Source organism: Plecotus auritus, assembly GCF_963455305.1.
Source record: "Plecotus auritus genome assembly, chromosome: 8".
Classification (NCBI taxonomy): domain Eukaryota; kingdom Metazoa; phylum Chordata; class Mammalia; order Chiroptera; family Vespertilionidae; genus Plecotus; species Plecotus auritus.
The window spans coordinates 64,522,090-64,583,037 of NC_137782.1; the positions used below are offsets into that span (position 1 = coordinate 64,522,090).

At 51.9% G+C, this 60,948-nt stretch overlaps 1 protein-coding gene and 1 pseudogene across 4 annotated transcripts; one reads left to right on the plus strand and one right to left on the minus strand.

Annotated features, from left to right (window-relative positions):
* Positions 1-17,894: 17,894 nt before the first annotated feature.
* Positions 17,895-59,887, minus strand: HM13 (histocompatibility minor 13). 3 transcript variants are annotated; one of them, XR_013961369.1, is made up of 13 exons: positions 59,597-59,875; positions 47,717-47,815; positions 42,140-42,222; positions 36,366-36,454; positions 34,013-34,098; positions 33,783-33,908; positions 33,014-33,071; positions 30,016-30,099; positions 27,790-27,826; positions 25,787-25,889; positions 21,038-21,123; positions 19,148-19,350; positions 17,895-18,314 (listed from the first exon to the last, which is right to left on the minus strand). XR_013961369.1 is itself a non-coding variant. In XM_080683182.1 (13 exons), exons 1-13 carry the CDS (start codon positions 59,822-59,824, stop codon positions 18,215-18,217), a joined length of 1,326 nt encoding a protein of 441 aa, XP_080539308.1. In that variant the 5' UTR covers positions 59,825-59,875; the 3' UTR covers positions 17,895-18,214. The 3 variants fall into 3 exon arrangements, 2 of the variants coding, with proteins under 2 accessions (XP_080539308.1, XP_080539309.1); XM_080683182.1 differs by having other exon boundaries at positions 19,204-19,350; XM_080683183.1 differs by lacking the exon at positions 19,148-19,350 and having other exon boundaries at positions 59,597-59,887.
* Positions 53,662-55,952, plus strand: LOC308255825 (small ribosomal subunit protein uS15m-like; annotated as a pseudogene). The gene is made up of 2 exons: positions 53,662-53,695; positions 55,353-55,952. The product of its transcript is annotated as a small ribosomal subunit protein uS15m-like (transcript).
* Positions 59,888-60,948: the final 1,061 nt, after the last annotated feature.

Below are 60,948 nucleotides of genomic sequence, written 5' to 3' on the forward strand. Positions count from 1 at the left end.
CACCCCTGCCTCCTCCTACCCCTGTGAGCACCCCTGCCTCCTCCTACCCCCTGTGAGCACCCCTGCCTCCTCCTACCCCCTGTGAGCACCCCTGCCTCCTCCTACCCCCCTGTGAGCACCCCTGCCTCCTCCTACCCCCTGTGAGCACCCCCTGCCTCCTCCTACCCCCTGTGAGCACCCCCTGCCTCCTCCTACCCCCCTGTGAGCACCCCTGCCTCCTCCTACCCCCCTGTGAGCACCCCTGCCTCCTCCTACCCCCCTGTGAGCACCCCCTGCCTCCTCCTACCCCCTGTGAGCACCCCTGCCTCCTCCTACCCCTGTGAGCACCCCTGCCTCCTCCTACCCCCCTGTGAGCACCCCCTGCCTCCTCCTACCCCCTGTGAGCACCCCCTGCCTCCTCCTACCCCCTGTGAGCACCCCTGCCTCCTCCTACCTCCTGTGAGCACCCCTGCCTCCTCCTACCCCCCTGTGAGCACCCCTGCCTCCTCCTACCCCCCTGTGAGCACCCCTGCCTCCTCCTACCCCCTGTGAGCACCCCCTGCCTCCTCCTACCCCCTGTGAGCACCCCTGCCTCCTCCTACCCCCCTGTGAGCACCCCTGCCTCCTCCTACCCCTGTGAGCACCCCCTGCCTCCTCCTACCCCCTGTGAGCACCCCTGCCTCCTCCTACCCCCCTGTGAGCACCCCTGCCTCCTCCTACCCCCCTGTGAGCACCCCCTGCCTCCTCCTACCCCCTGTGAGCACCCCTGCCTCCTCCTACCCCCCTGTGAGCACCCCTGCCTCCTCCTACCCCCCTGTGAGCACCCCCTGCCTCCTCCTACCCCCTGTGAGCACCCCCTGCCTCCTCCTACCCCCTGTGAGCACCCCTGCCTCCTCCTACCTCCTGTGAGCACCCCTGCCTCCTCCTACCTCCTGTGAGCACCCCTGCCTCCTCCTACCCCCTGTGAGCACCCCCTGCCTCCTCCTACCCCCTGTGAGCACCCCTGCCTCCTCCTACCCCCCTGTGAGCACCCCCTGCCTCCTCCTACCCCCTGTGAGCACCCCCTGCCTCCTCCTACCCCCTGTGAGCACCCCTGCCTCCTCCTACCCCCCTGTGAGCACCCCTGCCTCCTCCTACCCCTGTGAGCACCCCTGCCTCCTCCTACCCCCTGTGAGCACCCCTGCCTCCTCCTACCCCTGTGAGCACCCCTGCCTCCTCCTACCCCCCTGTGAGCACCCCCTGCCTCCTCCTACCCCCTGTGAGCACCCCCTGCCTCCTCCTACCCCCTGTGAGCACCCCTGCCTCCTCCTACCCCCCTGTGAGCACCCCTGCCTCCTCCTACCCCCTGTGAGCACCCCCTGCCTCCTCCTACCCCCTGTGAGCACCCCCTGCCTCCTCCTACCCCCCTGTGAGCACCCCTGCCTCCTCCTACCCCCCTGTGAGCACCCCTGCCTCCTCCTACCCCCCTGTGAGCACCCCCTGCCTCCTCCTACCCCCTGTGAGCACCCCTGCCTCCTCCTACCCCTGTGAGCACCCCTGCCTCCTCCTACCCCCCTGTGAGCACCCCCTGCCTCCTCCTACCCCCTGTGAGCACCCCCTGCCTCCTCCTACCCCCTGTGAGCACCCCTGCCTCCTCCTACCTCCTGTGAGCACCCCTGCCTCCTCCTACCCCCCTGTGAGCACCCCTGCCTCCTCCTACCCCCCTGTGAGCACCCCTGCCTCCTCCTACCCCCTGTGAGCACCCCCTGCCTCCTCCTACCCCCTGTGAGCACCCCTGCCTCCTCCTACCCCCCTGTGAGCACCCCTGCCTCCTCCTACCCCTGTGAGCACCCCCTGCCTCCTCCTACCCCCTGTGAGCACCCCTGCCTCCTCCTACCCCCCTGTGAGCACCCCTGCCTCCTCCTACCCCCCTGTGAGCACCCCCTGCCTCCTCCTACCCCCTGTGAGCACCCCTGCCTCCTCCTACCCCCCTGTGAGCACCCCTGCCTCCTCCTACCCCCCTGTGAGCACCCCCTGCCTCCTCCTACCCCCTGTGAGCACCCCCTGCCTCCTCCTACCCCCTGTGAGCACCCCTGCCTCCTCCTACCTCCTGTGAGCACCCCTGCCTCCTCCTACCTCCTGTGAGCACCCCTGCCTCCTCCTACCCCCTGTGAGCACCCCCTGCCTCCTCCTACCCCCTGTGAGCACCCCTGCCTCCTCCTACCCCCCTGTGAGCACCCCCTGCCTCCTCCTACCCCCTGTGAGCACCCCCTGCCTCCTCCTACCCCCTGTGAGCACCCCTGCCTCCTCCTACCCCCCTGTGAGCACCCCTGCCTCCTCCTACCCCTGTGAGCACCCCTGCCTCCTCCTACCCCCTGTGAGCACCCCTGCCTCCTCCTACCCCTGTGAGCACCCCTGCCTCCTCCTACCCCCCTGTGAGCACCCCCTGCCTCCTCCTACCCCCTGTGAGCACCCCCTGCCTCCTCCTACCCCCTGTGAGCACCCCTGCCTCCTCCTACCCCCCTGTGAGCACCCCTGCCTCCTCCTACCCCCTGTGAGCACCCCCTGCCTCCTCCTACCCCCTGTGAGCACCCCCTGCCTCCTCCTACCCCCCTGTGAGCACCCCTGCCTCCTCCTACCCCCCTGTGAGCACCCCTGCCTCCTCCTACCCCCCTGTGAGCACCCCCTGCCTCCTCCTACCCCCTGTGAGCACCCCTGCCTCCTCCTACCCCTGTGAGCACCCCTGCCTCCTCCTACCCCCCTGTGAGCACCCCCTGCCTCCTCCTACCCCCTGTGAGCACCCCCTGCCTCCTCCTACCCCCTGTGAGCACCCCTGCCTCCTCCTACCTCCTGTGAGCACCCCTGCCTCCTCCTACCCCCCTGTGAGCACCCCTGCCTCCTCCTACCCCCCTGTGAGCACCCCTGCCTCCTCCTACCCCCTGTGAGCACCCCCTGCCTCCTCCTACCCCCTGTGAGCACCCCTGCCTCCTCCTACCCCCCTGTGAGCACCCCTGCCTCCTCCTACCCCTGTGAGCACCCCCTGCCTCCTCCTACCCCCTGTGAGCACCCCTGCCTCCTCCTACCCCCCTGTGAGCACCCCTGCCTCCTCCTACCCCCCTGTGAGCACCCCCTGCCTCCTCCTACCCCCTGTGAGCACCCCTGCCTCCTCCTACCCCCCTGTGAGCACCCCTGCCTCCTCCTACCCCCCTGTGAGCACCCCCTGCCTCCTCCTACCCCCTGTGAGCACCCCCTGCCTCCTCCTACCCCCTGTGAGCACCCCTGCCTCCTCCTACCTCCTGTGAGCACCCCTGCCTCCTCCTACCTCCTGTGAGCACCCCTGCCTCCTCCTACCCCCTGTGAGCACCCCCTGCCTCCTCCTACCCCCTGTGAGCACCCCTGCCTCCTCCTACCCCCCTGTGAGCACCCCCTGCCTCCTCCTACCCCCTGTGAGCACCCCCTGCCTCCTCCTACCCCCTGTGAGCACCCCTGCCTCCTCCTACCCCCCTGTGAGCACCCCTGCCTCCTCCTACCCCTGTGAGCACCCCTGCCTCCTCCTACCCCCTGTGAGCACCCCTGCCTCCTCCTACCCCTGTGAGCACCCCTGCCTCCTCCTACCCCCCTGTGAGCACCCCCTGCCTCCTCCTACCCCCTGTGAGCACCCCCTGCCTCCTCCTACCCCCTGTGAGCACCCCTGCCTCCTCCTACCTCCTGTGAGCACCCCTGCCTCCTCCTACCTCCTGTGAGCACCCCCTGCCTCTTCCTACCCCCCTGTGAGCACCCCCTGCCTCCTCCTACCCCCTGTGAGCACCCCCTGCCTCCTCCTACCCCCTGTGAGCACCCCTGCCTCCTCCTACCCCCTGTGAGCACCCCTGCCTCCTCCTACCCCCTGTGAGCACCCCTGCCTCCTCCTACCCCTGTGAGCACCCCTGCCTCCTCCTACCCCCCTGTGAGCACCCCCTGCCTCCTCCTACCCCCTGTGAGCACCCCCTGCCTCCTCCTACCCCCTGTGAGCACCCCTGCCTCCTCCTACCTCCTGTGAGCACCCCTGCCTCCTCCTACCTCCTGTGAGCACCCCCTGCCTCTTCCTACCCCTGTGAGCACCCCCTGCCTCCTCCTACCCCCTGTGAGCACCCCTGCCTCCTCCTACCCCCTGTGAGCACCCCCTGCCTCCTCCTACCTCCTGTGAGCACCCCTGCCTCCTCCTACCTCCTGTGAGCACCCCTGCCTCCTCCTACCTCCTGTGAGCACCCCTGCCTCCTCCTACCTCCTGTGAGCACCCCCTGCCTCCTCCTACCCCCTGTGAGCACCCCCTGCCTCCTCCTACCTCCTGTGAGCACCCCCTGCCTCCTCCTACCCCCTGTGAGCACCCCCTGCCTCCTCCTACCCCCTGTGAGCACCCCTGCCTCCTCCTACCCCCTGTGAGCACCCCCTGCCTCCTCCTACCCCCTGTGAGCACCCCTGCCTCCTCCTACCTCCTGTGAGCACCCCTGCCTCCTCCTACCTCCTGTGAGCACCCCTGCCTCCTCCTACCCCCTGTGAGCACCCCTGCCTCCTCCTACCCCCTGTGAGCACCCCTGCCTCCTCCTACCTCCTGTGAGCACCCCCTGCCTCCTCCTACCCCCTGTGAGCACCCCTGCCTCCTCCTACCCCCTGTGAGCACCCTCCTGCCTCCTCCTACCCCCCTGTGAGCACCCCTGCCTCCTCCTACCCCCCTGTGAGCACCCCTGCCTCCTCCTACCCCCTGTGAGCACCCCCTGCCTCCTCCTACCCCCTGTGAGCACCCCCTGCCTCCTCCTACCCCCCTGTGAGCACCCCTGCCTCCTCCTACCCCCTGTGAGCACCCCTGCCTCCTCCTACCCCCTGTGAGCACCCCTGCCTCCTCCTACCTCCTGTGAGCACCCCTGCCTCCTCCTACCTCCTGTGAGCACCCCTGCCTCCTCCTACCCCCTGTGAGCACCCCTGCCTCCTCCTACCCCCTGTGAGCACCCCTGCCTCCTCCTACCCCCTGTGAGCACCCCTGCCTCCTCCTACCCCCTGTGAGCACCCCTGCCTCCTCCTACCCCCTGTGAGCACCCTCCTGCCTCCTCCTCTCCCCCGTGAGCACCCCCTGCCTCCTCCGATATCAGTGCAGAGTCCTGCGTGTGCGGGTGTCAGCACACCCCCGCGTCTGCATCCCCACCGCCAGCACCTGCAGCATCACCGCAGCGATGATGATGCTGGCTGACACTGGTTAGGCACTTGGCGGGTCTTTAAGTCCTCATTTCACGCTCATGGCCGCCCTGTGCGGAGGTAGAAGGTGCTCTCCCTGTCACTTCTGACTGAGGAACACGGAGCATGGGGGGCCCAATGACACGGGACTCCTCCATGGTCACAGCAGAGCTGCGGCAGAGCTAGGTGTGGAGGCCAGGACGCTCAAAGCCGTGGTTTCCGCGTACCCTTCCTGCAGCTGCCTGTGTACGGAGGGCTTTACACACCGTCCTCCTTCAGGCAATCACCAGTACTCTCTCAGTGGGTGGTAGACACTACTGACAAAAAGTAGTCAGGAAAGGAGAGGATAGGGAAGGTTAGCGTGGGGGTGGATTGTAATCTTTTTACTTTTTAAAATGCATTTGTATTGATTTCAGAGAGGAAGGGAGAGGGAGAGAGAAACATCGATGATGAGAGAGAATCATTGATGGACTGGCTCCTTGCATGCCCCACACTGGGGATTCAACCCGAAACCCAGGCATGTGCCCTGACTGGGAATCAAACCTGACCTCCTGCTTCAGAGGGTCCAGGCTCAACCACTGACCGGGCGGCCTGGGTTTAATCTTAAATGGGTTTGAGGGCAGGTCAGCAAAGGCCTCTCTGAGAAGGTGATGTTTCAGTAAAGAACTTGCGCTCTCACTTCCTTCAGCTACTGGGGGAAGGGGAAGAGGTCTTAAGGCAGAAGTATGTCTGATGTTAAAAAAAATAAAATAAAGAAGTGTGCCTGGTGTGTTCAAGAGGCCAGCGTGACTTCAGTGGGGTGAACAAGGAGTAGGGTGCTAGGAAGTGAGGTCAGGGTGATGTGGGTGGGGGAAGGGCGTCACCAGGCCACAGAGGCCTTTGGCTCTTACTCTGGATGAGGCAGGAGCCCCGGGAGGGTTCTGACAGCGGAGACTCAGTGCCTGACTCTCAAGGTCATTCTCCCCACTGTGTGTGAGACATGGCCCTGCCAGCTTGGGCCTCGTGTTTCTCCCTTTGTAGAATGACAGCAGTTCACTTAGATCAGAGTTTCTTAACTTGGAGGCTCCTGGGCGGGTCTCAGATTTGGGTGATTTGATGCGTTTTTGGAGAGGGGAGTGGGAGAGGACCAACAGCGTCTAACACATTGCCAGAGGGGCCTGGGAGGGGCACAGACTGTGTTCACAGCAGCCTTCTCCCTCCCCCTCACTACAGTCACCAGTCAGAAACAACCTAAATGTTCATCAGAAGCAGAATGGCTAAATAAACCAAATAAACCACATGGCCCTGGGAAATCATGAGATGGCACTTCCACTTTCAGAAATTTATACTAAAGATACACTCAAATGTATGAAATGATGCCAGCTGGGAAAAGCCTGTGTGTCCATCACGTGGGGACTGGTTGAATGGAGGCTGTTTTCTCCATATAACAGAATACACGCAGCCATAAAAGAGAACAAGGACGCTCCCTGTTACCCTGATCTGCTAAGGTCTCCACCGTACATTGTTAAGCGGGGAAAAAAACAAAACAAAGCAAGTGGTATACATAGATGGCCATCACTTGTGTTTAAAACAGAAGAAACAGAAAAGGAAAAAGATCAAATACACAATTGCTTGTATGTAAACAGAACACTGACCACCGGATGCTTCTGAGGGGGACAAGCGAAATGTCTGTGCATTTTAAGTTTTGTTCCAGGAGCATGTTTCACCTGTTCAAAAGTGAAATTGAATTGAAGTGAAAAGGAGAGAGGTCTGGACCCATAAAAGTTTAAGGGAGAGTGCGATGCCCCTGGGGCTTCCCCCAGCCCTGAGACCACGTGATTTCAGGAGTGGGAGAAACTTGCCTGGGTGCATGATGGGTCCTGAGAACTGCTCACCCTCATTGCCCCCTGGAAGGGGGATCAGGCTTGGAGGTGTGAGCACCCTGTCCCTGGGCGGGGAGCTCAGAGACAAGAGCATTTCTAGAATTTTCTTTTTTTCTTTTTAACAGCTTTGAGATTCTTATTATATTGAGATATAATTCATATATCATACAATCCACCCATTTAAGTATACCATTCACCCAAACAATGAGTTGTGCAATCATTACTACAATTATTTTTTGAACATTTTCATTATCTCCCCCCTCCCCCCCCCAAAAAAGCCCACGCCTATTAGTAGTCTCTATAGACTTCCCTATTCTGGACATTTCATATAAGTGGAATCATATAAAATATAGTTTTCTGTGACTGGCTTCTTTCAGGTAACCTAATGTGTTCAAGGTGTCTCTAAAACATACTTGTGAAATGTCCAGGACCCCAGCAAGCTGGAGTAGGGGTTACCTCAGGGTGGGGGTGTGGGATCAGGTAGAGGATTCAGATGGATGTTGTATGTAGGATTTGCTTTTTTGTAAAAATATATTCCTTGTATTAAAGCTGTGTAAAGTGACAACACATATTCATCACAGAGCATTTGGAAATATAGAAGGGCTCTAAATAAAATTTAAATACTCCTTAATTTTATCCCTGCACCCATAAATGCATAGAGAAAGCCTCCTTTTAAATATTTAAGGTGGGGGCTGGATTTGAACAGGGTGCAGGAGAGGAAACTTATACACTGGGGAGCAGCAGTGGGGGGGGGGAGCCTGTGATTTCCATGATTCCATTTAAAGAAGCAATGATCCGCCCAGCCTGTGTTGCTCAGTGGTTGAGCGTCGAACCTTGCACCTAGAGACAGCCAGTTCGATTTCCGCTCAGGGAACATGCCCCGGATTCAGGCTCGATCCCCAGTAGGGGGCAGTGCAGGAGGCAGCGATTGATGTTTCTATTTCTCCCTCTCCCTTCCTCTCTCTGAAATCAGTAAAAATATATTTTAAAAAAAAATAAAGACGTAATGACCCGTTTTCTGTTACTTGCTGTAATTGGTAAATATCCCTCTTCCCAGACACCTGTGGTGAATGCCTCCCTCTGCCTCTTTCCCAGCCTCTGTGACTTATCACGGGTGGAACTATGTCTTATTAGGGGAGCATTTTGGTTCCTGGAGGGTATAAACCAATAGGATAACAATTCCAGCGTCACTCAGTGAAAGAGTCAGCATGTGGTCAAAGTTTGAAGTCAGCCAGGCACAAGTCCTGGCAAACAGTAGGTGCCTTGGGCCGCAGTGTCTCCTTCTGCAAATGGGGTCCTAGCAGTGCCACCCTCAGGGTGTGGTGGGGACACACTGTGACGATGATGCAACGTGCTGCACCCTGTCTGGTCCAGCATAAAACTGTGGTGATGACTGACAGCTTATCATTGATCTCACTCTCCAGGTGTCTGCCGAGTGAGAGCCTGTCACCACCATGCCCTGTGGCATTCTCCCAGCCACGCTGTGACTCAGGGACCATCACCTCCATCTCGCAGATGAGGAAACGGAGGGTGCAGACTGCTGAGGATGGTTGGGGCGTCCAGGACAAGGGCGCTCTAACTGTCTGACTCCCAGGATCAGGGTGCAAGTGGGGCTGGGGGCTGGGCGGAAGGAGCTCTTCTCCACCCTCCCTCCCTTCCCTGGGAAAATCCAACAGGTGGTGGGGCCAAGGCTCTGGGGGCCATTGTGCACGGGCCTGGGAGGGTCGGAGGGCTCAGTGTGTGTCTGGGAGAAGATGGATGCCTTCATTACCATGTGAATCCTGGGAAACTGCCGCTGGGGCTGGGTGGTGGGTGGGCGTGGGCTGCAGGGGCGGGGGGCTCCGTGTTCTCAGGCCTGGACCACACAGCGGCTGGGATGGGGGTCCCGTGGAATCCTGAGGGACCCATTAAAAAAACCCAAATAATGGGATTTCCCCTCTTGTTTAATTTCTTATTTTAGTTCATCTCCATCCTTTGGGGCTCAAAAGAGACACAGATTGAAAACAAAAAGATTTTTTTAAAGGAAGAAAAACCCTTCCCCCCCACCCCCTCAGTTGCAACTTTCCCACCGATTGCTCTGAACATTTGGGCCTGAACAGTTAAAGTCCCAGCTTTTCCCAGCCTGCACACTAACCAGCATCTCCGTGGGGCATTTCCCAGCGCTGTTTACTGAATGGCTTTTTCATTCATGTAAAATATGTCCCAGATAAATCCAGGGTGATTAGCAAATAGTTGCTGAAGTTGCTGAGCAAGTTGGGGGAAAACAGGTTTTAGACTTAAAACACAAAGGTGTTATCAATCTAGTGGAGGAGAAAGGGCTGGCCAGTGTTTACAAAGGAGGCTGGCGGCAGAGAGAGAATAAGAGTAATCTGAGTAACAGCAATAACCAGTCACTAGGTACCCCCATTTTACAGATGAGAAACGGAGGCTTCGAGTTAGTTGGCTAAGGCCACACAGAGAGAATGGCTGAGTTATAACTTCAAACCCTGTTTCTCTGGCTCTGCCTGGAGTTTCTCCATGAAGCCAGAGAGCAGAGACACAGGGAGGCCCAAGGAGACACCGAGACTGGGGAGTGACCCAGGCAGAGGGGAGTATGGACCACAGAACGAGACCTGGGACACAGCCTCACACACACATACACGTGGGCAGAAAGTCGAACAGCACACATTCACCAGCTCATATAAGGAAAGCCTTTCCAAACTCAAACACTACCACACCAGATCTCCCTCTCACACACACACCAGTGCAGGCACTCACTCACAAATGTTCTCACAAACACACACCCTTAACGTATCAAGATAGATCCAGACACGTGAGCACACGTTCACAAACACAGCCGGGGAGAAACGCATTGACAACGCTCTCCCACATAAGATTTCAAGACTCTCACACTTACCCATACACTTGCACTTACACATTCTCACACAAACACTCATAACTGCACAGAGAGCCTCTCATGCAGAAAGGACCCAGGTCAAGCAGAAAGAGGCTCGGCCCCTCCCAGCAGCTCCACACCTTGGCAGCTGGCTTCCCAACCTAGGCCCTGGGTCTTCTCTACCATCTGTGACACGTGTGTCCAAGTGCTTTCAGCTCCCCTCCCCCACTTCAGGGCCCCAGCTGGACCCCCAAGTGGCCTGAGAGCAGGTGGGCAGCCAGCTCTTAGCATCCAAGTGGGGCAGGGGTGGGGGTGAGCCTGCCGGGGACAGGCATGTGGAGGCCTGGAATGCAGCGCCAATGGCCTCGGTCTTATCTGGGTCTCCTTCCCCATCCCCTCAGGGCTGGCACCAGGCAGGCACAGTGTCCAGCCATTCACAGCTTTGAGGAGGGCAGGGCAAAGAGGGGAGGAAGGAAAGGCCCTTGGTAGACCCTGGCGGGCCTCATCCGCCGCGCGGAGGTCTGCCTTCTCATGCAGATTGGCTCTTTGGTGTACTTTAAAATGACAAAGAGGTTGGCTGCTTTCTGGGTATTACAGGAGATGAGAACTGACCAAAATGGGAAGCGGAAGGTTGTTGACTGTGAAAGCAAAATCGATATAAAATAATATGCACCATAGATGTGATTTGCATTAAAAAAAATGCATGGTTGGTGTAAAAGAAAATCTGAAATCTATGTAAAATGGTTAATAGCAGTAATCTCTGGGTGGCAGGAATTTGCTGTTTTAGTTCCCTCCCCTCTTTTAAACACATATTCTAATTTTCTACAAGGTACAGATGTAGTTCCTGGATGATAAAAAGTTTTTATAGCCCTGGCAAGGTGGCGCATTGGTTGGAACATTGTCCTGTGCACCAAAAGTTGCGGGGTCCATTCCCATCAGGGCACATATCTAGGATCCTTTGGGAGGCAACAGATGTTACTCTCTCTCTCTCTCTCTCTCTCTGCCCACCCTCTGCCCTTCCTCTCTCTCTAAAACCAATAAAAACGCATCCTCAGGCCAGGATTTAAAAAATTAAAGTTTTTATAAATGAATATTTAATGACATGAAAAATGACAAAGGGGGTGGTGGCCTCATGCGAGCCCAGCGCTTGGGAAGGCTCTTGCTTGCTGTGTGGACAGTTCCCTTCCCTGTGTCGTTATTCCTTCATCTGGATAATGGAGACTCATGGGGAGCGATGTGAGTATGAAGGATGCAACGCATGCAAACACTTGAACTAGTGCTTGGCACATAGTAAGTGCTCAGTAATGGTGGCTACTGTTCCTGGTTGTACACATTGGACACCTCCTGAGTCCCTGCAGGGAGGGGTCTGCACGTGTGCAGCTCACATTCCTGGAGGTCTGCGTTTGCGCACGGGTGCCTCATGCACACTGCAGCCTGTGTGCTGCATGAGGCAGACTGCATTTGCGTGGGGCATCAGGCACAAATGTGTACAAACAGGATCGGGCACTTGGCTCTGAGAACAACACTCTGGGGGGGGGGCAATCTAGTTCTGTGTCTACCCAGCACTCTCATCTCCCTGGTCCCCTTCGGCTCAAAGCTGCTGGGAATTTAGGCTTCTTCCTGGCACTTGACCAGACCCAGGGACCTGGAGGGATCATAGGACATTTTAAAGGTTGTCCGTGGTATGAGTTAAACAACCTCCGAAGAAGAGGAAATCAGTAAGTAGGATTGGGGCACCCGGGTTTGTGGCCCTGTCATGCTGCTGAGGGGTGTCTGGGACGATGCTCTGGCCAGCTCGAGTCCTCAGTCTCTCTTGTCCATCCACCCCCATGGCCCTTGCCCTTTTATCACTCAGAGCATCACCATCAGTGGCCTGGAGCCCCATCCCTGGCTTCCTGGTCTTCTCCATTTCTTTCTTTCCTTTTTAAAAAACAGTTTTTACTGATTTTAGAGAGAGAGAAAGGGAGAGGGAGAGAGAGAGAAACATTTATCAGTTGCTTCCCACATGCACCCTGACAAAGACCAAACTTGCAACCGGGGCATTTGACCAGGAATCAAACCAATGACCTTTTGGTGCACGGAATGACACTCAACCAGCTGAGCCACACTGGCCAAGGCTGGTCTTTTCCATTTCTGATGATTAGAAAGGACTGGGCAGAATCCTTCCTTGGCTCCCCACTGCCTCCAGGATCAAACCTAAGTTCCTTGCTTTGCCTTGTGGGGTCTGCTCACCTTTCCTCATCTCTTACTTTTCTTCACTCTGCTGGTCTTTTCCTTCTACTCAGACTGGGATCCCCTCCTGGCAGCAATGATGAAGAGTAAATGATGAACCCTAGCTGATTTGTCTCGGTGGATAGAACATCGGCCTGCGGACTGAAGGGTCCTGGGTTCGATTCTGATCAGGGGCACATGCCCGGGTTGCAGGCTCGATCCTCAGTAGGGGGCATGCAGGAGGCAGCAAATCAATGACTCTTTCTCATCATTGATGTTTCTATCTCTCTCCCTCTCCCTTCTTCTCTAAAATCAATAAAAATATATTTAAAAAAAGAGTAAATGAGAGAGGTGAACTTCTTCTCCTCACTCCTCTATATTTGATTTGGAGTCCAGCAAATTTGCATTCAGATCTCATCTTTGCCATTTCCAAGCTCTTTGTGACACTGGGCAGGTTTCAGCCCCTCTGAGTTTTACTAGGTGTACCGGTTAATAATGTGGATTTAAAAAACAGATGGAGTTACATATATGTTGATATATATGCGATTTGATATGTATGCTATTTTGTTGTATTGCTCCTTCAGATTACCACTTGTTCCCATCGATGGCACATACACTTTCTGAGCAGCACTTCAAAACGTACAAAGAAGGGAAAAATTGGGTCTTTGAATGGTCTGCCTTAAAACAAGAAAAGTTCTATTGGGACGGTATCCACAAATTACCTGAAAGATGGGGGAAATGTGTAGCTAGCGAGGGACATTACTTTGAATAAAGCACTTTGATGTTTCTCTTGAAATTATCGTGTTTTCTTTGATTACAAAATCCACATTATTACTGTTAATAATGTGGATTAATTATTAACCGGTTAATAGTGCAGATTAACTATTAACCAGTTAGTAATACGGATTTTGTAATCCAAAGAAAACATGATAATTTCAAGAGAAACATCATCACCAGTCACAATTCGATGCAAAAAAGACTTTCTTTCATGCAGTTGAAGCAACATTTTACTGATGACTTTCCCGTTTTCCATTTGTCTTTCGTTCAGTTGATGTGGCACCCATTTTCCTTCCTTTAAAGTCTTTCCCATTGCTTGTAAACGATGGGAAATTGTTTGCTGAGCAATGTTTAATCTTTCTGCAAGTTGTTTTTCAGTTTGACACGCTTCTTCATCCAATGCCTGTAATTGTCTTCAAACTTTTTCGGTTGACCTAGATGTTCTTTGTCTTTCACATCGAAATCATCACTTTTAGTGTTTAAACCAGCGTTCACAAGTATCTTGAGATGGAGCATGTTCACCATAAGCTTTCCGAAGTATACGACAATTTTCAGCAGCACTTTTCTTCAAAATAAAGCAATGAATTAAAACTTCCCACAAATGGTCTTTTTTTTGGCACAAAATTCGACATTTTTAAGCATAAAAATATCTAGGACAGTGGTTCTCAACCTTTCTAGTGCCACGACCCTTTAATACAGTTCCTCATGTTGTGGTGACCCCCAACCATAAAATTATTTTCATTGCTACTTCATAACTGTAATTTTGCTACTGTTATGAATTGTAATGTAAATATCTGTGTTTTCCGATGGTTTTAGGCAACCCTGCTAGCGGTTCTGACCTGTGGATTCTAAGATATTAACACCTTCAGAAAATTTGACATATGAAGTTTTTTTTTTTTTTGTTTTTTTTTTACAGAGAGGAAGGAAGAGAGATAGAGAGTTAGAAACATCGATGAGAGAGAAACATCAATCAGCTGCCTCCTGCACACCCCCCACTGGGGATGTGCCCGCAACCAAGGTACATGCCCTTGACTGGAATCAAACCCAGGACCCTTGAGTCCGCAGGCCGACACTCTATCCATTGAGCCAAACTGGTTAGGGCGACATATGAAGTTTTGAAGCTTGTTGTCAATACAACAAAATAGCATACATATCAAATCGCATACATATCATATATACAACATATGTGTAACTTCATCTATTGAAAAAATCCTCATTATTAACCGGTACACCTAGTAGATGCCTCCTTTGCTAGATGGAGATAAGTTAATATTTCTTTTTGCTAGAGGTGGATTCATTTTTATTTTCAATTGTATTTGTTTTTAAAAAATATGTTCACTTGGCTCAGAACTTTAGTGATATAAAATATACAAAAGGTTACACATACAGCAAAAATTTCTTCCCAAGACACCCAGTTCCTTTGAGTCTTTCTTAGCCTCACATCTTTTACACATTTTGTACACTCTTCCATAAATGTCATCTATCGAGGGCCTATATTATATGTGCTCTCCATGGATATGTCACTCAGTGCTCACAGCCACCCATCAGGTAGATGAGGAAATTGAGGCTCAGAGACGGGAAGCCACTTGCCCGAAGTCACACACTGGTAAGCAGTAGACCCAAGACAACGTGAGCGTGTCCATTTATGAAGCGCCTACTATGTGCCAGGTCTCCAGGACTGTCCCACACTTGGGACATTCAACAAATCATTCAGCTGATGAGTGCCCTCCCTCATGTTTTGGGCACTCGGCTGGGTGCTGGAGACAGCTCATCGCGGGAGCCATTTTCCGGGTAAGAAAACCAAGAAACAGAAGGAGAAAAACCGCTCTGAAGTCACAGAATGATAATCAGCCCCGTTTTACCGGTGGGAAACTGGGGCACAGAGAGGGAAGAGCCAGGCCCAAGGAAACCCAGCTGGTAGCGGCAGAGCCAGATTGAAAAGTTCAGACGGCTACCCGGTCGGTTTCTGCGAGTAGCCGTGGCCCCTCCCCTTTAAGGGGCGTAACCAAACATGGCCCCGCCCCCACCCGCCCCTCCGGCCGCGTTCCAGGCAGCCCGGGCCTCGTTTCCTGCCTGCACCGCTGGGCGGGCGGCCGGCCCATCTGGCGGCCCCACGGGGCGGCGCGGGGAGGAGGCCCAGACTCGCTGGAGCCAGGCGCGGGCCGGCCCCCCTGCCCGCCTGCGGAGCCCAGGTGTGGCCGCGGCGGGGGAGGGGGTGTGCCTTCCTTCCCGGTCGGCCCTTCCTGACGCACCCGGGCAGGATGCAGCCGCTCCCGCCTCTCCTCGGCCTCCGCCTCCCACAGCCCAGCCTGGAATCGTGGAGGGAATCCGAGCTCCGGGAGAGCGGGTGTCCACTCCGTGTGAGACCCCGGTCAAGTCTGGCCCCTTTTGCGGGGAACTCAGTTTTCTCATTTGTGCCAGGATAGTTGGACTCTGACCTCCTGGACTCTGGCCTTGCCGCTAAGGAACCCCAAACAGGATTGTGGGAGCTGGGGGCAGTTCTTCTGTCTTAGGGGTTGACATTATCCATTTATTCACCCATTTCAAGTCTGTCTCCCCATCACAACTCCGCCCCGGCGGCACTGGCGCTTGGCCCGGGTTCCCTGCTGTGCCCAGTCACACCTGGTGCTAAGGCTGGAAGGACAGCTCAAGGCTTGACCTCCCTAAGGTGGAGCCTGCCTGGAAGGGAGGTTCTCCTCCATTTCACGGCTGAGGAAACAGGACCGAGTGGGCAGGCCCCTTCCGGTCCCATCGTGGCAGCCAGCCCTTCTGTCAGACTCGGACTTCCTTCTCCGATATGCTCCCAAGACTGGAACCCAGAACCCAGTATCTGTCAAACAGCACCTCTGGTGGACATCAATCGTGGTGTTGGAAGCCAGACACCCTGGGTTCAAATCCCCCCTGGGAACTCCACGTCTCGGCTTCAGCTCCTGTATCTGTGAAAATGATGGCGCCTGCCTCACAGGGTTGTTGTAACAACATATTTCTGAAATACACAGCATGATGCTACGCAGGGCAAATACAACGAGAAGCGGGTGCACTGGGGCTCTCAGCAGGGCTGGTCTTCCCCTTGCAGACTCCTCCTATCTCCTGCAGTTAAAGGAGACTGAGGCCACAGAGAGGGAGACCTAGCAAACCAGGGCAGAACGTGGGGGTTTCCGAGCAATTTCCCAAGAATCCACCCCCATCCTGGGGTGAGGCTGGAGCCAGGCCTATCCAGGGCCCCGCCCAGACACCCACCCCTGCTTCTCCGGCAAGCAGGCCCAATCTGTGCCCAGCCTGGTGCCATTTTTCCACGGGACTCTGGCGGTGGCAGTTCACATCTGGAGTCTAGACTCAGAGGCTCTGCGGGCCGGGCCTACCGCCCAGGCTGGGCCACCGCTGCCCGCTGTTTGCTCAGCTGAAGCTGGTTAATTGGAATTAGAGTGGCCTCTGCGGTGCCGGCTGGCCGGGCGGGCCCTGGATGGCCGCTGCCGAGGTCTGTGGAACATCTGGCCCGGCCAGGATGGTCATTAGGTGGCGGGCGCCCGGCGCCACTGCCACCTCAGCCTCCGCCGGGGGCCGGTGGTGACTCAATGAGGCCTTTGTGGGCCCTGGGCCGCAGAGCCAACCGCACTGTGTGCCTGGGCTGCCTGCCCCATATGCCGCCCTCAGAGGGGCCTTGTTCCAGGACCACACGGCCTTCCCTCCGGAGGCGGCTGGAGTCGGAAGAGACCCGAGAAGCCCCTGAAAGGGACCCCCTGGCCAGGAGAAGCCTTTGAGATTTCCTACCCTGGCTTCTCTTTCCATAGAATCCTAAGCCCCCGAGAAGCTGGATAGATGGCTCAGAGGTGCCCAGCAGACCAGCCAGTGACTCAGGCCCAGGAGGAGCGGAGTTGCACCGTCCTTAGGAATTTGGGAGGACTGTCTCAATCCATTGGGCACCCCCTCATCTCAGGTTCTCTGTGACCCCACTCCAGGCAGGTGGATGAGGCTGTGCCCACTCCTCACCTGGTCCACTGGGGGTTTTCCTGCAGGCTATGGAAAAACCCTGTTCCCGGGAGCTGCAGCTCTTGGGCCTAGATGCCCTCTTAGGCACTGGGCCCAGTCCCTCCCCATGTTTCTCTAATGGCTCTGGCCCTTGTGTTGTGACCAGCATTGCTGTGGGGAAGAGGGTTGCTCCTAGATTCAGGATCCTTCTGGCCTTGCAGGAGTAATTTTGGGAAGAACCCCAGGAACGACAGCGCTGGGGACTTGATCCCCAGGACGTAAGAATCCAGGTGCTCTCCAGATGAAGCCAGGGATGTTGGTTCTTGCCTGGCCGGCATGGCTCAGTGGTTGAGCGTCAACCTATGAACCAGGAGGTCATGGTTCGATTCCTGGTCAGGGCATATGCCTGGGTTGTGGGCTCGACTTCCAGTGTGGGGCGTGCAGAAGGCAGCCAATCAATGATTCTCATCTCTGATGTTTCTCTCTCCCTCTTCCTCCCTCTCTGAAATGAATAAAAATATATTTAAAAAGAATTAAAAAAACAACTCTTCCCTGGGGACCAGGAGCCCCTGCCCATTTCTCTGCTTTAGAGATACTGGTCCCTTTGCTGAGGGAGGTCAGCCTTTTGGTACCAACTCCTCCACTTCCCTTGATGGGGTGAGTGGTAGGTGCAACATCCAGCACCTGTCTATCTTGCTTGCTGCCCCCTAGTGTTGTGAGGACAGTGGTGAGGGGAACTGGATGGCTAGTGCAGTTGTAGGCAAATGGCGCCTCGCCGCTCTGTTGACTGAGTTTGCCGACCACTGGGTTAGTGGGAAGGAGGGCTCGTGGGCACCCTCTGCTGGCCACATGGCATCCTTGGGGTTCGGAGCCAGGCACTGGGTAGGCATCCGGGATGGGACAGAGGGGCTCAGAGGTCAAGGCACACCCCAGGTTGCGACAGTCCAATCCCCAAGAAGGGGCTTCCAGGTCAGTTTCTGGGTGGAGAGTGAGAACCAGCAGACCCATTGTAAGATGCTAGGAGCGCAGCGGGATGCCTGGGCAGCGGGATGAGTTTTTAATGTGAGGCAAAGTCAGTTCATAATACAAAAATCTAAAAACCAGACCCATTTTCCCACCTGGCACCTGGGGCAGAGGGGACGCTGGGGCTTCCTTTGCCTGTAGGTGATAGGGAGGGGCAGAGAAAGGCCAGAGGAGGGAAGAGGGAACCAGGGCACCGAGGCGTCACTGCAGGATCCTGCTGCCCCGGCCTCCGTGGGGCTGCCAGGCCTGCGGCACCCTCTGGCTGTGCGCGCGTGCGCTGGTCCATCCCCGCCTGCCTGATCCAGCCCTCAGAGGGTCAGGCACCAGCACATCATTTCTCCTTCTTCTCCAGCCCCTCTGATGCTGAGGCCTCTGTTCCCTCTTTGGATTCTGTCACAGCTGCTGGATCCTTAGGATTTGACTCTTCATAACTGACAAAAAGCAAAACAATAAAAAGAACACATTTAGAGGCGAGGGAAAGAACCTGTGCCCCGCCATCCCACCATCCCAGGAAAACCCGGGGCTCACGAGCAATGCCAGCCCTCTACCCACTGCCCAGCCTCCTCCAGTGCGTGGCCCGCCCGCTCTGTGCCCTTCCCAGACAGGCGGCTCTGCTTCCCAGTGCCTGGTGGTGCCAAGAGGTGGCAAGGGCAGTGGTAAATGGAGGAGTGCTTGGACTTGTGTGAACCAACTTTAAGCTTCTTGAACCTTCCACTGGAGACAGTGGGGGAACAAAGGGGCAGCCAGGATGCGGCTCTGGGAGATGGCTGACTCCCAGGCCACATGGCAGAAGTCAAAGAACTCAGCCCCAGGGGTGCGAGTGGGCAGAGGGCTGCTCTACTGGCAAGTGGCAAGGCACCACTCTTGAAGGCGGACACCCTGGCTTAACTCTTACTATGGGCTCCACTTATTGAGCAACTGAGTTCAAACCAAGGACAATGCCCACATTTCCTCACTAGATCACCCCGAGGCAGGAATATGCCCACTTACAGATGAAGAAAGAGGCTTTGAAAGGAGAAAGTGACTTGCCCAAGATTATATAAGTACAGCGAGTAGTAACAGTATCTACTACTGTATGACAGAGGTGTTGACACCCACTCTCTCAAGAGCCCCGCATTCTTGGTGAGGACACCAAGGTTCGGGTTGCCCGGTTCCCTGGCCCCATAGCTGGGTGCAGGGACTGCCTGATGGTTGTGGAGGAGCAACCTTTTGCCCCTGGCAATGCTCCCTACCCCACTCACTGGGGCCGGGGTATGTGCCCTACCTTGGGCCCTGGGGCAGTGGGGGGAAGCGGGCAGGTGGGCACCCGCTGGGCATTACATGGCGCTGGGATTCTGCGGGCGCCGGCGGTGAGGGCCAGCCAGCTTCTGCTGCATGGAGTCGGCCAGACTGGCTGGGGAGCCCGAGATCGTGGGGAAGTGGGTGAGCCTCGGGGTATGAGGCAGGATTTCCGCTGAGGACTCGTAGCTGTGTGAGAGACAGACAGAGACAGAAAGGAGAGATGGCGAGGAAAAGACTAAAGGAGGACAGAGCCTTCTCTTCCCAGGAGCAGCGAGCAGAACTGTGTCTTTTACCTCTCTCTGCACGTTCAGCTTCTCTGGACAGAAGCCGGTATTACTTGGAGAATAAAAAAGAAAAGAGGTACTGATACAAGGGGATACTAGACATCTATGGGCTGTTGGAAACATTTCTCATATATGCTGCCGGGTGAAAAATCAAGATGCAGATGCTCCGAGAATGCCACCATCTGTGCAGGAACATGCACCCGTACTTGCTCTTAGGTGCAAGGGTGTCTCTGAGTGTACACACTGTGACAGAGCTGGCCTGTGGGTGTCTGGGGCATTGAGGGTGTTGTCCCTCTCAGTTATGGAATTTTGTTACCTATTTGAAAGTATATAAATTAATGAAAAAAAGGGGGGCATAACGATAAAGGGAAAAGTAAAACAAAGGATAAGGTGGAGAATTAGGGAGAGAGTCGGACAGAAAGAGAGACCACTTACTTTTTCACCTCAACCTAAGAACCTCCTGAGGGTGGAGGTGGAAAGGGAGGGCTGAATGCCTCTGTGGCGGAACATTTAGGGAAACCAAGTACCAATGAGTGAAGGGGCCCCCTTTGTTCTAGCTGGGGGTGTTCAGAGCTTGACTCCATGAGGATACAATAGGACTGGGACCGGAGAGGTTACCCCAAGGGGTTGGTGGGGGCTGAGATTGGACAAGAGCCAGAGGATGAGGGCAGGTGTTCAGCTCAGAGATCAGGTCCCACCTCTGCCCCCAAAGCGCCCCTAGATCTGTTCCCAAGTTCACCTGCAGTCTTGTCTCACGAGTCCATAGATTTTATCAGGCCAAGAGATAAGGGCAGGCAGCCTGGAGCCTAGGGCTTCTAGGCAGGGCAGGCACGGGGGAGGGTGAGTCACAGGCTCCCTTGGAGGCAGCCAGGTGCCCAGAAGGCCCTGGCGGGTGCTCGAGGGACAACTTAGAGGCCAGGCAGGTGGAGCTGGGTGGAAGGCCCGAGTGGGCAGCTGGCAGCTATTTCTGGGTCCCTGGCAGGCGGGGTCAGTGGTGCTGAGGAGCAGACACCTGTGGGAGTCACGCAGGCCTTGGGGTGTGGGTGGGGCTGTGCATGGGCGTGGCTGGTGTACAGATGTGACTGAGACAGAGAACCCAGCTAGCTGTGTGTTACAGCTATAGGGGCGGCTGAACGAGGACTGACACTTGACTTCTAATCTGGGGCCCTTGCCACCACACTGGAGCCTCCCTAATACTCTCTGTGGAGACTGAGGCCAGGGGAGGGGAAGGACATGCCTAGAGTCACACGGTGGCACAGCACAGGTGGCACGGCACCGTCCGTGGGAACTCAGGACTCCTGACAGTGAGGCAGCCTGGGGGAGGAATTCTACACCAGCAAGTCCCTTCTCAAGAGCAGCTGGCCTTTGGCTGTGGGAGCTGTCTGGAGAGGCCCAAGGCCTTGCCTTCTCCTGGCTCCGGCCCACAGAAAGGCTCTTGCGGTGCCCACAGGCCAGGCACCCACCTGCTGGTGGAAAGGGCGAGGGGTGGGGCTGGTGGTGGGAACAATGTTCCCCTGGCGACATGTACAAACAGCTCCACTGGCTGCCTGCAGGTGCACCTGTGCAAACGTCTGCTCCCTGCCCCTTACCTGAACATCTCTGTCACTTCTCCCTTAGCCAGTGCCACCAGGACGGGAAAGCCGATGCAGGCGGGGACCAAGTACAGGAGGGCAGGCTGCAAGAGGATACAGGCTGTGAGGCAATGCTGGGCAGGATACCTTCTCAGGGCCACGCATCCTTTCCTGGGCATGACAGGGACAGCTACTACCCAGGTTCAGAGCCAGTCAGTGTCTGGGCCTGAATCTGGGCTCCTGACTCCTGGACCAGGGCTGCTCCTCCCTAGGAGGGAAGGCAAGAAACCCAAAGAAACTCAAGTTTGCAGGGCTTTAAGGGTGCCCAGGAGTCTGGCTGGCAGCATTCCAATCACCTAGGACTTTAGGTCAAACATGTAACCTCTTGGTTGGTCCTATTTTCAGAGACCCTCCTTCCCTAGGATTAATTAAATATTTAATAAAATTAAACAACCAAATAGTATATTGAATTAATATGCATAATTAAATCCTCACTTGAGGATATGTTTTTATTGATTTTAGAGAGAGAGGAAAGGAGGAGAGAGAAATAAACATCGATGTGAGAGAGAAACATTGTTTAGTTGCCTCCTGTATGCACCCTGACTGGGAATCGAAACCGCAATCCTTCTGTGCAGGGACAATGTCCCAACCACCTGAGCCACTGGCCAGGGCCTGGGAGTTTGCATTTTGGGCACATGCTCCAGGAGATGCTGCTTCAGTAACAAGATGATGATGATGACACAGCTGTTACGGGTGAGCCCTTGCTGTGGCCTGTACTGAGGTCACCCAGATGGTCGCTGGCTCTCCAGGATTCACACCCTGGTGGTCTGGGCCCGAAGCCTGTGCTGAGACTCCAGGTGAACCTGGGTTTAGAGGACGGCAATTATTCTAAGAGCCCTTGTTCATGGAACACCTTCTGTGCACACTGAGCTCAGGCCTCCGAGTCCATCTCCTCCTTCCCTATGAGTGTCCTCCTGGGCATAGAAGGCTGATGCTTTGGGAGGAGAGGGGGGACAGTCTAGGCCTCAGAGGTCTAAATAGTAAACGGGGATTAAGTATCGGGCATACTAGACTCTAAAGCCATTCTTTTCCCTGCAGCATCTGAAAGTTGGATGTCACTCTACTGTTCAGCCCCCACAGCCCCCTGTGCTCCCTTCTTCCTTCTCTACCTTCGCCTGCCCTGTCCTACTCTGGCCACACTGGCCTCACCATCACCTTCAGCCTCAGGACCTCTGTGTGTATAGTTGCTGCTCTTCCCCCTTTGCCTAGATCTCTCCTTCTCCTTCAGCGCTCAGCTCAGCTGTTACCTCCATGGGGAAGCCTTTACTCGCATGGTCAGGTCCTCTTGTTGGACACTCTCAGGGACCCCTGGAATTCTCCACAGTTTCCTGCTCATGGCTGGATCCCTGGTACCCAGAAGAGGGCCTGGCAAATACTAAGCAAATAGTGTCTTCCTGGATGCTCACAGAGTCAGGAGGGTGCTTGGAGATGACTGGGTAAGGGGACATCCTTCCTAAAGCCAAGCCAGGCCCTAACCAGAGAACAGGGCTTCACAGCCTTGTGAGCCTGACCTTTAGATCATTTTTTGACAACCTTCATGGGTGGGCTGTGAACCACACACACTTCACAATTATATTATCCTTGAATCTAATAACACCATAAATATTAGGATCTGAGTTTTATAGATGATGCTACTGAGGTTCAGACGGAGGTAATGACTTGCCCAAGTTAACACGGGGTGTCTGTAAGTGGTTGAGCTTGGATTTGAACCTGGGAAGCTGAGCTTCTCCCACTGCATCAGGTCTCTGCTATGAGCGAGGCTTTGGGCCAAGGGCAATAGAAATCACAAAGACAAAGGTCTACACCAGAACTTGTGAGGCAGCTAAAGCAGTACTCAGAGCCGATGGGAGTGGCTCCTTTGGAGGAAGGGAGTTCGAGATTATCAGGAGGACACAAGCGTACTGTTTTCTTTCCTCTCAAGGCACCAGGGAACCTCTCCAGAGAAAGTCAGTGCTAAAGAGGCTAGGATGTACAAGCAGTTCAGGGTGGTGTACAGGGATTAGGACTCCTGGCTTTTCATCCATCTTGGCCAGGGGTCCTCAAACTTTTTAAACAGGGGGCCAGTTCACTGTCCCTCAGACCGTTGGAGGGCCGGACTACAGTTAAAAAAAAAATTATGAACAAATTCCTATGCGCACTGCGGGCCCGGGATGAGTCGGCTGCTAAGCAGGACAGGCAGCGGCACCCAGCGGGCCGGATAAATGTCCTCAGCGGGCCGCATGCAGGCGGGGACCAAGTACAGGTCCCCGCAGGCCGTAGTTTGAGGACCGCAGATCTTGGCTTTGGATTCTAAACCATGCCCCTCTCTCCCTGTACAATGAGGTCACTGATCATTTTCAAGGGCCTTTCTAGAAGGCATCTAGACCCCTGGCTTAGTGTGGCTTTTTGGTAAAGGTTCAGTGGGTTGAAGACTGCATAGGCAGAGGACACCCCTACCTAGGGAACCGCTGGTACTTGGCACTGGGACTGCCTGTGTCTGGGAGAGAGAGAGAGAGAGAGACCTCACAGAACAGGCCCCTTATGTCCTGGATCCCTTTCTCAAGATTTTTAGGGAGATACCCACATGGATGACTGGGGAGAATGGCTGGGCTGCTGCTGGGGAGTAATACAGGCCTGGGCCTAGGGGACAAAAGTCCAGGGTTCCAACTGGGGCCCAGCTTGACTTGCTGTGTGACTCAGGAAAGGTTCCTTTTCTGTCTGGGCTACAGTGTCCCCCACAAAGAGATGACCATTCTCCTGCCTCTGCTCAGCTGTGAGAGCTCCCAATGGAATCCTCTAGCCAAGGAAGAAGGCAAGCCTGCCACCTGGTGGCCGCCGGCGGAATAGCTCTGGGTTTGGAATCTAAGGTCCGAGAGTGGGAGAAGAGACATCCAAGCTCCTTCCCCAAACCAGGTTCAATCACTCTCTGCGACCTCCTTGCCAAGTGCAGGTCACTCTCAGCTTGCACAGACCCAAGGCTGTTTAGAGCAGAAGAGAATGAGAGATGGCTCCACATTGGTTCTTGGTTTCTTCACCTATGGGGTAGAGGAACTTGACCCTTGTGTAAAATAATACTAGTATCTACTTCATGCACACTGTAGATACGAAAATATTGTAACAACTAAACAAGTGAATGAGCTAAAGGGTTTAGGAGTGCCTGGGACAGAGTAACTGCTCAACGAACAGTTCTTGGCTGGTGCCCAGGAGGGTCAGGGAGGTGGGGACCAGCAACAATGACAGCTAATACTACGTGGGCCAGGCATGATTCTGAGCACGTTACTTGTGTTAACTCATTTAACTTCAAGCAACTCCAAGGCGGCTACTACTATTTACCCTCATTTTCTGTTTTTATCCATCTACTAGTGGTCCGGTGCATGAAGTTCGTACACATTAAAAGGGAATTAATTAGAGGAAATATTTTAATATTGCTATTTGCCCTTTCTCTATAATAGAAGTGTCAGAGAGGAAAGGAAATTAGTAAAATGTATATGAAAATCTTCCTCCTGTCAGAGTCTGGGGCGCACCGTGGGACCCAGAGTCAAGTCCCCGCCCATGCGCATGCACGCGTTGAAATCGCGCGAGATCCAGACCCAGCTGGGCCCACCCGTCAAGCCCCACTGGGCAGGGGGCGCGGCCTGAGGTCCCCCCGGCCCAGGGCGAAGGGCGTGGCCTGAGGTCCCTTGGCCTGGTACCAGGGCGGGGGGCCCGTCTTGAGGTCCCCCATCAAGCCCCGCCGGGCAGGGGGTGCGGCCTGAGGTCCCCTGTCAAGCCCCACTGGGCTGGGGGGCATAGCCTCAGGTCCCCCGGCCCGGCGCCACACAACCTCAGGTCCCTGCTGATCGCTCGTTACAGGAACCTCACCTCCGCTGTGGGTGCAGCCATCCTGTGATGGTGTGAGGGTTAATTAGCATATCACCTCTTTATTATATAGGAGGATGAGGAAAATCAAGAACAAGTTCAGCAACCTGCCGGAGTCCCACAACCGCAGACAGTAGGGTCTAGATCCCCATCAGGGCTCCCTTAGCTCCTTTCCACACTGCCCTTCCCAGAGCTGGGGGCTCAGAGCCTGGGCTTGGTTTCCCCGTGACACAGGTTTGAATCTCATTTCCATTAAAGAGCACTGTCTGCTTCCTTTGCCTTTCCAGTCTCCCCCTCTTTAGGTCACATTGACAATGGCTCCAGCCCCTACCCCCCACCTTGGTTCACTCTGTGGCAACTCAGTACCCATTTTGGTGGGACAAGGAGGCAGAGCCTGGCCAGGCTTGGGGAGTGAGGGAGGGGACCCCCAATACCTTATCACTCATCTGGCAGGGCGGGCACTGGGCTGACACACCCAACACACACCCCAACCCCATTCTCTGTCTCCTGTCTATTGAGGTTGAGGAGTCACACCCACTCTCAGACTCCCTGCAGCTGGGGCCATGGCATGGATCTGGCCCATGAGGTGTGGGCAAGTCTGCTGGGAAGGTTCTGGGGAAGGTGTCGCCCTTCTGATGAAGGCAAACAGGCATGGCTGGTACTGTGTTTCCTCCTCCTCGCCACTAACGTGTGTGCTGCCTGAAGCAGAGGCATCATCTTGCAAGAACCACAAGTGAAAGGCGGAGAATCAGACATGCTTGCTCTGACAGCAACGGGTAACGCTCACCTCTAGATACGACAAATACCCGCTATGACGGTCCCGTTACCTGCGTGAAGCATTCCCGATACACTGAGGATGGCCCTGCTCACCTGGGCGTGCTTAAAGATGTGCATGATGAAGATGGTAAGGCCCAGGCCGAAGATATAGGCCGCAAAGCTGGTGTAGAAGTAGGTGTGGGTGTTCTTCTTCAAGCTTTGGGAAAGGATGGGAGGAAGAGTGTTAGATGCAGCATCCCTTTAAAACAGGAGCTGGGAAGACCCTGGAGGCGTTGGGGTGGCTGAGAGCTCTGGGATGGGATTGTCCAGAAGTGGGTGCACACTCTGGAACTGCTTCAGCTGTGTCTTTGGACAAGCCACTTTCCTTCTCTCAACCTCAGTTTACTCATCTGCAAAATGGGGATCTATCTACCACAATCTATCTCCCTGATGGTTGTGAATATCAAATGCTATAATCTAGGGCAGTGGCTTAAGATTCTAGCCAGCACAAAAATCACCTGGAAACCTGTTTAAAAAACAAAAAACAAAAAACACAAGAGTTCTAGGTCAAATTACCAAGGAGTCTGAGCTAATAGGTCTGGGGCAAGGTCCTGGAATCTGCATTATGAAAAACCCAGGGGAATCTGATACAGCTGGACCATGCTTTTAGAGAAACTGTAAAACTATTTTAAGTGCAGTGCCCATAATAATTCAGTTCCCTGTTGTGAATAATAGATGGTGACTGCATAGATAAAATGCCAGTGACTTCCTGGAGGTGATTCATCCAAGATCAGCTTCAGAACAGCTGAATCACAAGCAGCCTGGCATTGCCATGACGTGACTTTCCCTTCCAATGCCAGCTTGTGACCTCTGCGTGTCACCAGCACTTGGGACAATGCCTGGTAACATCTGTGAAACAAACGAGAACTTCTGACCCCCTTCTCTCCTTGACTTGGCTGCTTCTAAGCCTTGAGCTGCAAGTACATTAAGAGCCACTCTGTTTGGAGGCCTGGGGAGCAACTGACTCCCTTTGGGAATGTTGCACAAATTCTGGAACCAGCTCTAAAGGGCTTGCTTATCCTGAAGTCCAGGCGAGGAGATCTGAGGTTACTGGCAGTTGAATGTGTGTCTCTAGCAAACAGTCCAGGGATTTTGTGAGTTTCTCTTTATGTCACCTTTGAACAGCCAAGAGTAGCTGGCTGACACAGACGTGCCTCAACTTACAAACTGGCCAGGTCCTTTCCAAAGGCTGGCTGTAAGTCTGTGCTCATGAGGTCCAGAGTGGCACTACACAAACAGCCCAGATGTATGTGAGTGGGGAAGTAAAGTTTCACATGCAAACTGGATTTCAGTGATGATGGTACTGAGTTTCTCATGACCACTGTTAACACAATTATTGCTTTTGCAATTATTGGGCATGAGGAAATGAAGAAAAGTTCATAAACCACCTCAAAATTAAGGGCACACACTGCAAGCTCCCCACTGGGGTGACTGAATGCCACCTGCTGGTGGCAGGTCCAGCTGGCCAGGTGCATTATTAACTCAAGCACGACCTTCCCTGTGTTTTAACTGGTGACTCAAGCTGGCCCCTTTCTCTCCCCCTTGTGCTCACTTTCTACAACGGACTGAAAAAAGTCTGAGAAGGTGAGGGTGGGGACAGCCGGAGCAGCTGGGCCATGGAGATCTGCCCCAGGCTGATAAGAAACGCGAGGGGTGACTGCAGCTGGATCTTCCTGGGAGCTCCCGAGGTCAGACTGTGCCCAGCGCTCTCTAGATCTGCGATACTGAGGCAGAAACTTGTTTACCACTAAGGATGAAGAACCTTAGCTCAAAAAGGTCAGGCCACTTGCCAAGGTCACAGTGGGAGAAAGCACAATGGATTTAAATCCTCTGGCCTGTGATTCTTAACTTTTTTTTTTTGGTCACAGGCTCTTTGAACACTTAGAACCTCAAAATGCAAAATGCAGATAAAATCAGAATTGCTCTGGCTGCTGGGGGGATGGAGGGTTCCCTGAGGTCCCTTCTCTGGGCTTCTGGAAGGCAATGGAGAACCCCCCGCTAGGGGAAGGCCCCTCACTCATGGAGCCGGATGGTTTTAGGGGTCCTAAGAAGCTTACCTGATGTCAAAACGCAGCAGCAAGGCAATGAAGATTCCTGTCGGGAGAAAGTCAGGGTTAGACAGTGGCAGGGAAGCCAGCACCCCAGAGCTGGAGCCCTTTGTCTTGGCCAGGGAGGAACTAACACACAAAAGGGTCCCCAACCTGGTGTTCCCAGTCACGGAGCGATCACTGGGACCCAGAGAGTGGCCAATACGCCAACTGCCAGCAGAAATCCTGTTTCCCTGCCATCAGGCCACTTAGACCCATGAGAAGGCCCCAGGACTTTGCTTTGGCTGGGACCACATTGATCTGGCACCTCGAGCACCATGCTGGCTCCTCTACCCAATGTTTATCGAGGGCTGCTAGTACCGGGCACCACAGGCAATAGAAGAGTAAGCAAAACCACCGCACCCCGAGTTCAGCCAAGGAGGCATGGGGTACACACTCTGCTCCCACAGAACCAGAGCCGATGTAAGATTACAACAGTGAGAGGGCGCGCTTCCTGCCCCAGGGAAGGTGTATCAAGATGAGACCCAGGCTCGGGTGGGGGAGGGAGAGTTCTTTGAGGAAATGACATTTGCTAGGGAGGGAACAACATGTACAAAGATCCTGAGGAAAGAAGGCTCAGGGATGTGGCAGAGGTCAAGGACAGCCAGTAAGGCTGCAGCCCAGAACAGGAGATGCAGGGGACAGCCCAGCCATGCAGGGCCCACGGGGCATGAGGAGTTGGGTCTCTATCTTGAGTAAGGGAGCACACTGGAAGAGTTCTAAGTGGGAGAACAACTAAGCATATTGAGAAAAAGACAGTGCTCACAGGCTGCAGGGAGAGAGTAGATAAGCAGATCATGAGGAGGCTCTGTGGGAACTCAGCAGAGGATGGTTAACTCTGTCCATCTCCTGAGCTTCTATTTGTACTTTAAAACCCAGCCCAGACACCCTTAAGTCCCAGGACACACGGTCCAGCCTCTGTATGTTGAACACATACCACACCAGTCTGTGTCTGTCTCCCTGACTGGTCTTTGGGCTCATTCAGGGCAAGGGCTGAATCTCATTTAGTTGAGAGCAAACTCTCAGGAACCAAAACATTCTTTGCTGATCACTGATCATAAGCACCGACTGACAACATATATTTCATTTTAAAGAGGGAAATGAGTTAGTCCCCATTGTAGACTGTGAGTAGGGAGTTGGTGGGTAGAGAGCAAACAAATGCTGCCTTTCTGTAAGCAAAGTGGGGAACTCAGTGCCCCCTGGTGGCTGAATTCTGCAACTGTTCCCCAACTGACCCAGGGGTCAGAGCTTTGCCAAGAGCTTTCACTATTCCTAAAGCATCTGGTCCTCAAAACAATCCGGTGACCTGTTCTTCTTTGAAGAATATCACCGGGCTCTGTGAGGGTACAATCAACTTCCATTTACTGTGACTGCTGAAAGACAGGTATCTGTGGGCACACACAGAAATGCAGTGATGTTCCTCCCGTGCAGGCCGCAAGGCCAGATTACAACCAACACGGACACTGGGGAAGTCTGTGTGGGTGCCTGTGACAGGCCATGCTGCAGAGTGACCTGAGTGCTTTATGGACTCAATTCTCTGTCTAAGAAAGCTGCCTCGTCCTGGGGAGGACGCCTCCCTGCCTAACAGCCTGCACATTATGGCAACACTTGGGTTCAAGACCATGATCAGTTGCCTCCAACACATGCCCCGGCCAGGGCTGGGGATCGAACCTGCAACTCAGGTACGTGTCGTTGACCAGGAATCGAACCCTCAACCCTTCAGTGAGTGGGCCGATGCTCTAACCACTTAGAAACACAGGCATGTTCTGCCTGGAGCCCTCCCAGCACTGGGAGCAGGGGACTAAGGGGACTCTGGCAGTCCCAGCACCTCTAACACTTGCAAACACTGGTGAGGGGAGTGCAATGTGTGGGTGTGAGAGGGGTCAGGTTCTTTCACCACTATCATGAAATGTGCCTTTTCGGTGTACTTCAGTCAGTCTGTCATACACGTTTATTTTTGTAGTTCCTGAGTAACATGTTCACCAAGCCAGAAGCTCAGCGAGGACGCTCTTGGCACTGCTGTCCCTCCAGTGCCCAGCCCAGGCCTGGCACCCGACTGGTGTGTTCACCAAGCCCTGGGCTGAGCCAGGGGTGGGGAGGTGAATCACCTTCCTCCTCTTTCCCACTGGGGAAGGCTGTCTGTTTCACAGTATTCCTCCTTGATCCAGGGAACCCTCCCCAACCGCTGCCTGGTACCTGGGATGACAATGTCGCCGAGTCCTAGCATGGCGAAGTTGTCCGCTTCGAGGCCCTTCTCCAACAGATCCTGGGGAAACACCACTGTAGGGGAGGCAGGGAGGCGAGGAGTTGGTGCTGGCCCAGCTCACTGAGTCCTAGCCCTCCTCTGCTGTAGGAAACTCACACACCTGCATTCTGGGTGGGGTGGGGGGTGGGGATGAGAGGATGCTGACAGGCTGATGGGCAATGTCTTCATCTGAGACCACAGCTGGTCAGAGCAGGGAAGACTCCAGGATCATCTGGGTCAAAGGCTTAATGCCCTCATGGAGTTACACAGCAATGGAACCCTTGGTTAAATGGGACTGACCCTCAGCCAAGTGGATAAAAGAGCCCACCCAGAGCTGAGATGTGACAGGCTTTCCGTCTCACTACGACAGGGCTATGGCAGACGGGTTTTTGTTCTAAAGCAGGGAAGCCTGGGCTCTAGGCTCTTACTGTATCTGCTGAGGGAGAAAAGGTCACACACCTACACATTCCTTGCTGAAAGCCTCCCACTCACAAATCCCTCTATGGGCTTTTTTGGATAAATACAGATTGAGAGAAATGCTCCCCTCTCCCCCATTTCCAGTTATGGCTAGAGGCGGCTGTAACTGGATTTTATCCTCAGGGCCTTGAGAGCAGAGCAGTTAGGTGTGAGCTTCGGGGTCAGAATCCTGGCTCTGATGTGTGACTTTGTACAGGTTACCTAACGGCTCTCTGCCTTAGCTTTCTCACCTGTGAAATGGGTGTGACAATAGAACTGAGCCCATAGGGTTGTGGTGAGAATTAGATGATTGGCACATTGTTAACTGCTACCTCATGCCTTCTTTACTAACCCAGTCTGGACTTTGGGTGGGGCAGCCTTTCCAGGAGATGGATCAAGTGTGCTGTGGCTAAGATGATCAGGACAATCCTGGTCCTTGAATTCCCGACTTCCCTTGCTGCTGGGGGTGGTCAAGTGACCCAGCGCTGGGCAATGATCCATAGGCAGAGGCATGCTGGGGGCTGTGGGTAAGCTTGTGCTCCCCTAATAAATGTATAGACGCCCTTCCCTCCCTGCGGACTTCTTCCTGCTTTGAATGCAGTTACGATGATTTACAGATTTCCTCATTCAATCTCTTAGTCCTGGTACCATTCAATTCTGAGTGGCAGATGTGGAAACCTGGGCCCAGAGAGAAGTCTCTTTGCTAAGGTCTCACAGCCAGCAGGTGTCAGATCTGGGATTCAAGTCCAGGCAGCCTGACTTCAGCATAAGTGCAGGCAACCTCTCTGCGATACTGCCTCTGAGTGCCCAGCAGAGGAGGAACCGACCTTCCCCCAGCTAGAAAACCAGACTCTAAGCACCAGAGACCAAATAGGACAGTCGTAACCCTGTTCGACTGTCATATTTCCCCTACTGAGCAGTGTCCAAGTCCCTGGCATGATATCCTTGCCTTCCCCAAATCTGGCCTCTTTCCTGCTGCTCCCCTAACTCATCCCTCTCCCTCCCAGGCCCTCCATGCAGTTTCTGTCCCCAGCCCTTTGCTGAAGCTGTGCTCATCTACCTTTGGAATGCCCACTCTGCCCCTGCATGCTTGGTAAAGGCACATTCCTCCTTCATGATGCAGGCAATCTTTTCCTGACACTTTGGCTGGTTCATCCATCAAAGCACGTGGGGAACTTCTCTGGGGAACTGTCCTCACCTGACACCCTTGGTCTGGGAGGCTGCTAACTAAAATACCTCCAGGAGAGCAGTGGCCCAGGCCTGTCCACCTGACCCTCCATCTTCCCAGCAGGAATGCCTGGCTCAGGGGCCAGGGTAGGCTCCATACATTTACTCAAGCTAAAGCTGGGAGAAACGGGTTTTCCTCGGGTCCCTGAGCTGGGACCAGGGCATTTAGGAGCAGCGTGTGGCCATGATTCCTTCTGTGGCTCACGGAGAGGTCCTGTCTGCAGTAGTGGAGAATGAGACTGTGGGAAAGACAGTTCTTAATTGACGCTCTAAGGCCGACTTCACTCTGACTGCAGAGCCAATGCTTCCCATGGAGCCCACTCCGTGCCTTCCCAACAGGACCCAACCCTTCACCCTGCTGTCATGCCTGGTGCAGCAGCTTCCAGTGTGGGTCTCCTGATCCCCGGAGGTGACTCTTGAGTAGTCTAAGGCTTAAACTCTAAGCTAATCATGCTTTCTCTTATCCCCCTTGCTGATGATTGATTTGGATTTGGGCCTGTGACCCAATTCTGGCCAGTGAAATATAAGGGAAGCTGCAGGAAAGATATGGGGAAAACATTCCTTTGATGAAAGAGAGACAAAACTCCCCCTTTCTGCCTCTGCACATGGCTGTGTGAGGAATCCACACTGGAAACTGTGGCAGCCCCTTGGGACCATGAAGGGATGAGCGTAAGGGACAGGCGGGCATGCTGAGAATGGTGGGTGGGAGGAATGAAGTCACCTTGGCTCCTGGCGACTCCACCGGGGTCATTAACCCAACCCCGAGACGCTCTACCACTGGGCTTGCTATAGTGTGCATTAACAAATTTCCACATTGCTTAAAGATGCTTGTAGCTGGATTTTCTAATATTTATAAATGATGGATGCATGAAGAACACGACCAGGCAGTGTGAGACACATGGGAGATGGTGCCCAATTGCTGGCACTAAAGAGATCAGTGAGGAGCTGCAGGTATCTGGAATGCCCCTGCGTGCCCGCCACAGGTGTGTGAGACCCCCCTCTATGCTTGCTTCCATTCCAGCCCACCCACAGCACACTGCACTGTGACCAAGTGGCTAGAGGCCGGGCCTTGGGCAGAGGTGGCTGGGTGTGAACATGGCCAGATGAACCATGGAGACAAGGAAAGGAGGCTGGAGATGCAGGAGAGCTTGGAGGAAGACCAGGTGTGTGGGGAAAGCTAATGGACAGGAATGACCAAAACAGGGACCACAGGGGGAAGGGCCACTAGGGTGGGGGCAAAGGGACTCCCCATGTGGGGTCACTTACATTTTATTGGTGCTTCAAAGGACCTGGCCACTGTCACCATTACATTGGTGCCAAATACCTAGAAGGACAAGAAAGGAGTCTAGAAAGGCATGAGGGCCGCGAGGGACGGAATGGCTGACCTCAGGCGCCTCAATGTCCTGCTGAGATTTGCAGGAAGAGGGCAGGGAGCTGGGAGGGGCTCCAGAGCAGATGTGAAGTTGAGTAGGTGGCCCCCGAAACTAGTCCTGGGGACACTTCATGGGGCTCCTGGTTCTGGGCAATTCAAAGGTGTTGGAAAAGAGCCTCTGACGTCCCTGACCAGGCACCCTGTTTGTCCCGGGCTCTGTCCTTCCAAGAGATGCCCCCGCAGTATCACCCACTTAAGAGAAGAGGCTGCCTGAGGCTGGAGAGAGGGCACCTGCATCAGGCTGCCCATGACCCCATAGCAATGCCTCTCGGTGTGAGTGTGGCAGGTCTCCGCCCAGGGCTGTGTGCAGCCAAAGCCTTCAGTCAACAGCAGCCTCTGCTTCACAGATCAGTGCCCGTGCCAGGCCCGTTAATCAGCACTAACTACCCCTGCCAGGGCCACCATGAGAAAGAGATGAGGAGGGCTGCAGGCACCGGGCACAGGGTGGGCTCTCAGCCAGGGGGGACCTGCTTTCTCCTCTGTCATGAAGGTAACTGAGCCCAGAGGGACCTTCTCTGAGGCCTTGACTTCCAGGCCACGGCTGCTGCCCTCCATCAGATGACCGCTGCCCAGGCAGAGAAAGGGGAGCAGGGAGAGCCTTACCCAGAAGATGTCGTAGATGAAGAGGCCGCCCAGCAGAATGCAGCCAGTGCTGACGTTGTTTAGGTGCAGGAGCTCCACCCCGTTGAGGGAGAAGGCCAAGCCAAAGAGGTTGTTGGCAATCCAGTGCTGGGGGAAGGTGGGAGTGAGACCAGTTCGTGTGCCCCTTGCCCTGTCCCATCCAGTGCTGCCTCTGTCCCCCACGGACCTCATTTCAGGCCCTGGCTACTTACTTTCCTCAGCAGGTACCAGACGCCAACGATGCTGCTCAGGCCCAGGCACACCAGGTCCTTGGTGTCAAACTCATAATTGATGATCTCTGGGCAGAGAGGCCGGGTAAGTCCACTCCCCGGGGGCGGGGCTGCCCCTCCCACCTGTCAGCCCCTGAACGGAGGAGGGCATGGCTGTGGGCACTGTCAGAGGCTCAAGGGAGCCACCCCCAGTCTCTCCATTTTCCTAGAGGAGGGAATGGAGGCTCAGAGAGAACACAGGCCAGGCCTGGTGCGGGGTCAATGGGAGGTGGCTGGAAGCACAGGTTCTACATTGTAGGTGGGTGACCCTGGGGGAGGCCGTTCCCTTTCTGAGCTTCAGTTTTCTTATCTGTAAAATGAGGATCACATCACCTCCCTGATAGGCTGCTGTGGGGAGCAAGTGAGATGGCCCTTAAGAAGCTCCCAGCATGGTGCCTGGCACACAGTGGGAGGTCAATCAATGCCAGCTGCCAGCAAGCCCAGGTCTTTAGCAAGGTCCCAGTTCTTTCAGGAACCTTTCTATCTTGCCGCCAAAGGAATCAGGAAGGTTGCTGGCAGCCCTACGTCACTAGGAGAGGAGGAAGAAAGTAAGAGATGGCGCCTGGAGAAAAAGCAAGGGAGAGTCCCTGAGTCAGCTCCCGTGGGGAACCCTGTGGCAGAGACATTCTCCATCACTTCCAAGTTTCCTAACAAGGAAGCCCAGGGCCACAGAGCACAGCCATTGTTCCAGATTTCAGAGGGTAGGAGGCTGCTGCTGGGCCCCAATTTCCGCTTTCCTCTGTGGTGACAGCACCCTGATGATTTTTATCTGGACAGGAGGCCAACCAGCTCCTGGCCACAGTTTCCAGCTTCCCCTGCTGCTAAATGGGACTTTGATACAGCTGCCTCTCCTTCTGTCTGGTGGGAATGGGGAGTGATGGTGCACCATCGGAGACCCAAGGGTCATGGCATGAGGCAGAGCAAGAGACAGATAGCACCTGGGACCCTGAAGATTTTGTGTGCAAGCTTAGCCTTTCTTTCTTTTAAATATTTTTTATTGATTTTTTACAGAGAGGAAGGGAGAGGGATAGAGAGTTAGGAACATTGATGAGAGAGAAACATTGATCAGCTGCCTCCTGCACACCCCCCACTGGGGAGGTGCCCACAACCAAGGTACATGGCCTTGACCAGAATCGAACCCGGGACCCTTCAGTCCGCAGGCCGATGCTCCATCCATCATCCACTGAGCCAAACTGGTTAGGGCTCTTTTTTTTTTTTTTAGTCAACAGATGCACTAGGGATGCAAAAAAGTCACATGAAATTGCTGTTCTTTAGAAACAAGATAGAATGTGCTAGGCTCCAGTAGGAGAGTGCGACATTCACAAACTCAGACTTTTACATGTGAGACACCTTCCATTTGGTGAAGCCATTGTAATCCTGTTACAACATTCGAATCCACAACCTAACGAATCCCCAAAACCCAGGCTTTCCCCAATTTCCTGTAGTTTTCACTTTCTTTTTAAAAAATTTATTTATTTATTTATTTATTTTTAATAGAGAGAGGAAAGGGGAGGGAGAGAAAGACAGAAACATCAATTCATAGGCTCTGGTTGCCTCCCACATGTTCCCTGACAGGAGATCAAACCCGCAACCTGGGTGTGTGCCCTGACCAGGAATCCAACGGGTGGCCCTGTGGTGCATGGTATGATAATCAGTCAACCAGCCACTCTGGCCAGGGCATAGTTTTCACTTTTTAAAAAGCCATGGAGCCCGGGACAACAGTGTGGATCGGTTGGCTGAGCATCATCCCACGCACCAAAAGGTGATGGGCTCAATTCCGGGTCAGGGCACATGCTCAGGATTTGGGTTTGACTCTGGCCGGGGCATGTGGGAGGCAACCAATTGATGTTTCTCTCTGTCTCCTTTCCTTTCTCTCTTAAAAAAAAAAAAAAAAAAAAAGTCATGGAACCTCCCTTTCAAATCTTAGGTAGGAAAGTAATCATACTAAAAACAGCTACAACAGACAACTTTTACTGAGTGCTTACTGCAGCCAGGCAGTGTGCTGAATGCTTCCCACTCATCACCTACTTGCATCCTAACAACATACCTAAGTGGGAGGTAATAGATCATCACTTTTATTTTACAGATAAAAAAACAAACAATCCCCAACAAAAACACCCAAGGCTCAGAGAGGTAAAGGCGCTCACCCAGAGTCCCCCAAGCAGGCAGTGGCAGAGCTGGGCTGTGAACCAGGCAGTGTGACCCAGAGCCCACCTTCTCCATCACTCGCTCTATCGAAGAACCCCAATATCGGAGAGACAAAGGGGAGTGGAGGAGGAAAGCGGGCAACACTGACCTTCCTTGTTCTCCCCAGAGCCCTGCGTGAAGAGTAGCTGGTACTGTCGATTTGGGAAGTTGGCTGGAAAAAACTTACTCATGAAGGGGCTGGAAGAAAAGACAAAGCAGATTAGCAAACAGATCCCCCGTGGGCAACCACAGACCCAACCACCCCAATAAAGCCCCCATTCACAGCTGTGATCTCCAGCAGCCTCACAGCTGTCCTGACAGGCAGGTGTTATTGTGCTCATTTTGCACATTTGGAAACAGAGGCTCTCAGAGGGTAAGTGACTGCCCAGGGTCACACAGGGAGTCAGTCTCTGAGCTGACATGTGAACCTTGGGCTCTGGTGCTTCCAGACTGCCTCTAGGTTATCACCCAAGAAACACAAAGGAGCAGACTTGCATGTAAAACAAAGTTTTAAGGAGAGCAATGGATCCCAAAGTCTGGTCCACGCACTGTCTGTACAAGAGTCCCTCGTCAAGAATGCATATTCCTGGACTCCTTTTCTGACCTACTAAGTTAGATGCCCTGATGGTCATCCCACTCCCTTGACTTGTGAGGCCTGAGACTTTTATGAATTCGTTGGACTTGATCAGCCGGACAAATGACAGCCCCATGGGTGGCAATTCCCTCACGTTAACCCAGCATGGGCTTGGCCTCTTCTCTTGCAATCCAGAATACTCTGCTTCCTGGCCAGGCAGGGAACAGACATTCTTTTCTGGATCACCCACAGAGCAAGATTGGCTAGCATATTAGGCCTCTTGGTGCAGCCTGGGGTGGCTACAAGCTTGGGTGGCCCAGCCGTGAAGCCTAATCTGCCACACACCAGCTGTGTGGCCCTGGGCGAGCCACTTTAGCGGCTCATCTCCTCAGCTGTGTGTGGGGATACTACCATCGGTCTCAGGTGTTGCTGTGAAGATAGGAGAGAGGGCAGGGAGAAGCTAGGCCAGCAGTGCATCCACAGCCGGAATGTAAGAACTGTGAGTTTCCCTCATCATTGGAGCTTGTCTAGACCCCGAGTTCGAAAGCATTTGGCAATGCCAGATAGACTGACATGACTAACGAGGTGGGCAAATCCAGAACGGTGTTCCCAATGGCAGGTAAATGGAGGCAGGCCAAGAGGCAACTAGGGCAGTGGTAAAGGCAGGGGAAAGGGAGCCCTCTTTCTAAGACCCTGGGGCTTGGAGAAAGATGTGGCATTAAGAAGGATCTCTGGGCTCAGTTTCCACACTTGTCAAACAGCCAATCCCTCCCAGTCTGCAAGGCTGTGGCATGATGAGATGTGGCAGGCCCCAGGATGGAATCGGGAGTGGGCTTCCACAGCAGGCTCTGAGGAGGTGGAGTCGGAAGCTGGGATGAGTGAAGATGATTCAGCTCAGTTTGCTGAATCACTTTTGGGAAAGTCTAAAGCCAGAGTGTATGTGTGGAGGCAGAGAGAAGGCCCAAGGAACTAAGCCCTTCACTCCAGTCTGGCCTCTTCCTTAGAAGCTTGATGCTTGCCTTCTCAACCAGCAGAGAGCAGCAATTAAGAACATGGACTCTGGAGGCAGACTTCCTGGGTTCAAATCCCAGCTCTGCCACTTATTAGCTGTGTGACCTTGGGCAAGTTACTTAATTGCTCTGTGCAACAGTTTCCTCACTTGGAACACTACAATATCTTCCTGATAGTCGCCTGGTACCAGGAGGCTGCTGGCCAATGCTTGCTTAAAGGCCTCCAAATGTAGACTATTGTTCGAGGCTGATTTTTTTCTGGTCCTCGATGGCTCATGTCAAAGCTAAAGGTCACCGCTTCCTGCTGGGAAACCACATCCTGCTGCCCTCTCCCCTGGGGGTGGAAAGCACAGGACAGAGAAACTGGTGACATGGCCTCCTGTTCCTCGAGTGGCAAAGTTTGGCTTTCTGACTCCTTTTTTCCTCTAAAGGTGAGCTGGGTGGGGAATGAACTCACAGGTGATACAAATAAGTCGAGGTTCCTTGGCAGAGAGGATTTTGGCATGGGCTTGAGTCTCAGTGATTGTGCAAGGTAAAGGCAGGCTGCAGGCCCTGCCTTCCCCAAAACCCTAACCTGAGGTTTCTTCCCACAGAGGATTGAGGTGGGCCAGGAAACGGTGGTGGAGATGGAAGGAATCTCACAAGCCTGGGCTGACAAGGCTCAGGCTCAGGTCTTATAGCCTTTCAGCAGGTCTCTTCTGCCAATCCTCAGGAGACCACAGGCCCACTGGGAGAGGTGGCTGGCCGACCCTCTCTTTAAGCTCTCTCTTCACCCTTTCACTCATCCCAGTTTCTGATCCATATCACATTTTTCAGAGAACAGCTTTGGCCCTGTATGGTGAGAACACCTCTTCTGCCCATGGCTATCCATTGTTATTTTATTATTAAAAAAATTTTTTTTTTGCCTGGTCGGTGTTGCTCTGTGGTTGAGTGTCGACCCACAAACCAGGAGGTCATGGTTCAATTATTGGTCAATGCACATGTCCAGGTTTCAGATTCGACTCCCAGTAGGGGGTGTGCAGAAGGCAGCTGATCAATGATTCTCTCTAATCACTGATGTTTCCATCTCTCTCCCTCTCTCTGAAATAAAAAACCACGCGTCTTTAAAAAAAAAATTGATTTTAGAGAGAGAGGAAAGGAGAGAGAAAAATATCGAGTTGTTGTTCCACCCATCCTTGCGTTCACTGGCCGACTCCTGCACGCACCCCAATCGGGGATCAAACCCGCAACCCTGGCACATCAGGATGATGCTTCAACCAACTGAGCCACCTGGCCAGGGCTTCATTGTTTTTATAAATTCTAATCTTCCCAGGTCATACTTTGTGCTCTAAATTTTATCAAGAAAATGATTCTTTATATATTGATTGATTTTAGAGAGATGAAGGGAGAGGGATATAGAGATAGAAACACTGATGAGAGAGAAACATCGATAGGCTGCCTTCTGCAAACCTCCCACTGAGGATCGAGCCCGCAACCCGGGCATGTGCCCTGACCAGGAATCCAACCATGACCTCCTGGTTAATGGGCCAACGCTCAACCACTGGACCATACTGGCCGGGCAAGAAAATGGTTCTTCTGATAATTTTTAGTCACTCACAAATTTTACCATGTGCAGTTTTAGCTGCTGTTGGTTCTATTTTCTGTTGATAATTTTTTATCAGTAAAAATTATGAATTCATTAAAAGGCAGATGGATAACTGTTTCTTAAGATAATTCAGGACAAATTTGGGACCATGTTCCTTAGTTATTGTTCCAAAGGGAAAAAATGTCATTGTAAAAATGATACAGGTTCAAAATATTCTGTTTGGGCAGTTGGATGGAGCTCTCTTGCAGGGTTATTGAAATAAAAGTGAAATAATCAATGCCTCAGCACATGGCCTACCAGTGGCTTTCAAAATATATTGTGTTCTCTCATTCTGTGATGGTGGTTGGGCTGTGGGTTTCAAGCTATTCAAAAATGCAGGGATGGGATGGGTGAGAACTGGAACTGGAATGGGGTTTGGAGTGGGGTAAGATGCTAATCAGGATGGGCCCCAGTGTCTGGAAGTGACTTCCTAGATCCCACCCCACCCATGGTCTACCAGGAAGGGAGAGTCTGTCTTTGAGGAAGAATAACTGGGTTTGCCACTATCTTGCTAGGGTCAAATTACAGAGGTGCCTTTGATTCTATAGGATGGGGGCTGGAATAGAATCCTCCCCAGGTACCTAGACAAAATTTTGTGGATGAAGGTAGGTGTAGTTGAACTACACTGAACTCAGTTAAAAGACCAGAGGTCAAGCCCCTGCCAGTGTGGCTCAGTTGGAGGAGCATTGTCCTGTGCACCGAAAGGTCGCTGGTTCGATTCCCTGCCAGGGCACATACCCAGGTTTCAGGTTCCAACCAGGTTAGGGTGTGTGTGGGAGGCAACCAATTTTTCTTACATTGGTGTTTCTCTCTCTCCCTCTCCCTTCCTCTCTCTTTAAAATCAACGAGAGAAAAAAAAGAAAAAAGAAAAAGACCAGAGTTCAAGTCCCAGCTATGATCTTGGGCCAGCAGCTCACTCATGGTGGGCTTGGCACTGTGCTCTAGGCATGTTATAGATTTGTAACATGCTAGATCTATCCCACGCTTCTACCAGGAGGTATCTGGAGGATCTCCATCTTATAGGTGAAAAAGCTGGTGCTCAGAGAGCTGGAGTACCTTACACAAATCATGGAGCCTGCAGAGCTAGGCCATCTGCCTCTTGAGCTCACACTCTTGACTAACACTGTTCTGCCAACAACGTGTCTAGAGGAATGAGGCCAAACTCACCTTGGCTTTCAATGTCCTTGTGAGCAGATCCTTCTCTTTTTTTCTAGATTCTTTCCAATTGCTCTGGGAAGATTCTGACTACCCCCTCACCATGCACAGACCTTGCAGCTCTTGGCCTCTCCCTCCTTCACACCTCTGCCAGGTTTCCTACCTTCCAAGCTGAGTTCAAGTTGCATTCCTTCCTTTTGGAAACTTTCCCCGGTCGGCTGCCCACCTCATGGTCTATCAGTGGTTCTCAGCCTGAGACACTACCACTTCCAGGGGCCAGATGGAAACAGATGGGGATGCTCTCGTGGTTGGGCTGGGGGCACACTCCCATTTGGTTAAGAGGGCGAGGACTGCCAAATGTTTATAATGCACAGAGAACTGGCATGTCCAAAATGCCACAGCAGCCCCCCCTGCGGATCACTGTCCAGGTCCTTCATCACCAGTGAACTGACACCAGCGTGTGGCAATCTAAGCAGGTGACAGTGGGAAGAGGATGGGCTCTGGGGCCACAAAGACCTGGCTTTAAAGCTTGGCTCTGCTGCTTATCAGCTGTGTGATCTTAGCAAATGTGTTAACCTCTTTGAGCTTTAGTTTCCAAATTAACACAGGATTAAAAGCAAAAGCTAACCTTATAAGGTTTTCTGGCAGGTTAGTGCAATAATAATATTAAGATTTAGCAGTTATTGCCCTGACTGGTTTGGCTCAGTGGATGGAGCGTCGGCTGTGGACTGAAAGGTCCCAGGTTTGATTCCGGTCAAGGGCATGTACCTTGGTTGCGGGCACATCCCCAGTAGGAGGTGTGCAGGAGGCAGCTGATCGATGTTTCTCTCTCATCGATGTTTCTAACTTTCTATCCCTCTCCCTTCCTCTCTGTAAAAAAATCAATAAAATATATTAAAAAAAAAAAAAAAAGATTTAGCAGTTATTGAGCACAGTAAGTGCTCAGTAACAGATCCTGTGATAAAAGCTTTCCACACGACCCATGAGGAAGGGTACTAGTATTTCCCTACACATTCAGGTGAGGAAATTGAGGCCAGAGAGATTAAGTAACTTGCCCAAAGTCACGGGGATATTAAGTGGCAGAGTCTGGATTCAAAGCCAGGCAGTCAAATTCCAGAGCCTGCACTCCTACCTTCTCACTCACCGCCCTGCCTCATGAAATAAGATCACGTGTGAGGCACTTGCATAGTGCTTGGCGCAGCGGGCTCTAACAGCTGGAGGGACACTGCTATTACTCGGCTCAGTACTGTGACAAGTAACATGACATCACGGCTCACAAACACTACTTTCCCAGCAACCGGGGACACTCTTATCACGCCCCCGTAAGGAAACTGTAGCCCAGAGAGGTTACGATTCCTGTCCTAGGTCTCCCACGGGGTCACACGGGGAAAGATTCCCTTGGGTCTCTCAGCCAGGATTCAAACCTGGCTCTGAATGATGCCAAAGGTCAAGTTCTCATCCAGGAGCCTGTACTGGCTCCTGAAAAAGACGCTCCAATGGCTGCAGAGATGCCTTCTGACCTGATGGTGTGGGACAGGGCCAGGATTCCAAGCACGAAGAAATACATAGACAGCAAGAGGTTGATGTACTCCTGGGAGAATATCTGAGGCAGAAATACAAAGAGAAACAGAAAGTCAGGGTTGCCGGCGGCTGGCAGGAAACCGGAGTCCACACTTCTCTTCTGAAGGCTGGTCACACCCCTCTGGAGTTGGAGCACAGCATCGGGGAGAATCTGACAGCGTGGAGGACCTTTCAGTTTCTGTGGCCATGGGGAAAAAAGAGAGGACCACCAGATGCACCTCCAATGGAGCCTGTGGGTTTGCAGTTGGTGGCCCCATTACCTGGAGACAGGCAACATTAGGGTTATATCTAGAGTCATGCAGAGGAATCGTGGGGGAGGGAATCTGAGGTTCAGAGTCCCAAGAAGGCCATCTGGACCTAAGAAGGTACCCTCCAGCTTCCTTCTCCATGGTCCTGAGACGCTTGTACAAGTCACCTGCGCCCTGCCCCACTCTCCCCATCACACCCTCTGGACAGCTCCTCCATGGTGATGCCCGAGTCATGGCAGCCAGCGCTGACAGCTGCTTCTTGGTCTTATGGTGTTAGTGACACTGAGAAGCTTCTCTCTCACAGTGCTCCAAAGCCAACGGTCACATGTTGTTCATTCTAGACTTTGGGAAGGCTCTGCCATGTTCTGCGCCTTTCACGGCATTGTCTTCTGAATTTGTTATTAGGAAGGTCTCTAACTGGGAGGCAATACCGCGCTGTCGTGTGGGCCACAGGGACACTGGGCTCTCCCAAGTGGGGCTGTTCTGGAATCTGTTGAAACCTGCCCATCTGATCATGTTGCTCCCTGCTTACAGCCTCTCAGCAGCAGCTTCCCTTTGCTCACAGCTCAAGGCCTCCATCCTCACCGTGGCCTCAGGCTCTCATGGTGACCACTGCAGACTGCTCTGCTGCAGCCCACACCACGCCCGCTCTTGCTCTACATGCTGCCTGGATGCTCTCCTCCTTTCACCTAGGCCAGTGGTCGGCAAACTCATTAGTCAACAGAGCCAAATATCAACACTACAACGATTGAAATTCCTTTTAAGAGCCAAACTTTTTAAACTTAAACTTCTTCTAACGCCACTTCTTCAAAATAGACTCGCCCAGGCCGTGGTATTTTGTGGAAGAGCCACACTCAAGGGGCCAAAGAGCTGCATGTGGCTTGTGAGCAGCAGTTTGCCGACCACGGACCTAGGCCAACACTACTCACCATTCTGCTCTCAGCTCAGAGCAGCTTTTCTTGACATGGCGAGGAGATTCCTCATTAATTCAGCTCATGTTTATTGCCTCCTATGTGCAGGGCATCATGCTAACCACTGGGATTCAGCGAGGCATAAGGCAGAAAAGTCCCTGCCTCATGGAGTTCATGTGCCAATGAGGGAGAAAGAATCTCAAAAGAAACCCATGTGCACTATAACGTCAGGTGGTGCTGGGAACCAAGAAGAAAAGCTAGCAGGGCAAGCAGATGGAGAGAGAAGTGGGGAGAGCTGGTGTTTAGACAGGTGGCTAGGGAAAGCCCCCCTATCGGGACAACACTCACTTCTTTTGGGATAGAACCCTTAATGAAGGGAACAGCTGTGGGGATATTTGGGGGAAGAGCATTTGAGGTAGAAGGAAGGGTGAATGCAAAGGTCCTGAGGTGGGTACATGCTTATGTGTGCAGGGAATAGTGAGGGCCTGAGTCTGGAGCTGAGAGAGCAAGGGGAGACTGTCAGGGAATGAGGCTGGGAAGGCAGGAGGGAGACACACTCTGCAGGGCTGTGAAAAGTCTGTGGATTCATCTGGGTGAGACAGGCTGGAGTTGGAGGGCTATGCTGTGAGGGCCTGGGAGGATCCCTCTGCTGCTGTGGGGAAGACAGTCTATAGCAGGCGTCCTCAAACTATGGCCCGCGGGCCACATGCGGCCCGCCGAGGACATTTATCTGGCCTGCCGGGTGCCGCTGCCTGTCCTGCTTAGCAGCCGACTCGTCCCGGGCCCGCAGTGCGCGTAGGAATTTGTTCATAGTTTTTTTTTTAAACTATAGTCCGGCCCTCCAACCGTCTGAGGGACAGTGAACTGGCCCCGTTTAAAAAGTTTGAGGACCCCTGGATAGCAGAAAAGTGGAAGCAGAGCCTGTGAGGAGGGCAATGCATTATCCTGCAGAGGGAGGATGGTTCCCTGGGCTGGATGGAGGGAAGTGAGCTGCAGTGGTCAGATGCAGATGTGTTCTGGAACTGCAAATGCAGGATATGGCGAGGGGCTGGCTATGAGGCTGAGAAGCAGGGAGCAAGACAGCTCCCGGGGGTTTTGGCTGAGTGGCGATGTGTATGGAGTTGCTGCTGTCTAATATGGAGGGTCTGGGCAGGAGCAGGGGTTCACTCCAGGATGGTTCTGTGCTTCCCTGGTGCTACAGACCTTGTCTTCACAGACCTGTCCTCTTCCCAGGACTAACCTCCCATTTACCTATGTGATCACTTATGAGTGTCTGTCTCCACCACTTGACAAGAAACTCCTTGAGGGCAGGGATGGGTTGAAGGTTTTTCTCACTCTGGTGTCCCCAGCACCTAGCACAGGGCCTGGTGTGTAGCAGGCGCTATATCAATGTTTATAGAATGAGTGGATGGATAGGCAAATCAGTGCCCTACATTGTGAACGCTATGAGAAAAAGACCTATGAACATAGACACGTGGATTGTGTTTTACTTGACGATGTGGTGTACCTCTCACATTGAATATGTTCTTTCAATGGAGGCCCTTGGGAAAATTTCTCTCTGGCTGCACCTTTGAGCTTCTGGTTGGCCTGACTGTGTGGACTAGGAATTGTACCCCAAGTCTCGCTTTCTTTGTGCGCTGGCTGCCAGAAAGTTTAATTTTCATGAGCTGCCTCAAAGCAATCAGTTTTGGATGAGATGGGATCAAGTAAATTTTATGATTTGAGAAATGTTATAAACTCTAATGCCCCACTCAGGAGAGGAGGAAAGGGGCAGCGACACAGCCACTGTTAAATAGACCAACCAACCAGCTGTCAGTCTGGAGCTCGGGAGGAGGCTGGTGGCTGTGTGTCCAGCCAGCCGCCTTTCAGAAATGTCGATGTGGACGTTGAGACATGGGGAAGAGGTGTACTGTGTCCTCTGGCACAAGGCAGGCTGGGGCTTGCCTGCCAGGAGAGGAGGACAGGCCGAGCAATGAGCAACGGCATCCAGTGCCTTAAATAAAAATGTGCATACCTCTGCTGCCATAAAGCCCTTCCTGGGGAATCTGGCCTAAGGAAGGAATCCTAAGTACTAAAAACGTTAGAAGGTCTTGAGGCAAGGCCCTGGATGTGTATTCCTGGCACTTAGCACCACAGAGACCTGAGAAATAACTGCTAAAAGCAAAGTCAGAGGCAATGGGCTAAATGTACACAGAGCCCCAGAGAGATCTCAAAGGTACAGGGGGAAGCAAACGGAAAAAGAGGGAGATGTATTGCACAACTCTATTTATGGAAACCAGACCCTCCTCAATACACACTGATGCACCAACACCATGTTTTTCATAAAGGAGACACACATCTAAGGACACAAATCAAACCATTAGAGCAGGTACCTCTGGCAGAAAGAGAAATGGAGGTGGGAAATGGAGGTGGGCACCAGGGGTACGGGGGCAGGGGGGGGGAGGGAGGCGGGAGAGAAACAAAGAGGGGGACCTGGCATGGATTGATGCTGTTGTGCTGTAAACCAAAGCATTTGATAAATGCTTCACCTGAGGTCCAGAGAAAAAAGAAAAACAAAACAAAACAAACAAAAAACAAATACAAAAATGGATGAATACCTATTGTTACTTGATTCACTCTTATTTATTGGTAAGAGTAAAAATCCAAATGATTTTTTCTGTTTAAAGTGAGGGGGATGATATAAGTCAACCATGGTAGATAGGCTTGGGGGGGGGGATATTCTAAAACCCTTAAAAAGAGTAGTTCTGATCCAACAATGCGGGAACAATGGACCAGGAAACAGGCTTTAGCAATTCCATTTTGCTGGTAAAAACAAATCTGGCTGCGACCCAATGCAGGGAGGATACAGGGAAGCCAGCACGCTTGGGACTGTTGGAGGGAATGTAAAAATGGTACAATCTCTTTGGGTGGATGTGGCACTATCTGTCCAAATTATAAAAGAGATGCTATTTGACCTGGTAATCCTACTGCAGATACCCTTGTCGTGCCACGATATGTGCACGAAGATGTTCCTGGCAGCACTGCAGGGATGCCCCAGTACTCAGCGCCCCTCAGGACACACCCACAAAACAGAACCACAAGCAGCTGTTACAAAGAATGAGGTAGATTTAATTGTCTTGATACAAAAATATCTCCATGATAAAAATCGTATTATGTTTGAAACATATTTGTTTTTAAATTTTAACATAAATATAGATCTATCCAGGGGTGGGCAAACTTTTTGACTCGAGGGCCACAATGGGTTCTTAAACTGGACCGGAGGGCCGGAACAAAAGCATGGATGAAGTGTTTGTGTGAACTAATATAAATTCAAAGTAAAGGAGCGGAGGGGAGAGCAAGAGAACCGGATAGAACAGCCGGATCCGGCCCACGGGCTGTAGTTTGCCCACGGCTGATCTATACAATCTTTTATGTAAAGATTCATAAGAAACTATATTGAGGAGAGGATTATGGCTCATTTACACCTTCCTTAGATTGAAAAAGGTTTTTAACCATAGACATGGTATTCTGAAATTGTAAGTTAAAGGTTGTCCTTGAGGAATTTTCACTGATCAGGCAAAAAGTGCTTGTGATGTACTATTAAAAAATATGCTAATCAGAAGCCTGAAAGGAGACAGGCTAAAATGTCAAAAGGGATTACATTTGTGTATTTCTCTTGATATTTTCCCCTCCTTTTCTTTAAGTTTTCTATTTATATTACTTTTATAATTAGAAAATAAGTTATGTTATATTAAATATAGTTTAAGGAGAGTTTGTAGTAACATGAGGAAATGCTTATGATGTTATTAATGGGAAGTGAAAAAAGCAGCTACGAAACTGAATACACCACATGGTTACAGTTACGGCAAAACCATGCACGGGAGAAACAGTGGAAGGACACACCTCAAAAGGGACTCTGTGACTGTCTCTGGAAGAGGGGTTTTGGATGACTGATGTTTTTCCCTTTTTACTTTTCTGTGTTTGCCAGGTTTTCAACACTGAGCCTGCGTAACTTTTATTAGGAAAATAAACCTCGATAAATTAAAAAAAAAAAAAAAAGCAATTAGTATGGTAGAGGTATGTCTGAGACACAAGCTATACCCCATCCCAACATAAATAGCACCATGAAACCAAACGGTATCATGCAAAAAAACCCAAAAAGCTTCACGCAGAAAAGAAGTCAAGATTGGTGGGATACAGTCGCAAACACCAATAGTGGCTGTCTCTGGGAAGTGGGTCTAGGGGTGAATTTTAAGGATTTTTTTCCTGCTCTTTATTTTCTATAAATGAACATGCATGTCTCCTGGGATGGAAAAAATAAAACAAAAGAAAATAAAATTACTGAAACCAAATGACATAACAGGTGGCAAAGACTTACTTTGAAAAAGAGGTAGAGCCCCAAGAGTGTGCAGCTGGCGATGATGGGGAAGCGGGCGGCGTCCCGGCTGGTGATGGTCTCGGGCATGTCCGAGGCATTCTAGAGGAGAGAACAAAGGGGCCCACTGAGCAGGGGTGTGGTTCTGGCCTCCTAGGGCTGGACACTGGTGAGGAGTTGATGCTCCAGGAGCTCATTAACCTCCTTCCCCCTCCCTGCCCCCCGTTCAATTAGGTGCTTCAGGAGCCCCATGTTTTCTTAACTCCAGGCTTTGTTAAGGCTGTTCCCTCTGCCAGGGGTGCTGCCCAGTCACTCTGGGGCAAGATGCTCTGATGCCACTATTTTGCCACTGAGGAAATCTGGACCCTGACAGGGAAAGCCCAGGGAGGACCCCATGCCACATGTAGCTTATCTGGGGAGAAGATCTATGGCAGAGGCAGCCACTAGGAATGTAATAACTGAAAAACAGCAAGAACAAAAAACAAAAACCTTGGAAACTGGTGATAACAGAGTTGTCCTAGAACTCATGAGAACGATTTCCAATTTTCTTATGGATTAGCTAAGAGGTGAATATGATTCATCTCTGATCCAGCAGGTAGTGAATACTGAGCGGAAATAAACCAACAACCAACAAAACGGACAATGGCTGGACCCACACATGGGAAGGCACCAACAGTGAGAAGCATCTTTTTTTGTGTGCGTGTGTGGTAATCCTCACTGGAGGATATTTTCCCATTGATTATTCTTAGAGAGAATGAATGGAAGGGAGGGGGAGAGCCAGAGAGAAACATCGATGTGAGAGAGACATAGATTGTTTGCTTCCTGCTTGAGCTCTGAGTGGGGCAGGAGTCTGCAACCGAAGTACGTGCCCTTGACCGAATGGAACCCAGGACTCTTCAGTCCGCGAGCTATGCACTGAGCCAAACTGGCCAGGGTGAGAAGCCAATCTTGACAACACTTAAAACTTAAGAAATTTGGGAAAACCGAATCTGGTAAGAGTGAAAGCTGCAACTAAATTTACAATGACAGATGCCGTAGTTGGCAAGAATGTGATCTGGGTAAAGAGCTGACAGAGGATAAATGTTTACATGAAAAAGAACTGAATGCAATAAAAATAATTTCAGTATTATAAATATGGGAAAATTGGAAATGGAGTAATAAGTGCAACACAGGAATTAAACAGCTCTGTAGAATTCATACCAAAAGACTCTCTAATGAAAGCTCATCAATAGTAGAATATTAAAAACACAAAGTGAGAAGCGTTCGGAATCACGATGATCTCCATGCCCTTTGCTGGGCAAAACCCTCAGTCTTCAAGGACCCAGCGAGTGTCACTGCCATGAAGCTTTTCCAGATTCCCCCACTGGGGTAAGCCTGCTTCACAACTGCAACTCTCACTGCACTTTATGACTAATTCTATTTTATATCATAGCTACTGAAAGTCCTTGCCACACCAGATTAGACTTCTGCTTATGCCAAAGAGAAGTTCTCTCCACAAGAGCCACACTCATCAGGGTGCCTGAGATTCCACCATCATGTCCATCCTGTGAATAAGGCTCCAGCATCCCTAAAAGAAGGGATCATGTTCAGCTGCAGTCTCATTAATATTTTGGCTCACAGCTGCTCTTAAAAACCAACAGGACAAAACAAGCTAAGGGGGAAGCTGCCTGGAGAGGTATTTGGCCCAGGGAGGCCCTCATGCATCACAGTGGAAGGTTTCACAAGGCGAAGGAGATAGGGGCATAGAGCAGGAAGCCCATTAAATGATCACTAGGAGATGGGAGGGGTGGTGAAAAGGGATGCTTACATGTCACTCATTTGTGTACAAACTGGTCCTCTAGGGGAGGGCCACTGGGCAGGTTTGTGAAATTGTAACCTGCACATGCTCAAGATATAAAGAGAAGATCCACAGATCAGGAACTACAAATGGTTCTTAATCACAGGAAAAATGTTCATCTTTACTCTTTCTTTTTTTTTTAAAATCCTCACCTGAGGATATTTTTCCATTGATTTTTAAAGAGAGAGTGGAATAGAGAGGGAAAGACAGAGAGAAACACATTGATTGGTTGCCTCCTGCATGAGCCCTGACCAGGGCCCAGGCTGGGGAGGAGCCTGCAACTTAGGTATGTGCCCTTGACTGGAATCTAACCTGGACCCTTCAGTCCACTAGCGAGGGCCATCTTCACTTTTTTTTTTAAATTTAATAAATCTTTATTGTTCAGATTATTACAATTGTTCCTCTTTTTTCCCCCATAGCCCCCCCCCACCCGGTTACCACCCCACCCTCTGCCCTTATCCCCCCCCCCCCGTCCTCATCCATAGGTGTACGATTTTTGTCCCGTCTCTTCCCGAATCCCCCCATACCCCTTTCCCCCGAGAATTGTCAGTCCACTCCCTTTCTATGCCCCTGATTCTATTATATTCACCAGTTTATTCTGTTCATCAGATTTTTTTATTCACTTGATTTTTAGATTCACTTGTTGATAGATATGTATTTGTTGTTCATAATTTTTATCTTTACCTTTTTCTTCTTCTTCCTCTTCTTAAAGAATACCTTTCAGCATTTCATATAATACTGGTTTGGTGGTGATGAACTCCTTTAGCTTTTTCTTATCTGTGAAGCTCTTTATCTGCCCTTCAATTCTGAATGATAGCTTTGCTGGGTAGAGTAATCTTGGTTGTAGGTTCTTGCTATTCATCACTTTGAATATTTCTTGCCACTCCCGTCTGGCCTGCATAGTTTCTGTTGAGAAATCCACTGACAGTCGTATGGGTGCTCCCTTGTAGGTAATTAACTGTTTTTCTCTTGCTGCTTTTAATATTCTCTGTCTTTTGCTCTTGGCATTTTAATTATGATGTGTCTTGTTTGTGGTCCTCTTTGGATTCCTTTTGTTTGGGGTTCTCTGCGCTTCCTGGACTTGTCTCTTTCTTTCACCAGGTGGGGGAAATTTTCGGTCATTATTTCTTCAAATAGGTTTTCAGTATCTTGCTCTCTCTCTTCTTTTGGCACCCCCATAATTCTGATGTTGGTATGCTTGAAGTTGTCCCAGAGGCTCCTTACACTATCTTCATATTTTTGGATTCTTTTTTCTGTTTGCTTTTCCGGTTGAGTGTTTTTTGCTTCTTTGTATTTCAAATCTTTGACTTGATTCTTGCGATCCTCTAGTCTGCTGGTTGATCTCTGTATAATATTTTTTATTTCAGTCAGTGTATGCTTACTTTCTAGTTGGTCCTTTTTCATATCCTCGAGGGTCTCGCTAAATTTATCGGCCTTTTCTAGAAAATTCTTGAAAAACCTTATAACCGTGGTTTTGAACTCTATATCCAGTCGTTTGCTTTCCTCCATTTCTGTCATTTGTGACCTGTTTCTTTGCCTCCGCATTTTGGCTGCTTCCCTGAGTTGATAGAGTGGCTTTGTGTGCTAGGTGTCCTATAGGGCCCAGTGGCTCAGCCTCCCCAGTTACCTGAGGTGGACACACTTGGTGCACCCTTTTGTGGGCTGTGTGCACAGTCTTGTTGTAGTTAAGCCTTGATTGTTGTTGGTATCACTGGGAGGAATTGACCTCCAGGCCAATTGGCTGTGAGGATCAGGTGTGTCTACTTATGAGACAAGACTTGCAAAAGCCTCTGTGCTCAGCTTGGATGGGGCGGAGTCTCAGGGCGGAGCAGACAGCATTGGTTTTTCGTCAGCCCTGCCCTAATAGGCCCCTGTGTCTCAGTGTCCCGTGGTAATCGCTGCAAGCACCTATGAGAGAATGCTGCCTTCGAGTTCCGCCTGCTGCCAGACAGTCCAGTTTCTCTCCGAATGAGTCTGGGTCCCCAGAGTCTCACCCAGAACTGGAGTTCAGTGCAGTCGGGAGCTTCTGTCTCTCTCCTGCTTGAGAAAGCCAGCCACGTACTCAGTACCTGTACGTGCGCACATCGGTACCTCTGCCTTCCCCAGTTCCTCTGAGTTTCAGTGTGCTTTTCTCTTTCCTGACAGTCCAGTTTCACCCCGTATGAGTCTGGGTCCCCAAAGTCTCGCCCGGAACTGGAGTTCAGCGCAGTTGGGAGCTTTTGTCTCCCTCCCGCTTGAGAAAGCCAGCCGCGCACTCAGTTGCCAGTCCTCTCTGCGCGTGCACGCGCACGTCTCAGTACCTCTGCCTTCTGCAGCTCCTCTGAGTCTCAGTGTGCTTTTCTCTTTCCTTCTAGTTGTAGAATTTCCACTCAGCCAGCCTTCCTGTGGTTCTGGATGATGTCTGTTTTGTCTTTTAGTTGTAGTTTTGAAATTGTTGTGCGAGGCAGCAGTTCAGGTGTTTACCTATGCCGCCATCTTGGTTTCTATCCCATCTTCACTCTTAATAAGAGAAGCTCAAATTACAGTACACTGAGATTCCATTTTTCATCATCAGAATGGCAAAATCCACGTTTGATCATACACTGAGTTGGTGAGGCTATGAGGAAAACGGGCTGACCCACACTACTGACAGGTCTTCCTGTAGAGAGCACATTGGCCAATATCTGCCAAAAGCACAAATGCACATACCCTTTGACCAAGCAATTCCACTTCTGGGAATTTTCCCCACAGTTATAATTCATACATGTGCAAAATGATGCATATGAAGTATAGCCAAGGTATTCATTGCTCTAATGGCTTGCTGGGTGAGACAAATCACTTACACATCTGTCAAACTTACTTCTAAAAGGGGCAAGGGGCTTAAACCAAATGAGATATGGGATGTGTAAGAGCCTGGCAAACTGTAAAGTGCTGTGAACATGAGGAGCTGCGATTATCAGGGCGGCCCCCTTCACCCAACCCCCACACAGGCATGGCTGAGAGCCCAGGCACAGGGCTAGAAGGAAGAAGCCTCCCTCTGGAGCCCCCAGAGGCAGCTCTGTGGGAGTCACTCTCTGGCAGCCTTGCTGGGATGTGGGGTGGGGGGAAAGGGGGTGAGCAACACTGGCACTGAGAGGCAGGGTTATCTTCCCTCCCTCTTCTCTCTCAGCCCTTGGTTTCTGCTTTTGGCAGGAGTATGCTTGGGGACTTGGCCAAGTTCCTCACCCGCTCTCCGTACCTCCACAAATTGTTTCCTGTGTAGCAGTAGTGTGAGCACACACTCAAACCGCCCCCCCCCCCCCCAACTAGCTCCTGACCTCAAAGAGTTCACAGGCAAGTCGGCCAAGACCTTGGCAGTAAACAGAATATCACCATACACGGTGACACGTGACAAAATAAAACATGTATATGAGTTTGATACATGGCAGAATATCACCATACATGGTGACATGTGACAAAATAAGACATGTATACGGGTCTGATACATGGCACGGATGCCAAATAGTTGAGAGGGCTCTGATGTCAGAAAGCCCAGTATGCTTCCTGCTCTGCCTCCCCAGCTGTGGGACCTTGGGAGTTACTCTCTCAGAGCCAACTTCCTCAGCTGTAGTATGACTTGTCAGGAGACTAGGATTTTTGCACTGGAAGTATTTAGTGCTGAGCCTTGAGCACGTCACTCAAGCTGTCTAAATGCTTTATATTATTATATACAAGGGGATCGTGAGAAAGCAAACAGACACTGCTTCTGCATGGAAGTAGGGGCGTATCAGAAGTGGTTGGAGCAGATGCCACTTAAGCAAGACATTGAAGGCCAAGCACACTGGTGTGAAAGTATCCAGGGGACTCTGGCTTCGCCTACCAATGTTAGGGCTCATTTCCACATATTCCTTTCATTTCAGCCCAGTATCCTGGGCGGGAAGAGGCTTAATATTATTTGATGACAAACCAAGGTTGAACAGATGCTCCACCATACAAAGGAATTAGGTCTCCTCCGTGAGTGACTGTTATAAATAACCCATGCCGTAACGCTGAGTCAGAATGGGAGACTTGAAATTCGACTGACAGTAACAGTAATAAGAATAACATTTACTGAGAGCTTTTTAGGGGCCAAGCACAGTTCTAGGCATTTTACATGACTTCATCCTCACAAAAACCCTACAAAGCAGGTATGCTTAGTAGCTCCATTTTACAGGTGAGGAAACTGAGGCTCAGAGAGGTGAAATGACTTGCTTTGAGGTCATGCAGCTGGTGAGCAGCAGAGCCAGGATTCACACTGCAGCCATCTGGTTCCAGAGCCCAAACTCTTGGCTATTACTCTCTAGGTACCCTCTACCTTTCCTATCTAGCAATTTCTGCTGGAAAGTTGTGACAAGATGCTCAGGGAGCCTGAGACCTTTTTGAGGAACAGATGCTGGCAACAGAACAGTTAAACCTCATAGTTACAAAAACACTAAATGTTGTTAGGATTCTCTCCTAATTCGATTTGGATTTTTTTTAGACCAGACCAGGGGTGGGCAAACTTTTTGACTCGAGGGCCACAATGGGTTCTTAAACTGGACCGGAGGGCCGGAACAAAAGCATGGATGGAGTGTTTGTGTGAACTAATATAAATTCAAAGTAAAGGAGCGGAGGGGAGAGAGAGCAAGAGAACAGGATAGAACAGCCAGATCCGGCCCACGGGCCGTAGTTTGCCCACGGCTGGATCAGACACTCCTATACGAATGCAATAGCTCCTGACACATGAAACATAATTAGAGAGTGGGGGGAACGCTGACACAAGTAGCAGACATAATTTTAGTTTCTAGTGACATTCTGGATGTTCAGTTATCAGGGCGGGAGCAAGAGCAGTGAGGAAAGACAGATGCCTGGCTTCCAGTCATTGGTTCAGCTCAGGCTCTGGGATACAGCTACCAGCCAGGCCCTAGAGACGCTCTGGAACTCATGGACCATTCTGTTACTCTGCCACTCCAGCTGGAGACCAAGGGTCTTCTCTCCTCGTTACAAAGTCCACTCACCCACCCTGCCACAATTCTGCTTCCTAAGCATTTCCTGAACTAACCCCTCACCCCAATCCTTTGCCTCCAACCACCTCACCAGCCTCTTCCCTTTCTCCCTCCTGCCTATTACTGACCTGCCAGGAGTGCTTTCTGAAGCTTAGACCTGATTGTATCACATGCCTGCGCAAACATCTCCAGCTAACGGACACTAAGCAGTCATTACACAGGAATCCAGGATATTGGTTGTACGAGTCTAAACTGGTATAACCCCTCTGGTGGATAATTTGGTAAAGTTAAAACACTTTGCCTTTGACCCAGCAAATCCATTTCAAGGAATTTATCCTACAAATACATTGACAAGTGTGAAATGACTGTACGAGATTGATTTCAGCCTGGCTTGTAACAGCAAAGGACTGACACAACCTCAATGAACCGCGGAGGACTCACACTTCAGGGTTCTCACACTTCAACACACATCAGATCCACCAGGAGGGCTTGTGAAAACAGACTGCTGGGCCCACCTGAGTTTCTCATTCTGAATTTGGATTTCTCAGCCCATGTAACCAGTCTGCACTGCGAAGGCCACAGAGCAGCTGCCCGCTGGGGTCAGAAGCCACCATGCTGAGGGCGGCGTGGAGGGTGCTAGTTCCATTCGGCTCCAGGCCCCAGCCTTTGGGCTGCTGGTTGGAGGGTGCGCCTGACTTCCATCTGACCCGGGGTCCTCCCCTCGTCTCCCCAAGGTCTTGTCTGCCAGCCGCCTGCGGATATGCCATCTAGAAACTAGTCTGGCCCAGCCAAGACGACCTGCCTCTTCCACACTGCTCAGATTACCAGAACGTCCTGGAATTGAGAAGGCTGATGTCGAGAAAAGACTCTTGTCTTTGGAAAAGGTGAACCGGAAGGAGGAGCTAAAAATCAAGCAAAAACAACAACAACAAAAATCACACACACAAAAAAGTCAAGCAAGAACCACTGATGAACAAAGTTGTGGCAAACCCTGAGGACACCAGCTCCCTGGAGGCCCGAAGTGTTGCCTGCCTGTCAGAATCTGCAATTATGAAGAACACATGTAGAAACATTGAAGGGACACAGCCCACAAGCGCTAACTGCTGATGAGCATTGCTCAGAGGAAAAAGATGCTCAAAAACCTTCCTAAGACCACCTACTATGTCTTTGAGAAGACCTTTCCCCTCTGTACCACCGAAAAGCCCACTGCAGCTGGGTGACCAAGAAGGCTCTGTGCAGTTGGGTTTACCAGGAGGTTTAAAAGCTGAAGAAGCAACAAAGGGCTTTAAAAGCAGCAACAGCCCGGAAACAAGGCCAGATGAACCCAAAAAGCTCTTTCAGAGTCAATCAAGAAAAACCAATAAATTTTGTTCAAGTTAAAAAAGAAAAGAATTTGCATTTCTCACAAATTCTCAGGTGATGCTGAGTCATGCTTTTGGCGTGCAGGCAGGACCACCACTCCATAGGTACTGATATATTTATCACCAATATATATTTAATGAAAAAAAGAAAGGTGCAAAAAAAGTGCATATATAATAAAATATAACAGTTAAATAGCAAAAGTGGGGAAAAGCGTGTTTATTTATAAAGGCACAGAATCTCCTGGAAACAGGTAACAAGTCTGCCTCTGGGGAGGGAATGTGGGCCACTGGTGGGGGAGGAAGACTCGCTGTGCACCCTTCTGCTCTTCTGGAATTCTATACCATGGGTGTGCATTACCCACCCTCCTTGCCATAGGACAATGAGGTAGATCCATGTGTACTGACATAGGAAAATGACCAAGACATTGTTAAATAAAACACACACACACACACACACACACACACTTAAGTTGCAGAGCATTATGCACTATAAATCCTAATGTTTAGAAAAATAAATTTACATATGGATATACACACGGGCACACACATATGTTTGCACAAACACAGAAAAAGTTCTGGAAGGTTACACACCAAACAGCCAACTGGGTTACTTCCAACGAGTGGTCCTGAGAAGCCTTTTCCTTTCATTTCTGCATGGTTTGAATTTTCCCCCCAAAGAGCAACTGTGTAGTACTTTTGTAACTATGAAGATTAACCGTTGCATTGTCTTCAGGATTCAGTACCTCAGAAAGCCCGTAGGCTCCCTAAGCATCTTCTTGTCTCCCATCCAAGCCTCTGTACTGGGCCCACATCACACTACTCCCCGTCTCCCCTGTGGTCCCAGGCCTCCCTCTCTTCCTGTACCTCCTGCTGAACTCTTACCCTCCACACAAAGACAACTGCTGTCAATTCTAGAGGCACATCAGCATTCCGTTTAGTTGGCTGGTTGCACATGTTTCTTTGGCGACTGCGCACTGTGAAGGCAGGGCTTGGCCTTCTTTGTTCTGGCACCACTGGTACCCAGCCCAGGGCCTTGCACAGAGCAGGAGCCCAGTCCAGTTGGCTGAGGGGTTCCTCGGAGTTACAGGCTAAGCGCCTTTGAAGGAATCTGCTGGGCTACTGCTGGGCCTGGGATCTGCTCTTTTCTGGGAACGCAGGTCTCTGACAGGGATGGGCACCCATGCCTACTTCTTCCTAACACCCTCCTGGATGCCCCACTTTCTTCTCCTCATTTCATTAATTTGCCCTGCCTGTTATGGACAAGTTGGTCTCAGAGAGAATTTTGTCCTCACATGCCCTCTCTCAGCTGGCTTTGGGGTTTAACACTGATGGGAAATCAAAACTCTTGAGCCCCCATATTGACTTTCCTCTCTCCCTGCCAAATGACGGGGGAAGCATGACTCAGGGCAGAAAAAGGAAGTCATTTGGCCAGTCCTTTCCCTAGGCCAAAATGCCACTTGTGTATCATTTAGGGGCACCTACATGGGATTCTATATTTAGGGGCACCTGTGTATCAAGTAGAGGGCCCCAGACGAGGACTAGCAGCACCCGGTTCTGTCACTATTTGGCAGAGTGATCTTGAGAAGCCATTTCTTTGATTCTCAGCTTCTTTCTCCGTACAATGGGATAATAAACCTGGCCCTGCTCACCACACTCGGTTGCTGGGAGAATAAAAGAGGGTGAAGGCCTGGTAAACTTTAGAATATCCTAGTGGTGGGAGGCCACTAAGTCAGGATCAGGCCCTTTACAACTTCACGCACTGTCTTCCACCCCCTGCTGTCCCGCAGGAGATGCTGGGGGGAGGTATTTGAGGCGACAGTGGATCTAAAGCTCTCTTCTATCCAGACCCTCTGCTCCAGCCACACCATCTTCTAAACTGCTTTGCACCCCTACTTACCTGGATTTCTCATTCCTAGAATGTCTTCTCAGCACAAAATCGTCCTGCCCTGCCCCAGGTGTGCCCAGCCTTTCTCCTTAAACCCTGAGCACTACCTGTAACGCAGTCACAGAGTTGGTTACTCCTCCCTTGTCCAGTGACAGGGCTCAGAACCACTCATCTCGGCAGCATCCCCACACCCTAGACAATGGTGGAAATTCAGGAAATTTTGTTGCCTGGAAGGTGTTTTCTGAAGAGATTAGTGATCCCTATGCAGAGAAGCTGCCAAGAATTACTCAATTTTGGGAGCCCCTCAGATAAACTGCCCAGTGTGTACACATGCTGCCCCTCACCTCCTTGGTCCTGGTCTATTTCAGAACTTCTCCCTGCACCAAAGTGTCTGCCAGAAAGTATTATTAGGGGGGCTGAAGGCCACCTGAACTCTGCTTAAAAGGAGCAGAACAGAAAGGTAAATGGGGCCAACCTTCCTGCCTATTCCCCTCGGCATCTGACCACAGAGAACCGGTAGCTGAGTCCTTGCATCTTGGGGAAGGTGGCAGGCTTTAGCCACTGCTCAAGCTGGGTAATGTTTCAAGAAGGCGGGTATGAGCAGTTTCAAAAGTGGCAGTTGCTTTGTGGGCCTGCCCTCTTGGGGTAAGGCAGCTTCCGCTTAGGTTCAACTTCAGGTTTGGGTGGGGAGGAGCAGCGGGAGCTGCAGAGCGGGAGGCTGTGGAGGAGGGGACCGGGTGCCAGGAAATGAGAAGCCATTGGTACGGTGGGCTAGAGAGGGCTTAATTTAGGGAAGGGTGGGGGCAGGAAGAAGAGAGGTGGAAGGTGCTGTGTTCTCGTTGGTATCCAATGGGACAGGTGCTGAGGAAAGCCAGGGATGTGGTCTGGCCAGTCTCACCCGGGGTGCCACCAGCAGCGCAGTTACTGAGCAGGTAGGCCATTTGGTGGAGGGGCTGTCTTGGGTGCATAAAGAGAAAGGCTACTTTGAGGTAGGGTCGGGGCTAAGGTAAGACAAGGTTAGCTGGTTGTCAGGAAGAGGAAACCAGTCAAATAAGGTGTCTACACCTGGTTAAACAGGGAGGCACCAAGTTGCCAGGTACTGAGGGGCTGGCCGACTGAAATTGGTTCCAGAAAGTGATGTGAAAAACTGTAAGCTGGGTCTATACTCCTAGGTTTTTAAAATAATAATAATAATATATATATATATATATATATATATATATATATATATATATAAATATTTTTTTTTTTTTTGAGGCAGGGACAAGGGCCTGATCTGGAGATTCTGGGAGAGCACACTACAGGCCACGGATTCCAGTTGGACAGGTGTTCGAGTCCAGGGCTGGGCCTGGATGCTAGACAATGCCCTGGGATGGGGTGTGGCAGGGCTCCTGACAGAGGGATGACACGAGACTGTACCACTAAGGAGTCCTTAGGACCAGCGCCCCACCAGGGACAGGGCGGGCTGATGCGGAGCCGGGATGGGGTGAGTGTCTCAGGTGGGATGAACAGCCAGAGCAGAGGCTGGGTTGGGTCTAGTTGGCTCAGAACTATTAGTACCGGAATCAGAGTGAGGGTCAGCTGACAGCGCTAGCACCCAGGCCCTATCCGGGGAAGGGCCAGTAGCCGGATCGCGGGTGATCGCGGGTCGGGGCCCCGAGGTTGCAACGCCCAAGGCCATCGCGGGAGGTGGGCCAGGGGTGGGGATCAGGCGCAGGGAAAGGAGGTGTCTGTCTCTTCTACTGCGGGCGGGGCGGGCCCATGTCAGCCGTCTCCCGGGTGGGGGTGGAAAGCACCCGGTTTTGCCGCCGACCCTACCTTGCCGCGGGCGCAGCGCACGGAGCGCAGGGCGCCGAAGAAGATGGGCAGCAGCGCCATGAGCAGGAGGCTGCCGTAGGCCAGCGCGATGCCCTCGGGCGTGGAGGGCGGCCGCGTGGTGCCGTTGGCCGGGCTGCCAGCCTCGGCGCTGGCGTTATGCGGGTCACTGAGGGCTGAGTCCATAACGAAGCTGCGCTCCGGGTCCGATTCCAGTTCCGGCCGCTGCATCAGGAGATGGGCACTGCGGGGAAAGCCACGTTCCCCTAAAGAAACAGGAAGTGACGTGCCTCCCGCGCCGCCAGGGCTGCGCACGCGTGCACGTCTCTCCGCCCGAGCGCCCTCTAGCGGAGGCGGAGGGCCCGGCGGCCGGTTGCTAAGCAACTTGCTAGACGAGGTCAAGAAAGGATCGCTAGACCCCTGCGATGGGCATCCATCCTGAGAGAGATCAGAGTATCCTATTCTCAGTCTCAGTGGACGTCCTCAGGCGACCAGACTATCCCAAAGGTCCTAATCCTCACAACTAAAAATTTATTTACTCACGCATGCGTTCATCCAATATTCCATTGTTCCTTCACTCCTTAAATATTTGAGTATCCCATTATATGCCAGGTACTGTTGTAGGCTCTGAGGACACAGAGAAGGAATAATGTTAGGGGGAAAATAGAATATTGGGGACTAGCTATAGTTATAAGAAATTATTAATCATGCTCTGTTAACCGTGATGGCCTTGTTCTGATCAAAGAAAAGACGTTCTAACCTGACTGGGAGATGTACGCCCCTAGGACCTGGGAGTCAACTTTAGACCTGGCAGTCAACCTTAGACCTGGGAACCAACTTGGAATGTGGTCTCTTCTCATTCAAGAACTATCTAATATCATGGAAGGATTAATGACCTTGTTGCCCAAACAATGGGGTCCAACCCCAGCCCAAATGGCATACTTCCCCGCGCGTATAATCCCTACTTCCCCATGTAATCTTTGCCCTTCTACTCAATATAAGCAGCTGGCTTATGGAAGGTTGCAGAGCAGATTTTTGTGGATGACCTGCTGCTCTCCCATACTGCCGGCAGTATTGGAATAAACATTCATATATGATTCAACCCTGTCACTGCTTAATTGGCTCAAGTAGTGACAGGCAGCCCGTGCCCATTGGATGTCTGGTTTCAATAATATAGGCAAATGTCTGTCCCTGCCCTCATTAAGCTTGCATTTTTAGTTTGGTGGAATGCAGGGGTGGGTGGTGGTGGTGGTGTTGGGAAAACAATATATAGCATGAACAAAATAAATAAAATAGGAAGTCTATAAAATACTAGTGTTTAGTTATATGTTACATAGCATGTAAATGGAGATAAG

Coding starts and splice junctions, on each gene's coding strand:
- HM13 (XM_080683182.1), bottom strand. CDS start 59,824: ATGCAGCGGCCGGAACTGGAATCGGACCCGGAGCGCAGCTTCGTTATG. Junction 47,816..59,596: donor TGCGCTGCGCCCGCGGCAAG/GTAGGGTCGGCG, acceptor TCTCTCCTCTAG/AATGCCTCGGACATGCCCGA. Junction 25,890..27,789: donor CTGCTGCGTTTTGACATCAG/GTAAGCTTCTTA, acceptor CCTTTCCCAAAG/CTTGAAGAAGAACACCCACA.